Source organism: Mandrillus leucophaeus, unplaced genomic scaffold (genome assembly GCF_000951045.1).
Source record: "Mandrillus leucophaeus isolate KB7577 unplaced genomic scaffold, Mleu.le_1.0 Scaffold254, whole genome shotgun sequence".
Lineage (NCBI taxonomy): Eukaryota > Metazoa > Chordata > Mammalia > Primates > Cercopithecidae > Mandrillus > Mandrillus leucophaeus.
The window spans coordinates 1,308,645-1,380,733 of record NW_012102632.1 but is presented as its reverse complement, the minus strand read 5'-3'; the positions used below and the strand labels follow the sequence as shown (position 1 = coordinate 1,380,733).

Here is a 72,089-nt window from a genome sequence, read left to right as displayed (position 1 = left end):
CTTCATCCAACTCCTCTTCTTCACCATCCTCATCCTCCTCGTCTTTCTCATCTTCTCCTTTTTAGCCACTGTAACTTTTTCAAAGGTTCCAAGGTGCTGATATCTTTCAGTTTATTTCCACTTAAGTTTAGATGTGTGAGATTTGGAAGTTTTTCTGCAAACATATTCAGACCTCCAAAGATTCTATTTTCACTGAGTACAAACTTTTTCAATTTAGGCAGCTTGGGGAGATTTGAAATTGAAATCAAGCCTACATTTATTAAACGGAGGAACTCTAAGTTCACAAATTCAGCTGTTAAGCTCTCAATTTTCCAGTCATTTGATTTGCAATTGTCCAAGACATGTTCTCGAACCCTCTTTAAACACTCTTACCTCTCACTTGAAAAACGTCGAGCACACCAGGTAAACCCTGATGGACGAATTCCCACAAGTTCGCGACTTGTTAACCACAGCCACCTGAGGGCACGAAACCCGGCTGCTCGCGGGACTGGAAGCGGGGTGTGGGGGCCACGCGGGCCCGCCCTCAGCGGGAAAGCCTCTCACCCGCAGGGGCGTCCGCCCGCAGCGCCATCTGGCCCGGCGCGGGTCCATGAGGGATTCCCGGCTGCGGGCAGTCGCGCTAAACCCCGGGAGACCAAAGGGGCGCTTCCTCCAGGCCGGACCAGCGCACACGCAGCCGCGCCTCACGAGGGCCGCACCGGGCTGCACTAGTGAGGCCAGAGGCTGCAGGACCCGCGAGCGGAGCCTAGCTGAGGTCCGCCCCAAATCCCCAAGAGAGAATGTATTTTTATTGAACTTATGTGAATAAAAATACTCATGAATAGTTTCTGAATTTTGGAAGAATCAAGTAGGGAGAAGAAGCCGTTGCTTCTATTTTTGTATGCGTTACCAAATTGTTATAAACTATAGATAGCTTATGAGATAAAATTTCCTGAAATCTGGAAAACATTTAAGTAAAGAACCAATAAGGTTTTAAGTAAGAGTCGTAAGAACATTATTTTTATCAATTGCTTAGTTTCATGATTTTGTTTTGTTTTGCTTGATGTTAATTAGCAGTTTTATGAACCCACTGGTTTTTTAATTAGGGCTCTGGAAATTTTGATTGAGTCCGTTGATCTTAAAGTTATCAGATATCTGTGTTCAAGAGCCCTTGTTAGAGCGTTTTCCATGAAAAGCAATTTTAGACTATAGCTGATTGCAATACTTTTAAAGAAGAATTCACAACAGTAATTACAGATGACAAAAACTTAGAATAGCCATGATTAAAATCTGATGAAAGCTCTCAGTTGACAAAGAAATTTATTTATTTATACTACTGCAGTATTTTACGATAACAACCAGAATCATGATTGACAGTGTCACATCAGGACTTTTATAAATTTTTTATAATCTTTTATAAATTTTATATAATCCTTAGAATACTCACTTTAATAAGATAGCCACACAAATACAGCTTTAGAAAACCTTCAACATAGCAATAAAATTATGACTTTTGATAAATTAACAGGTTTTAATAACATTAAATAATTTTTGAAACTTTATATTAATAGCATACCTCTAATTGTAACTGAAAGAAGATCCAGCATCGCTTACCATTTGGCAATGCCTCCCATACAATTTACCTAAGTCTAATCATTTAGTATCTCTGCAAGATGGAGAGACATTTTTTGAGGCTCTCTGGAGGCCCACCCAGAAAATCCCAGTTAATTTTAGGTCAAAAAGAGATAATTTAGAATATTGATTCTGGGGAAAACTGCCAAAGATATTAAAAGGTTCAAAACAGTTGATCAAAAGAGAATCACAGGCCCCAGCCCCCATGGTGGTTCATGCTTGTAATCCCAATATTTTGGGAGGTCAATGCAGGAGGCCAGAAGTTCAACACCAGCCTGGGCAGCATAGCAAAATCCTGTCTTTACAAAAAATTTTAACAAATAAAAATAATTTTAAAAAACAGAATCACCAGTCACTATAAAATAAGTTATTCATTATTCAGAGTGATAAAAGACTCAAAAGTAGCACAGAAAGTTGCATGGATATTAAAATCTTAACCTCTTTAAAGCCCAGTTTTCCTAAATAATCAAAACTTAATAGAGACAATGGAGGTATTATCTTCATATAATGTAAAATATATATATATATATATATTTTAAGGCCAATTACCAAAAAGGTAAAGAAAAATCTCCTGTAGTGTGATTGCTCCTCCTTAGGTGAAGCCCATTTAGATAACCTGGAACTCAAATTAATCAGACACATGAAGGGTATATCCCAGATTATGACTGTATGCTATATTATAGAGGAATGTAAACAAGAAAACTAGTACCTTGACCAGGAGAATTCTTGGCTCTTAGTAATAGCATGACAAGTTTCCTGGTTTCATGGAAAAATTCAGACACATCAAGAAAAGCCAAGGGTATGGAATCAAATTATACTGGAGGAAAACATTGCTTTTCTAGACCTCCAAAATAAAGTGTCAGCATCAGGTCATAACAACAGAGTTAAAACTGAAGAAAATGTTACAGCAGTTGGCCAGGCCCAGTGTTTCCCACCTGTAATCCTGGAATTCTGGAACACTGAGGTCAGAGGATCACTTGAGGCCAGGAGTTCAAGACCAGCTCTGGCAACATAGTAAGACCTTGTCTCCACACACACACACAAGTTACAGCAGTTGACAAAAAGGTTGAAGGAGAGAGTTATCACCAGAGCCAAGCAAAATGATACACCTTTTCAAGGGAAGAAAGAGCAGAAGGCAATGATGTATGTCCTACAAATCATATGTGGTGAGGTACAGCAAAAGTTGAACTTCTAACATACAAGTCTGAGAAGTTTCAAAAAGGAAAATTTTACCTCAAGAAATGAAGTTACCATTCTGAATAAAAAACACAGCATTTTCTAATCTGAAACTAGATAAACTAATTAGATATCTGGATGAAATAGAAACTGTCTGTAGTTTAGAAGATGGCTATTAAATAAATGGGTTTCAGAATTAAAAATCAAAACCTCTTGCAATTCTACTAAGAGCAAATCAATACTTTAAGAAAATCTTGTTTTTACACAGAGAACCACATTTTAACATTTTGGATTAATGCATTTTTAAGGTCCAATTTCAATCTTTAGAAATACTTTTAAATAATTTCCTTCTAATTATAGCCAATTTGATCATACAAACAATTCCTTCTATAAATTATTTTTGATGAAATTTACTGCAACCTACTCAGACCACTGATGACGTACTTGGGCTTTCTGCATTTTCCTATACTTCCTCTATCTTAAATAATGAATTACTTTACTGTAGGACAAAATTTACCATGCAAGATTCTTTCTTATTTAAAATTATTCTCTTTTCTTTTTCATGTTTTTTACCAAAAACACATTTTCATGTTTATAACTTTTCTTTACATTTCTCTCTCCTACTTGCTGGTTCCATTTTATTTTATTTCTATTTCCTTCATAAATCCATATTTTAAAACAATCTTCAAATAACCTCTGAATTAGACAAAATTATTCTTTCTTTCTCAACAAAGAGCATATTTGCATACTGTTCTTATAATTTTTTTCATCAAAAACACATCTGACTTTTTTGGTATATTTTAAATACAAAGTTGAATATATTAATGTGAATTTTTAACTCTTAGCAACCTGAAATTTTTAGCAAGAGCCTGGGAAGCAAGAAATCTTGATTTGTCTGTTACATATCAGTATTTTAGAGATCAGAACTGTTTTAGAAGTTTTAGAAATATGTTTCCCCATAGCATATTTTTTTGACTGTTATTTTAAGTTCAGGGGTACATGTGCAGGATGTGCGGGTTTGTTACATAGGTAAACATGGGTCATGGGGATTTGTTGTACAGACTGTTTCATCACCCAGGTATTAAGCCTAGTATCCATTAGTTATTCTTCCTGATCCTCTCCCTCCTCCCACCTTCCACCCTCTGAGAAGCCCCAGTGTGTGTTATTCCCCTCTATGTGTCCATGTGTTCTCATAATTTAGCCCCCACTTATAAGTGAGAACATGTGGTATTTGGTTTTCTGTTCCTGCATTAGTTTGCTAAGGATAATGGCCTCCAGCTCCACCCATGTCCCTGCAGAGGACATGATCTCATTCTTTTTATGGCTTCATAGTATTCCATTGTGTGTATTTACCAACTTTTCTTTATCCAGTCTATCACTGATGGGCACTTAGGTTGATTCCATGTCTTTGCTATTGTGAATAGTGCTGTAATGAACAGACGTGTGCATGTGTCTTTATAATAGAATGATTTGTATTCCTTTGAGTGTACCCAGTAATGGGATTTCTGGGTCAAATAGTATTTCTGTCTTTAGGTCTTTGAGGAATGGCCACACTGCCTTCTACAATGGTTGAACTAATTTACACTCCCACCAACAGTATAAAAGCATTCCTTTTTCTCTACAACCTCACCAGCATCTGCTATTTTTTGACTTTTTAGTAATAACCATTCTGACTGGTATGAGATGGTATCTCATTGTGGTGTTGATTTGCATTTCTCTAATGGTCAGTGATGTTGATTTTTTTCTTTTCTTTCTTTCTTTCTTTTTTTTTTTTTTTAAGATGGAATTTCACTCTTGTTGCCCAGGCTGGAGTGCAGTGGTGTGATCTCAGCTCACTGCAACCTCTGCCTGCCAGGTTCAAGCGATTCACCTGCCTTAGCCTCCCTTGTAGCTGGGATTACAGGCACACACCACCATACTCAGCTATTTTTTGTATTTTTAATAGAGACAGAGTTTCACTACGTTGACCAGGCTGGTCTCAAACTCCTTACCTCAAGGGATCTGCCTGCCTCACCCTCCCAAAGTGCTGGGATTACAGGTATGAGCCACCAAGCCTGGACGATGATGATTTTTTTTTATATGATTGTTGGCCTGATGTATATCTTCTTTTGATAAGTGTCTGCTCATGTCTTTTGCACACTTTTTAATGGGGCTGTTTGTTTTTTCTTGTAAGTTCTCGATTAAGTTCCTTATAGATGCTGGATATTAGACCTTTCTTGGATACATAGTTTGCAGTTTTTTTCCCATTCCGTAGGTTGTCTGTTTACTCTATTGATAGTTTCTTTTGCTGTGCAGAGCTTTTTAGTTTAATTAGATCCCATTTGTCACTTTTTACTTTTGTTGCAATTGCTTTTGGCATCTTCATCATGAAATCTTTGCCCATGCCAATGTTCTGAATGATATTACCTCATTTTTCTTCTAGGATTTTTATAGTTTTGGGTTTTACATTTAAGTCTTTAATCCATCTTAATTTTTGTATGTGATGTGAGGAAGGGGTCCAGTTTCAATCTTCCACATATGGCTAGCCAGTTAGTTATCCCAGCATCATTTATTAAATGGGCACCCCCCATTGCTTGTTTTTGTCAGGTTTGTTGAAGATCAGATAGTTGTAGGTGTGTAGTCTTACTTCTGGGTTCTCTATTCTGTTCCATTGGTCCATGTGTCTGTTTTTGTACCAGTATCATGCTGTTTTAGTCACTGTAGCCTTGTAGTATAGTTTGAAGTTGGGTAGTGTGATGCCTCCAACTTTGTTCTTTTTGCCTAGGATTGCCTTGGTTATTTGGGCTCTTTTTTGGTTTCATATGAATTTTAAAATAGTTTTTTTCTAGTTCTATGAAGAATGTCAATGGTAGTTTAATGGGAATAACATTGAATCTATAAGCTACTTTAGGCAGTATGGCCATTTTGATGACATTGATTCTTCCTACCCATGAGCACAGAATGTTTTTCCATTTGTTGTGTCATCTCTGATTTTTTGAGCAGTGGTTTGTAGTTCTCCTTGTAGAGATCCTTCACTTCCCTTGTTAGCTGTGTTCCTAAGTATTTTATTCTTTTTGTGACAATTGTGAATGGAATTGTCTTCCTGATTTGGCTCTCAGATTGACTGTTGTTGGTATATAGGATTGCTAGCAATTTTTGCACATTGATTTTGTATCCTGAGACTTTGTTGAAGTTGATTATAAGCTTAAGAGGGTTTTGGGCTGAGACGATGGGGTTTTCTAGATGTAGGATCATGTCATCTACAAACAGGGATAGTTTGACTTTCTTTATTCCTATTTGAATGCCTTTTATTTCTTTCTCTTGCCTGATTGCCCTGGCCAGAACTTCCAATACTATGTTGAACAGCAGTGGTGAGAGAGGACATCCTTGTCTTGTGCCAGTTTTAAAAGGGAATGCTTCCAGTATTCCCCATTCAGTATGATATTGGCTGTGGGTTTGTCATATATGGCTCTTACTATTTTGGGGTATGTTCCTTCAATACCAGGGATATTGAATTTTATTGAAAGCTTTTTCTGCATCTATTGAGATAATCATGTGGTTTTTGTCGTTAGTTCTGTTTGTGTGATGAATCACACTTATTGATTTGCATATGTTAAACCAACCTTACATCCTGGGGATGAAGCCTACTTTATCGTGGTAGATAAGACTTTTGATGTGCTGCTGGATTCAGTTTGTCAGTATTTTGTTGAGGATTTTTGCATTGATGTTTACCAAGGATACTGGCATGAAGTTTCCTTTTTTTTTGTTTTATTTCTGCCAGGTTTTGGTATCAGGATGATGCTGGTCTCATAGAATGAGTTAGAGATGAGTCCCTCCTTTTTAATTTTTTGGAATAGTTTCAGTATAGTACCAGCTCTTCTTTGTACCTCTGGTAGAAGTTAGCTGTGAATCCATCTGCTCCTGGGCTTTCTTTGGTTCAAAGGCTAAATACTGCCTCAATTTCAGAACTCATTATTGGTGTATTCAGAGATTCAATTTCTTCCTGGTTGAGTCTTGGGTGGGTGTATATGTCTAGGAATTTATCCATTTCTTCCAGATTTTCTAGTTTATGTGCATAGAGGTGTTTATAATATTCTCTGATGGTTGTTTGTATTTCTGTGGGGTCAGTGGTAATATTCCCCTTATCATTTCTGATTGTGCATAACATAATTTTTATTGTACATTAATAGACTCATATACTTTAGTCTTTCTATAAAACTTAAGAAGCCAAGAACAAGCTTATATTTATGTTCGGCAATGTGTTTCAGTTAAAATTTTTTTTTATTTGGAAATGGCCCAGGCATAGATACCAGAGTATCTATTATTTAATTTAACATAACATAACTTTAAGGTTTCCAATTACAGAAAAAGTTTATTTAAAAGAAAAGTAAAAAAGAAGAAAACCATAAAAGGTTCATTTATAAGCATTTATTTGATTTACATTTACTTGATTTTTTAAAAAGTTTACCTAGACTACTTGTGAGAACTGAAAAGTAGACAAAGCCCATCACCATTTCAAGTTATTTCCCTATTAATCATTTTAATACCTGTGTTAGGTATTTCAGTAAAAACCTTAAAGTTAAATATGTGGATATTTTGCTGGTAAATATTCAGCAAAATGTATCAGAATATTCATCTGTTTTCATTAAACTGACAATATTAAAGTCTTATTTGTCAAAAAATTACACAAACAGATAATTCTGTTTTAGGCTAGATTTATAGTTTCGTAACCATTGTGTCAAACCCAGATTCCTTAAAATATCTAGAAGAGACAATATAAAACTGACCAGTAAACTTAAGCAAAAATGCATACTGACAATTTTGAAGACATTTTTATTTTTATTTTATCAGTAACTTAAAAACCAGTTTATTTACTAAAGATCTACTTTAGTCATGTGAACTAAAAGGTATCTGGGTTAATGGCTGTATACATATTATATTTTATATGAGTACTCATTTATTCTTAGAGGATTTCTGGCCAACGACATCAGATTTTACTACGTAAGTACAGAATACAACATTATAAATGTACATATCCATAACACATCTAAACATATACACGCTCAAATAAAAATCTTATAGCTTTCATTTTAGTATTTTAGTCATGACATAGTATGACCACTCACTGTTTTGTTGTTTGTTTTTTTGTTTTGTTTTTTTAATTAATTAATTTTTTTTTTTTGAAATAGAGTCTCGCTCTGTTGCCCAGGCTGGAGTGCAGTGCACAATCTCGGCTCATTGCAACCTCCGTCTCCCGCGTTCAAGTGATTCTCCTGCCTCAGCCTCTGGAGTAGCTGGGATTACAGACGCGCACCACCACGCCCAGCTAAGTTTTGTATTTTTAGTAGAGCTGGGGTTTCACCATATTGGCAAGCTGGTCTCAAACTCCTGACCTCAGGTGATCCACCCAGCTCGGCCTCCCAAAGTGCTGGGATTACAGGTGTGAGCCACTGTGCCTGGCCAACTCACTGATGTATAAAAGAAAGTTAGATCCAAATTATATTTCTAACAAAATTGAGATTTGTTCACATTACTAAACTTTATTTGCCCTGATAGGTAATCGAATGAAGGCTGAAGATCGAAATTTTGGGTAAAACAGTTTCCATGTCAGTTTGATTGTGAAAAACTTCCTTCATCTTATTTTTTTTAGCTTCAAGTGAGTTCAAGGTTAAAATTTCAATATTTACATTTTATCTAGGATTGGCTGAATTGTATAAGAAAAATAAAATCTCCAGGTAGCCTCGAACGAGTAACAAATTTATTTGCTGATCTGGTTTACTTCATTAACAAATGTGGACAGGGAAGAATTTAAACAGTTTATTTTTCTCTTTTTCTCAGCTTTTTCCTTTTGGCCTCGGTGTAGCCAAAAAGTAAAATTTTTATGCTGGACAGATATACCTTATGTTACTGCTCTGAGCTCAAGATTTTGACCTGTTTGATCTGAGAGCCTAATTTTTAGAAATATTTATCTATTTTTTTTTACTTTAGATTATTAATTTGTCAGTTAAGTATTTTATCATTGCACACAATTGTTAGGCAAACCTATTTTATATTTCTAAAATCTATCAGGGTTGTTGGTTACCATGGAACTTATTGAAATTTGCAAAACCATTGATTTGAAAGTTCTTAAAGACTTTTAAAAATCTTTGCTTGAATGCCATAAGTGGTTTTATCTTAACACCAGTGGAAAAGTCAACAAATTCAAAGTAGGTAGAAAAAAATAGAGAGAGAACATGTAAGACTCTCCATTTTAACTCTATAGTTGCAAGTTTTTTGAATAAAGACCGTTTGAACTCTGAATTTTCCTTGATGGAATTTGCCTATCAGTTTGAAAATGTACACAAGAACAGGCCATAATATGTAGCTGGCTGGAGTCCCAGAAAACCTGGCATGCCTTAATGTTTGTGAATCCTATTCTGTTTCTTATTAATCTCTCAAGAGCGAGGAAAATCCAAAAATCGTGTCAGAGAACATCAGGAATTTAGACCAGTGTTTTAGATGATGGTGATTGCCCTGTGGCTTTTAATTAGTTGTCCTGCACCCACCATCCAGAGTGTTTATTTTTACTCTCAGAAGATTTTCAGAAACAAGTAAGGGGAAAAGTCAAACAAAAGCAAAAAAAAAAACCCAGATAAGAATGTTCACAAACATTTTAACCTAGGTGTACAGATCACGCAAAATATTAAACTGGGTATGCAAGCTAGACTAAAAGCAAATTCACCAGAAGATATGCCTCAGAGACAGAATGTAAATTCTGTGGAAACCAAGAGTACTCAATCTGGAAAAAAAACATTTGTCTTTATACCAGAAAGGACATATCAGAAAAGACAAAAAGTCTTTTTTCATCCCAATAATGATGTATGGTTTTTTTTTTTTTTTTTTTAAGGTGGCCTTATCTAAACGAGATCCCAAATAATATTTAAAAAGCCTCTACCAAAAGAAGAGAGACTCAACCTGAGAGAAAACTCACCAGGGCAGAAAAGGTGAGCAATGGAAGCGGAGAACTCAAAGGGCTGAAGTGAGTACCACACACTGGTTCCAAGAATCACTGATTCTTCCCAAGCGTGATCTTTTTCAGATCCCACTTTTGACACCGTATATGTCACCCTAAATAACAAATAGAAAGAGGCTCTCTAAAAGAAAAGACACTTGGGGATAGAGCATTACAATGGGACTATGCATGCCATAGTAAACTATGTGTGTATTCAGGGAGGTAAAGAAAGATAAAGGTTTTTAAAGGAAAAGATTAGGACTACATAGTTGTTTTAAAATAATTTTCCTTGGTTACAAAGATCAGTAACAAGGTGATACAATCCAAGGTTGTATAGACAATTGTTGGGTAGATGACCTTGTAGAAGTGTTTTTTGTATAAGGTGGTAATGACCTTTGTGTAAGGCTGTGGTTTTTGTAGAATCTTTTCGTTATCAAGCATAGGAGTGTGACAACCTTCTCTTTATGGCCTTTCCCAGCTCTATTTATCAGAATTCTCTTACCATTAGTGACTCTGTTTTAATTCTGACAATTTTCATACATGAAAAATTTCTCTGTAGCATGTGATGATATTTGATAGCATTTCACCCGCAGTAGAACTTCTTCCGAAATTGGAGTCAGTCCTCTCAAATCCTGCTGCTGCCTTGTCAAATAAGTTTATGTAGTAGTCTAAATCCTTTGTTGTCATTTCAGCAATGTTCATAGTATCTTCACCAGGAGTAGATTCCACCTCCAGAAACTACTTTACTTGTTCATCCATAAGCAGCAACTCCTCCTCAAGACTGCAGCAACTCTGTCACATCTTCAGGCTCCATTTTTAATTCTAGTTTTCTTGTTATGTACGTGACATCTGCAATTATCTCCTCCATTAAAATATTGAACCCCTCAAAGTCATCCACAAGGATTGAAATCAATTTCTTCCAGACTCTCATTAATGTTGATATTTCGACCTCCTCCCATGAATCACAAATGTTCTTAATGGCATCTAGAATGGCAAATCCTTTTCAGAAAGTTTTCAATTTACTTCACCCAGATTTGTCAGAGAAATCACTATCTTTGGCAGCTATGGCCTTAAAAATGTATTTCTTGGCTGGGTGTGATGGCTTATGCCTATAATCCCAGCACTTTGGCAGGAGAATGGCTTGAACCTGAGAGGCAGAGGTTGCAGTGAGCCAAGATCACACCACTGCACTCCAGCCTGGACAACAGAGTGGGACTCTGTCTCAAAAATAAATAAATAAATAAATAAGTAATTCTTAAATAATAAGACTTGAAAGTTGAAATTACTTCTTGATCCATGGGCTGAAGAATGGATATTATGTTAGCAATCATGAAAACAATATTAATCTCCTTGTACCTCTCCATCAGAGCTCTTGGGTGACTGGGTGCATTGTCAATAAACAGTAATATTTGAAATAAATCTTTTTTTTCCTAAGCAGTAGGTCTCAACAGTGGGCTTAAAATAGTCAGTGAACAAAGTTGCAAACAGATGTGCTGTCATCCAGGCTTTCTTGTTCCAGTTATGGAGCACAGGAAAAGCAGATTTAGCATAATTCTTAAGGGACCTAGTGTATTATTCTGTTTTCATGCTGCTGATAAGACATACCTGAGACTGGGTAATTTATAAAGAAAAAGAGGTTAATGGACTCAAAGTTCCACATGGCTGGGGGGGTCCTCACAATCATGGTAGAAGGTGAAAGGCACATCTCACATGGTGGCAGACAAGAGAGAAAAGAGCTAAATTAAAGGGGAAACCTCTTAAAAAAACCATCAGATCTCGTGAGACTTATTCACTACCACGAGAACAGTATGGGGAAAACCACCCCCATGATTCAAATATCTGCCACTGGGTCCCTCCCACAACATGTGGGAATTATGGGAGCTACAGTTTGAGATGAGATTTGGGTGGGGATACAGCCAAACCATATCACCTAGGATTTTCAGAACAGTAAATGAGCATGGGCTGCATTAGCCACTAACAAGATAATCATCCTGTTCTCTGAAGCTTTGAAGGCAGGCATTAACTTTTTTCTCTATGAGAGTCCTAGATGACATCTTCTAATGTAAGGCTTTTTTTGCCTACATTGAAAATCTGTTTTTTACTGTAGCCACCTTCATCAATGATGTTAGCCAGATCCTCTGGATAGCTTGCTTCAGCTTTTACATCAGCACTTGATGCTTCACTTTGCAGTTTTATGTTATGAAGATGGCTTTTTCCTTAAACCTTCTTTCCTTGAACCAACATTGGCTAGCTTCAAACTTTTCTTCTGTAGCTTCTTCACTTCTCTCAGTCTTTATAGACTTGAAAAGCATTAGAGCCTTGTTCTGGATTAGGCTTTGGCTCAAGGGAATGTGGTGGCTGGTCTGACCTTTTATCTAGACCACTAAAACTTTTTTATATCAGCAACCGGCTGTTTTACTTTCTTATCATTTGTGTGTTCACCAGAGTAGCACTTTTAATTTCCTTCAAGAACTTCTCCTTTGCATTCACAACTTAGCTAACTGCTTTATGCAAGAAGCCCAGCTTTCAGCCTATCTTGGCTTTCGACATGTTTTCCTTACTCAGTTTAATCATATCAAGCTTTTAATTTAAGAGACAGACATGGTTCACGCCTGTAATCCTAGCACTTTGGGAGACTGAGGCAGGTGGATCATGAGGTCAGGAGAGCGAGACCATCCTGGCTAACAAGGTGAAACCCCGTCTCTACTAAAAATACAAAAATTAGCTGAGTGTGGTGGCCTATGCCTGTAGTCCCAGCTACTTGGGAGGCTCAGGCAGGAGAATCGCTTGACCCTGGGAGGCAGAGGTTGCAGTGAGCCAAGATCGTGCCACTGCACTCCAGCCTGGACGACAGAGTGAGACTCCATCTCAAAAAAAAAAAAAAAAAAAAAAGGAGACAGACATTTGGCTCTTCCTTTCACTTGAACACTTAGTGGCGATTGTAGGGTTATTAATTGTCCTAATTTATGTATTGTTGTGTCTCAGGGACTGGGAAGGCCTGAGGAGAGGGAGAGAGATGGGGACATGGCTGGTAGGTGGAGCAGTCAGCACACATAACATTTATTAATTAGATTTGCTATCTTATATGGGCATGGTTCATGGTACCCCAAACAACTACAATGGCAACATCAAAGATCACTGATCCCAGATCACCATTATAGATATAATAAAATGTTTGAAAGATCTTGAACATTACCAGAATGTGACACAGAGACACGAAGCGAGCACGTGCTGTTGGAAAAATGGCTCCAACAGACTTGCTTGATACGGCTTGCCAAAAACCTTCAATTTGTAAAAAAAAAAAATCAGTATCTGCAAAGTGCAGTAAAGTGAATTGCAATCAAATGATGTATGCCTGTATCTAAAATGTCCAGTTTTCAACAAAAAAAAATTATGAGACCTGCAAAGAAACAGAAAAATGTGACCCACATAAACTGCCTTTGACAGAGTCCAAATGTTGGACTTAGCAGACAAAGACTTCAAAGCAGCCATTATAAATATGTTAAAAAAAACTAAGGAATACCATGATTAAATAATTAAAGGAAGATATGATGATAGTGTTTCATTATGAAGCATAAAATATCAATAGAAAGAAATTATAAAATATAACCAAGTGTAAATTCTGTAGTTGAAAAGTACCATAACCAAAATAAAAAATTCACTAGCGGAATACAGCAGTAAGTTTGAGCCGGCAAAACAAAAATTTGCAAACTTGAAGATAAATCAATAGAAATTATGCCATCTGAAGAACAGAGAGAAAAAAATGAAGAAAAACAAATAGCATCTCGGAGGAGTGTAGAGTATTAGTAAGTGCATTAGTATACACGTGATGGGAGTTTCATAAAGACATCAGAGAGACAAAGGATCTGAAAAAATATTCCAAACAATAAGGTCTGAAAATTCCCCAAATTTGATGAAAAGAGCATTAATTTACATATTCAGGCAGCTCAAGCAGGATAAAAGAAAAGAGATCAATATCCAAATATATCTAGTTAAAATGTTAAAAGACAAAGGCAAAAAAAAATATTGAAAGCAGCAAGAGTATGTGTAAGGGAAGCAAAATAAGATTAATAGCTGATTTCTCATCAGAAATAATGGAGGCCATGGTTGGGCACGGTGCCTCATGCCTGTAATCCCAGCATTTTGGAAGGCTGAGGAGGGCTGATCGCTTGAGGTCAGGAGTTCAAGACCAGCATGTCCAACCTGGTAAAACTCCATCTCTACTAAAAATACAAAAATTACCTGAGCATGGTGTCACATGCCTGTAGTCCCAGCTACTCGGGAGGCTGAGGCATGAGAATCACTTGAACCTGGGAGGCAGATGTTGCAGTGAGCCGAGATCGTGCCACTGCACTCCAGCCTGGTTGATAGAGTGAGACTCTGTCTTGGAAGAAAAAGAAATAATGGATTCCAGAGGTAGTAGGATGGCATATTTAAAATATTGAAAGAAAGAAAGAAACACTATCAACCAAGAATCATATATCTAGAAAAAGCATCTTACAAAAATTAAGGTAAGCAAAAACCAAGAGAATGTATTGCTAGCAGACCTGATTTATAAGAAATATCAAAGGAAGTTATTCAGGTTGAAAACAACACCAAGCAGTAATTTGTATTCACAGAAAAATACCAAAGAGCACCAATAAAGATATTTCTTCTCCTAAGTGATTTAAAGCAATTGTATAAAACACTATGTATAATTGTATTGTTGGGTCTATTATGTATAGAAATGTAATATACTTGTCAAAAATAGCATTAAGGAAGTAGGTGGGAGCAAAGCTGTATCACTGTAAGGACTTACTGAATGACCCAATCATTAGAACCTTGTTAAAAAATGTAGAGACTAGAGCGGCCTTGTTTTATTCTTGATTTTATGGGGAATATGAAAATACTTAAAAGGAAAAACAAACAAACATGACTGTGGAGTCAGAAAGTTTGGATTGAGTCCTTTCTTCGAGCAACTTTTAGCAGTTTGAATTTAGACTGCTAGCTTCTTTGAGTCTATTTCTGAATTTATCAAATGCAGTTAGTGGTATACTATCTGATCTAACTGCTTTGTCCTATGTGTCCTTCAGAAGTATTCTCGAATGTGGTGATGTATTGACAAAGCTAGTGGATTCACCAGTATGGGGAATGCACCTATTTTTATTCTACACTTCAGCCTGCCAGTTCAAATCCTTCCCAGTTCAGCTCCAAAGCAGCCCCTCTCCCACCACTCAAAGGCCATCCAATTCCCATTCTCACAGTTCCTCAAGGCAGAAAGGATCCTTCAACTCCATGGCCCTTCATCAGTATATATATATTTATTGGAGATGGGGTCTCACTATGTTGCCCCGGCTGGTCTAGAACTCCTGGGCTCCAGTGATTCTCCTGCCTCGGCTTCCCAAAGTGCTGGATTATAGGCTTGAACTACCACGCCAGCCCATCAGCACATCTTTAATTGCACTTTTCACAGTCTTCCTGAAGTAATTAGTTTTCATGAATTATCTTTTTTTTTTTTTTAGACTGGGTTTGCTGAAGGGAGCGAAGTCTTCCATTTCAGTCATGTCTTACTAGACCCTAAATACAGGTAAATTACTGAATGCATTCAATCAGCATCAAGCCTCCGGTAGTCCTACGGTAACTAGTATCCCTCCCCTCCCCATAAAATAATATTTTGTTTTAATAATGCTGGCTACAGCAGAGTCTGGTTTTCTTAAGAGTTCATGCAAATCACAGGCTCATCCTTTCACTTTGAGACCCAGGGAGGGAGGAAGGGAGAATGCTGTCAAGTCTGCAAAAATATGGACAACCTCAGAAACCTATCAACAGAAATATACTAACAGGGCCTTACTTTTAAGGCCTTGAAATTTTTAATTCTCCCTTCTTCTTTCTATGCGATTTTGGTTTCCAAAAGTCTACATTGAACAGGTATTGTTTTATTAGGGCGAAATTGCTGCTGCTGCTGCTGCTGCTGCTGCTGCTGCTGCTGCTGCTGATTACAAACAATAGGCTGCAAGCAAGCTGTGTTTCCATTTAAAAGCTCTTGTTTGCTGCCTCGACAAGAAAGGGGTACTGGATAGCACTTTTCGGTTAGATTCTAATAAAAAGAAAGAAAGTTTTAAATTTCTCTCTCCAAGCACTTTGTCAGCCAGGGTTTTCCCTCTCGCCTGCCCTGCAGTTAAGGAAATCTAAGAGGTGGAAGGTGGGGCGGGCTGGAGGGCCACAGACAGCCGCTGACCCAGACGCCCCCTCTCCCGCCCCGGGGAGAGGCTGCGCGCTGTCACTTATTGGTCAGTAGGGTCCCGGACCTTGACCAATCGCCTCGGGCCGGGTCGTCATGGCGACGGGCCACGCTAACACCTGGTGGCGGAGGGAGGCCCACTTGCTGAACAGCAAGGCGCGATGGCGCAGAACTTGTATGGTCCGGGAGTCCGGATAGGCAACTGGAACGAGGACGTCTACCTGGAGGAGGTACGCAGGGTGTGGCCGGGCGCGGACCCGCCGCTCAGGAACTCCCAGACCCTCCTCTAAGTTCAGTCCCCTGCTTTGAGCGCCTCAAGCCTCCTCTCTCACCCAGCATACAGTGAATACCTCTAAAATCCCCGCCCCTCTGCCCCTCCCCCTCACCCAATCTCTAAACTCCCTAGGAATCTCACCTGCCCAACAAATCCAGGTCTCACTGACCTCTACTTCGAGCACCCTGACTTTTCTTTCTGCGGGTCCCTTGGCCTCCCAAAGTCGGGCACCTTGACTCTTAAGGCCCTGGCCTGTGTCTCCCGCTTAGCCTAGAGTCCCACTAAGTCCCCTGTATTCCTTACAGTCTGACAGCCTCAGGCTGTGGGCCAGGTGAGAACACAGGCTGTAGGCAGAAATAATATCCCTCCCCACTCCAACCCTGCCACACTTGCCCTCTTAAATGACCCTGAGTGTTCCTTTTACTGACATTGTACTCTCTGCCTTATATTCCCCCAAGGTGGTCTTAACAAGGCTCTGAGCCATTCGTGTATGGGTCAGGTTGGGGAGGGGTGGACTTTCTAGTGTCAGTCATCATACAGTGAAGGGAAACCTCAGCAGGGGAGACATGGCCTCCAAATGTCACTCAAGATGGTATCTGGCTGGAGTAATTACTGGTGATGTTTCTTTTTCTTTGTTTTGCCTTTCTCATTTTTCTAAACATTCTATAATGTAGTAAAAATATTAAAGTAATGCTAAAAATGTTCCATCATTCCCATTATGCTCACATTCCTTTTTTTTGTCCTCAAATTTTGAGTTTTCAACTTGGAAGAGCTTCTGACCTAAAAGTTGTTAATACTAACATCTGTATTATTCAGGGCTACTGTTGTTGATTTTCTCTTTAACTAGGAGCTTATGAAAGACTTCTTAGAGAAGAGAGACAAGGGGAAACTTCTCATACAGAGACGTAGAAGACTAAAACAGAATCTTTTGAGACCGGTAACTTTAAATTCAAACATTGTTTTCAAATTCTGTGTGAGTATATGTAAAGAAAAAAATTTCATAACCGAGTTACCATTTGGAAAATAACAGTTTTTAAAAACAAATTTTGCAATGTTTAAATTCTTCTAAGATCTTAGAAACATAAAGGAAGTCTGCCCTAAATCATGTTTACTTGCATTTTACAAATAAAGAAATAAATGAGTTAATATATAAATAAGTAAAATGCCCTTTAGTTGGTAATCGACAACTTTTTCAATGAATGTTGAATTTCTAGAATAATGAGGAAATCCATGTGATTTTCACCAGCTTCATTTGGTTTCATTTGGGATTACTGGGAGCTTTGCCTTGGCAAAGGCAAACGGAAAGGAAGAAGGAACTAAGGTTCAAGTGAAATCCTGAATGAAATGGGTACTAGTCTGAGAAGGAAGAAAATTGCCTTGGCCGTGACTGTTGTGGAATTGCATGGTTTATGTAATAAACTACTATTAAAATTGTAGATGCAACTTTCCATGACTGAAGATGGTTATATTCATTATGGTGACAAGGTGATGCTTGTGAATCCTGATGATCCTGACACGGAAGCTGATGTGTTTCTGGGTGGGGACCTGAGCCTGTGTATGACTCCAGATGAAATTCAGTCCCATCTGAGAGATGAATTAGAGGTACCCTGTGGCCTGAGCGCAGTTCAAGCTAAGACCCCAATTGGCAGAAACACTTTTACCATTTTGAGGTAAAGAGACTTTAATTTGCAGTTCATTTTCATCATAAATATGTTTCACTTGCAGCTTAAAGATTCCTGGGTATTGGAGCCGCTGAGTGGAGGGAAAGGTTTTGTGAACATTTTCCGTGATTTTCATCTCGCTTTGCTTACCTTGAGAGTTATTGTCAAGGGAACTTTACAATCCCTTTTTATCTTAGACAGCAGGATAATTATGTTCAATTCAAAATGCTTAAATCATGAGTATTGGATCCAGGGAATTAAATTCATATTCTGCCTGGAAGCAAAGTGGCTTTTCCCTATAACGTTTTGGAACTCTTTGAGCTCATTTGAGTGTTTTCATTGTTCTTAATATGGCTATGTTATTTTTTACAATAAAAATGTATAGTTTAATACAAGGCGGCACTAGATGGGATTTGCTCTTTTAAAGTTAACTGTCCATTAAAAATGTACTTGAAGAGATTTTGAAAATGAACAATTAAATCCTTAGGGAAGAAATAGATATATGATCACAATGAAAAACTATTACTAATTCATATAACAGCAATGTAAGCATTGCAAGAATATATAGACCTGGACCAGGTGCAGTGGCTCCTGCCTATAATCCCAACACTTTGGGAAGTCAAGGTGGGCAGATCACCTGAGGTCAAGAGTTCGAGACCAGACTGGCCAACATGTCAAAACCCCATCTCTACGAAAAATACAAAAATGAGCTGGGCATGGTGGCAGGCTCCTGTAATTCCAGCTACTTGTGTCAGTGAAGCATAAGAATCACTTGAACCTGGGAGGTGGAGGTTGCAGTGAGCCAAGATTACACCACCAAACACCAGCCTGGGGGAAAAAAAGAATATATAGACAGTTCTTCAAGTTCTAATTTAGATTTCTTTTGAATACATATGTTAAGACAACTAAAAATGGATCACAACCTCTGTTTCCTGAAGGATTAAGAGGAAACTGTATTAAATGTCTACAAGTGTGTTACCTTGGTTCTCTCTGAAGATGTCAAAGCACTTGACCAGAATTCCTTAGTATACATTAGCAAGACGTGCTTAGTTTACTCTAACCAGAGGCTCACAAAGTGGGGATGCTTTGTGTTCTAGCTATGGTGCAGGGTAGGGAGTAGGGTGCTAGCTGGATTTTGAGACCAAAAGAAAACACCTTTTATTTAATTATTTAATTCAGTTACAGTATGTGAATATAAATTATCGAAAAAACTGATTATAAACAAAATTGCATGCATAAACATAGAGTCATAGAATGATTCTAATACAGAGAGTTTACATTTACATTATACTTATTGTCCGTGGACAGCGTACACAGAGATGCCACTGGTCAAGTCCTTAGATATGGGCAGGACTTTTGCCTGGGGATAACAGGAGGATTTGACAACAAAATGGTGAGTTATCACTTTGCATATCTACTTTGAATCAGTCCTTTCTGTTGCACCAAAATGGGATCATAACTATCTACTCAAGTGGACAGAGAACTCTAGAGACATGGGCTCCATCCCTGACTTCACTATGGTTTCAGCTTGCAGCTTTTCACAGGCAGTTTCGGGCCAAGCCAGTCTTTCCTTTTAACTTCCCAAATTACAAAAACTATACCCTTAAAAGCTAACATGTAAGGGGGGAAAACCATTTCACAATGCAGCTGGCAAAAAGCAAAAGTTTGTATCACTTCCACCTGTAAATTAATGATTGAATTCATTAATAGCCATCTGATACCTGTCAAATGTTGCCAATGCTAGCAAGGCATATTATCTGCCAACTTTTTTATTTAAACTTTTGATGGTCAGACTTTTGCCTAGTATGGGAGTAAGGACAATTTGAGTTGCTTAAATTTGCATAAATCAGGGAGCCTTGAGGATTAGGAAGTATAATAGAACCAGATAGATTTGGGTTTGAACTTCAGATGCGTACCTATGGGATGGGAATTGGGGTAAGTTATTGAATGCCTTTTGAGCCTGTTTCTCATCTATAAGATGGTGAGTATTAGTCTACCTTACTACATGCCAGGCAGTGTTGTAAATGCTTCACATATTTTAACTCTCCTAATCCTCGAAACATGCCTTTGAGGTAGGGACTATTTTACCTTTAATTTACTGGTGGAAACACTGAGGCACTAAGAGATTAAGTGATTTCTGACTCAAGTCACTCAGTTAGCAAGTAGCAGAGCTAGTACTATATCACATTTTTTATTGAATTAAAAATTCATTTACTATATAATGTAGCGTTATTAATATTATTATTTTTGATACCACTAAGAAAACACAATGCTACCTGCTGGGTGCAGTGGCTCATGCCTGTAATCTCAGCACTTTGGGAGACCAAGGCAAGAGGATCACTCGAGGCCAGGAATTGTAGACCAGCCTTGGCAACATAGTGAGACCTCATCTCAACAAAAAGTTTTAAAAACATTGGCCAGGTATGGTGGTGAGCTCCTGTAGTCCCAGACACTCATGAGGCTGAGGTGGGGGAATTGCTTAAGCCAGAAGGTAGAAACTGTAGAGTTTGCACCACTGTACTCCAGCCTGGGTGACAAAAAGAGACCCTGTGTCAAAACAAGAAGAAGAAGGAGGAGGAGACCCTGTGTCAAAAAGAAAAAGAAGAAGAAGAAGAAGAAGTAGAAGAAGAAGAGGAGGAGGAAGAAGAAGAAGAAGAAGAAACAATGCTACCAATTAAACTTTGACACCCCACAGATGGTAAGTTGCAGCCTGATAAGTATTGACTTATTGAAAAAAGGGAGTAAATTACCATTTCTTAACCAGAGATTAGCACCATTAACATTTTGGCTTATTTTTACTTTCCTATGTATTTTGTTAAAACTTAGATAAATATACAGATAGGTTATTCTTTCTAAAATAGCATTTTTAAAGCTTTTTAAAATGACAAATGCATTTAATGAGAGCATAATATATAATTGTGTGGCAGTATCATTATTTACCTAGTCTTTCTTCTACTTTTGGGCAGTTGGGTTTGGTCCAATATTTCTCTCTTATATGTAAAATTCCAGTGTGCATTTGTGTATAAACGCTTAAAGCTTCCCCTCTCAAACTTCAAGTTAGGAATTCTACATTTAGGATAGATTTTTGGGCAAAGAATTACTAAGTCAAAGAATATGAACACATTTAAAAGTATTGATACATATAAAGAGTTCTTTTTGTAATGGGCTGTACCAATTTGCACTCTCAGCAACAATAAGAATGATCATCTACTGCTTCACTGATTGTATTAAATATCATAATTTAAAACTTTGCTAATTTGACAAGCAAACAAAATGAAAAGAAAAAATGATATGTAAATGTTGTACTACTTGTAATTTCTCCTGTATTTTAAGTTTGTTCTCTTTCCCTTATCTCTTCCTTTCTCTCTTGCTTCTTTTTTCTTTCTCCCTCCCTCTCCTCTCTCCTGCAAATCATTCGTTTTTTGCCTTTGTGTTGATTTGGGTTTATATACCATTGATTACTAAATTTTGTCATATGTGTTGCTAAGATTTCCATTTGCTGCTTGGCTTTTAAATTATAGTTGTTCTAATATTATATTTTTGAGTAAAATGTATCAGTGTTTTTCTCTGTAATTCCTTCCATTGCTTTTAAGTTTTAAAGACTGCTTTAGAGATCAGATAAAAATAAAAACTTGAATTAGCTTCTAGATGTTTGCAATTTGACTTTTGCTTACATTTATTATTTAATCAACTTGGGATTTATTTTGATAAAGGGTTTTATGTGAATATCTCATTTTGTCCCAGATTACTGATCAATTATATCCATTATCTCTTGAATGATTATTCCTTTCTCTACAGATGCATGACATTTCCCTTAGCATACATTAAATTACTGTATATACTACCCTCTCCTTCTGAGCTTTCTATTTGGATCCATTAAACTCTAGTTGTCTATTTCTTTTTTTTTTTTTTTTGAGACAGGATCTCACTCTCTCACTTAGGCTGGAGTAGTGTCACGAACATGGTTCACTGCAGCTTCCACCTCCCAGGCTCAAGCAATTCTCCTGCCTCAGCCTCCCGAGTAGCTGGGAACACAGGTGCACACCATTATACCTGGCTAAGTTTTTAAAATACATGATTTATTTATTTATTTATTTATTTTAGAGACGGAGTTTCGCCATCTCTGCAATAACAGATATTATTGGCCATGGTCTTGAACTCGAGTTCCAGTGATCCTCCTGCCTCCACCTCCCAAAGTGCTGGGATTACAGGCGCGAGCCACTGCACCCAGCCCACTTGTCTATTTTTATTCTAGGACTATAGCGTCTTAATTATTAGAGCTTTAGGATAGGGCTCATAGCCCTGTGATCTTGACAGCTCATAGGGCTAGTTGCCTTTCATTACACTTCTTTGTCTATGTTAGGAATTAGTTTCTCAGTTAAATGTAATGGTTATTTTTTCCAAGTCCCTCTGCCCCTGTGGGGAAAAGATTACTTGGTATTATATTTTGATTGGCATTGTAAAATGAAGTAAATTCACATATTTAGTAACTTTGCCATATTTATTCTTCTGGGATGTCTCTCCATTTATTCTCTCAGCAAAATTTTCTATCACCCAAGTAAGATTTTGTGTTTTCCTTTACATGGATTTGACAACGATTTTGTTAAGGGGTTTTCCTTGGTACCTTGTATTTTCAGATGCTATTGTGGAGAGGTCCTTTTGATAGAGTAAGGATAGAACATTTTATAGAATAAAGGATAATTTATCTTATAAAAATATAAGAAGGCTATTGATTTTTATATTCACCTTTGATGAAATAACTTACTCTTATTAATTCTATAGTTTTTTCAGTTGATTCTTTTATGTTTTCTAGGTAGACAGTCATTTAATCTTCAAATGATGACAATTTTCTCTCTTCTCCAATTCTTATACCCCAAATTTTGGTTTCTTGTCTTTGAATTAGCAAGCCCTTCTGGGCATTCATAGAAGCATTGGTGAAAGAGTGGCCCTTCTGGGTTAGCTCCTGATTTTATTATTGTGTTACTTTAGGTGAACAAAGGAGTTTCTGATTTGAGACAGATATTATTTGCCTTTTTTTTTTTTTTTTTTTAAGTTGGAGTCTCACTCTGTCGCCTAGGCTGGAGAGCAGTGGTGCAATCTCGGCTCACTGCAGCATCTGCCTTCAGGGTTCAAGCAATTCTCATGCCTCAGCTTCCTGCGTAGCTGGGATTATAGGCGCCTGCTACCACACCTGGCAAAGTTTTCTATTTTTAGTAGAGACAGGGTTTCACCATGTTGGCCAGACTGTCTTGAACTCCTGACCTCAAGTGATCCTCCTGCCTCAGCCTCCCAAAATGCTGGGATTACAGGCATGAGCCACTGTGCCTGACCTTATTTGCCCTTTTAAGTTCTGGTTTTCTTGTTGCTCTGAAAGGCACCATCATCCAGGGCCAATGGCGAATCTATTTTAGGCTCATCACCCTTCCCCACCCATGTCCAGCTGATTACCAGGTCTCTTCCTCCATTCCTAGGCACTGTTCTCCCTTCATACTGCACTTTGGCCTGTTTCTTATGCCCAGTGCAGCCCCTCAGCAGCCCAGGTCCCACTGTTTTGCCCTTTTAGTCTATCCTGACTTCAGACCATACTAGACAAAGTGCTGCCAGGTTGACCTTTTTTTTTTAATTTAAATTTAAATTTTTAAAATTTATTATTATTATTTTTCATTTTTCAGGTTGATCTTTTACAAGCACAGGTCTGGTCACTGCCCATCCTCACTGGAGTCGGCAGTGGCTCCCCATTGCCCTTTGAATGAAATTCTGGCTGTTTGCTGTGGCATCTGAGGCCCTCTGTAATACATCCTCACCCTCTCTGTGCTCACCCGCTCTGGCTTTCCAGCTTCCTCCTCAGAGCCTCTTTTGATCCCCCAGGAAAGTACTATACTCCTACCTCTGCCTCCCCCAGCTCATTGCAAATCTGCTGGACCTCCCTAACCAGAAAGGTACATGCAGGTGCTTCCCATTTCTGTGCTCAATCACCTCTTCTGCTAGGTAGAGAACCTATGAGGATAGTAACTCACCTCTGCCTTGCCCACAGTGCCTTACAGCACAGCCTTGCATGGGAAAGGTGCTTATTGGAAACCCATCAAAATATGCAGAAACTACTGCCACATTCAGGGTGGGGCTTAACCAGTGAAGAACTAGCAAAGAACTAAGATTTTGGACTTTTCAGCAGGATGGGGGTAGTTTCTTGGCAAGGTTACAGGCAGCCAGATAGCCAACATAAATTTCCAGCATGGACATCAATTCCAGAGGGGTGTGGGTCACCTTGGAGGCTCACAAATGAATATCAGCTGTGAGGATATTGATTTGAAGAATAATTCATTTCATGTGATGAGTTTAATGCACCATCATTTATATTAAATAAAATATTAGTCCATGGCTGGGCATGGTCGTTCACACCTATAAACTGAGCACTTTGGGAGGCCAAGGTAGGAGGATTGCTTGAGACCAAGAGTTCAAGACCAGCTCGGGAAACAGTGGGATCCTATCTCTACAAAAAATAAAAAAAATTAGCTTGGCATGGCGATGTGCACCTGCAGTCCCAGCTACTCGGGAGGCTGAGGTGGGAGGATTGCTTGAGCCCAGGAGTTGGAGGCTGCAGTGAACCGTGATTGCCGCTGTGCTCCCACCTGGGCAACAGAATGAGACCCTGTCTCAAAACAAAAACAAAACAAAACAAAACAAAAAACCCCATTGATCCAGTTCCTATATCCTGAAGGGTTACAGGGGACAGGGAGTAGGAAGGAGAGAGGAAGATTGAGTTTGGTATTCAGAGGAAGGAAAAGTAGTTGGAGATGTGAGTGTGTGTATGTGTGTGTCTTGGTCTCAGCATGCCAGATGGCATACCTAAGGTAGAGGAAAATTGTGCTTTCTCATACAATCAGTGAGAGCACAGTTTTTGAGAATTGCTTTGAATGTGCTGGCCGTCCAGCCAGTCAATTGCTTCTTCATTCCCCAGCTTTTTACAGAGCTCTGATGTAGAGCATCTGCTTGCTGTCATTTTCAGTTGTATTTATCAAGTGACCACAGGACCCTCCTGAAATCGTCTAAGAGGTCTTGGCTCCAGGAAGTGTACCTAACAGATGAGGTCTCCCATATGAACTGCTGGCAGGCTGCCTTCCCTGACCCCCAGTTACGCCTGGAATATGAAGGCTTCCCCGTCCCGGTGAGTGCAGCATCGGGAAGACATGGGTGCCTATGCTATGAAATGAATGCAATTTATTCCTGTCTATAAAACACAGACTTATAGCTCAAATACCTCAAATGCCTTATGACTTTCTCTCTCTTTTCTGTCTTTTTTATTTTCCATGCATAACACACAGACTTACAGCTCAAATGCCTTATGACTTTCTCTCTCTTTTCCATTTATTACACAAGTTTGGAAGGCACCAATTTACCTCATGGCAGCATCGTGCGTTAGAGTTTCTCAGCTCTGGCTGCACATGAGAATCACTTCAGGAGCTAAAAAGCTCAGGCCCTGCCCCTGATATCAGGTTAAGAACCACTGATGTGCGACTGTAAGGGTTGTGACACTGCTTCCTTTGCACTGTTTTCACTAAGGCCTCTGGTAAGTCCTAATTTTTAAGGAGTTTGAGGCCAGGTGTGGTGGATCACACCTGCAATCCCAGCACTTTGGGAGGCTAAGGCAGGCGGATCTCTTGAGGCCAGGAGTTCAAGACCAGCCTGGGCAACATGGCGAAACCCCTGTCTCTACAAAAAATACAAAAATTAGTCAGGTGTGGTGGCACACACCTGTAATCAAAGCTACTCAGGTGCCTGAGGCATGAGAATCTCTTGAACCCAGGAGGCGGAGGTTGCAGTGAGCCAAGATTGCACCATTGCACTCTAGCCTGGGTGACAAAGTGAGACTCTGTCTTAAAATAAATGAACAAATGAATAAATGAATAAATATTAGCCAGGTATAGTGGTGAGCGCCTGTAGTCCCAGCTACTTGAGAGGCTGAGGTGGGAGGATTACCCGAACCTGGGAGGTTGAGGCTGCTGTGAGCCCTGATTGTGCCACTGGACTCCACTCTGATCAACAGTGAGACCTTGTCTCAAAAAAGAAAAAAAAAAAATGGAGTTTGGAGAAGCCAAGGACACAGCAGGGTAGCCACACAATCAATGCAGTGGTCCTGCAGGACAGCATCATTCTCATTGTCACTGTGCGACATTTTCTCCGGATGCTGGGACCCATGGGACTGGAACCTGAAGCATGGTCCTGATGAGAAGGTCAGGGGGTCTTGTGGGCACAGAGTAGGCCTCCCTATTTCAAGGGCCAGAGGCTTTCCTGCTTATGAGGCATCCAGCAAACAGAATGAAGATGTGTTGGCAGCCACTGCGTTGAGTATGGAATTAGTAGCAAGCATGGCCAGGGTTTGCTTGCTACCGACCAGGAAGTGGCCGTGGTTGCAAGCCACTGAGTCCACCTGACGCAGCATGCCTGTCCCTCACCTCTGCCAAGTGGACCCTGACTTCACAAGGTTCTTTCTCCAAGCATGGAGGACATATATATTATCTACAATGAAACAGGCTTTACAAATTTTTCTCTTTAGCTGTCCTTTGCTAAGCTTTGCTCTTCTGAGAATTACCTTCTAGTTCCACAATTTAAACTGTCAGTGCTTCAGTTTCCCTATCTAAATTTGTGGTGTTAATAGTACCTACCTTCTGAGGTTTTGTGAAGACTAAATGGTTAGTACATTTAGAGTGTTAATTCGAAAAGTGCCTGGCTCATAGAAGACACTCACAAGTGTTTCTTGGTGTCATGACTGTTGTTATATTGTTATTGCTGCCAGTTTTTTTAGAGGTTAAGGGAACAGTCAGTGTTCCAGGCACCAGGAGTTCTTTTCTCCATTACTGATTCACCTTATGACTTGAGGAAAGTCTCCCCAAGCCTCACTGAGACATGGTTACACATCTGCAAATGGGAAACCCAAACCTGTCTGAGCTACTTTGCACATGTCAAGGATCTCTGGCTAGAAAGACCACCAGCAACAACTGTGTTTTAACAGGTTAGGTGGATTACTTATTGCAGTGAGGGAGAACACACACCCTGGGGAAGCATGTAAGAGGGTGTTAGGATGCTTATAGAATTTGGGCTTTGGTTGGATGGTGTTAGAGAGAATCCCAAGAAGTAAGGCTTCGCTCTGGACTGGATGCTATAAGGAAGTCGGGGTAATTCTATGATTATTTATCGCAATAAATCTTATCTCTAGGGAGGGCCAGACTAGAGTGAGGACAAAGCTGTCATGAGTAAAGAAGCAGCAGTCAGTCGCTCATATTAGCTGGGAGAGGCTGGTATTTGGTATTTAGTGGCTTAGCCAATGTTTGTGTTTTATGTGTGTTCAGATATGATTATAGAGTGCTCTTGTTTTTGTTTTGACCCCTCATGATCACAGAGTGGCCTTGTCTGATGTGGACATTCTGTGAAGTTGATTCTGTTTCCAGGAGAACACTAAGGCCTACTTGTGAGTGCCAGGCCAACCCCTGGATGGCAGGGCTGCTTTTTCTTTCTTACACAGCTTTTAGCTTACATGAGTCAGGATTTTGAAATAGTATATATTTTTCCTGATTATAAACATATGTTCACTTATGAAAAGTCAGGAAAGCACAAAAATAATATGAAAATTACCAGTAGTTCCACTTCCAGAGAAAGCCATTGCTTATCATTTCTTTTTACAAGATAGGACATCATGAAGATACTTCTTTTTTTCCATTGAATAACACCATTGACCATATCTTGTGTGGCAAAGATCTTCTCCAGTATAACTTTGAGTGATGATTTCATCATACAGACATCTACAATAATGTATTTCATCCATCCATTATGGTTTGGCATCTACATTTTTCTGTGTCTGTATAAATATATGTACAGTCATGTGTCACTCAACGATGGGAATAAGTTCTGAAAAATGCATCATTAGGCAATCGTGGTCACCTGACAATGATTTTGTCATTGTGTGGACATTGTGAAGGGAAAATCAATCTTGGGACCTAAACTCACTACGTCAAAGCAAAAGTCAAACTGGGAATGGGGTCACACAAACCTGCTTCTCATTTTGCTCTTAAATAGGATAGCTAAATACACACACACACACACACACAATATATATATATACATATATATAATATATATACATATATATATTTTAAAGCTACATACATCCCTCACAATTTGCCCACTAGGAAATTCCTCGTGGGTCCCCAGATCTTTACCTTAAAACAGTTATGTGGAATGTTACCCATTTACAATGTAAAGCAATAGCTTCTCTTCACAGTATGGGACAAAGGACAGAATTAAAAGGCATCCTTCTGCTCACCTGAGACAAAGGCATGTATGAATGCTCCCTCTGCCCTATGTTTATTTCATCTTATGTAAAAATGCAGATTCACTGAGCCCAAGAGGAATGCATAAGTAACTATTCCTCTACCCCCCTCTCACATGTAAAATGTGTATTTGGAGAACACTGACAGAAAACTCAAAAGAAAGCAACTGCTTGCCTCTTTTATTTACCCTTCTTTTTGTTGTTGTTGTTGTTTTTTCCTTTCTTCCTCTTCCCCCCAGTACCCGCTCTTTTCACTTTAAATATTGAGGTCCCCAGACCCTCTTTGGGAAAAAACATGGACCACCAAGTTTTCCTGTTGTTCTGTGTTCTTTTTGGTGGGCGTGTCCTTGACCTTGGCAAATAAACCTCTTAAAATAATTGAGACTCGCCTCAATAATTTTCTTTGATTTACACATCGTAAATATACTTACAGAAACCTAGATGGCATAGCCTACTATACACCAAAGCTACATGGGATAGCTTCGTGTTCCTAGGCTACAAACCTGTACCCCATGTTACTGTACTGAATACTGTAGGTAACTGTAACACAATGGTAAGTATTTGTGCATCTAAACACAGAAAAGGTACAGTAAAAATAAGGTCTTATGGTCGTACATGTGGTCGCATAGGTGGTCCTTTGCTAACTGAAATGTCATGAAGTGGCACATGACTGTGAATATATGTAATTTTTTCCTGTGAATATATATAATTTATATAATTGAATAATGTATAGTGTAATTTCAAATTTTTTGCTTCCCTAAAAGCAAAAGCAAAAAAAAAAAAAAAAATTTAGAATGCTAATAACACATTTTCTTTATTTGTTAAGGCAAATGCTAAAATTCTCATTAATCACTGTCACACAAATCGGGGACTGGCAGCCCACCGGCATCTTTTCTTAAGGTATTGCATTTCAGGGCACAACAAAATGCTGTGATTGGGGCTGGGGGCCGTGAATATAAGCAAAGAAGCTCAATTGACAGTATATGGCTGCACATACAAAAAATGTCCTTTGCTGATGAAATACTGCCACATAGAACTTCGATGGTGTGAAAAATTATATTAGAGCCCCTTCTTTTATACAAGTTCTTCCCCTACAAGAGGATTTTAGTTCTAATGGGGTCCCACCGGCCTAATCCTTGCCCAAATAGGGTGCAACCTCCCTGCAAACATGTCCCATTTTAGAGATTCCCTAGGGCTTTATCCAGCAATCCACTTCTTAAGGTACTTTTGAGATTAAATTATTAATAACAGCTTATTGAGAGTTGTTATTCAGTTTCAAACCACAATTGATTCTCTCTTGCTACAGCACCTATTTTGGAAAGGAGGCTGAGGTTGTAGCTCACACATACCTGGATTCACACAGAGTTGAAAAACCAAGGAACCACTGGATGTTGGTTACTGGGAATCCCAGGGATGCCTCTTCCACCATGTTGGATCTGCCCAAACCGCCCGCAGAGGACACTCGAGCCATGGAGCAGGCCATGGGCCTTGACACGCAGTAACGCGCCAAGCACGTGCATGTTTTCCCTGGTCCCGCTCTCATCAATGTAGCTTTAAAAGAAATTAACAAACTTGGTCATGCCTCAAGCTATTTTTGAATCAGATGTGGAACTCTCTGAGCACTATATTAAAACAAAGATTACATTAAGATTATTGAATTTGTGGTGACAGTCTAGGGCTGAAAAAAACAGCTCTGGAGAATAAATAGTATTGGAAAGTGACAAACAATGGCCCTTTGTTGACAAACAAATTCTGAAGAACTCAGCTTCCTCTACTTATATCCTTCATTGTCTACAAGGAGAATGCATTACTTTTCAAAGTTATGTCTATGTAATTAAGCTGTTGGAACTATACCGAATTTTTAGTACCACATTTTCCCTCTTAAATGTACTAAAACACAAAAAACTGACAGCTGTGAGCTGTGGCCTTACCTTGGAATTAAACATTTATATCTTTGTAAAACATCCTATTTTTGTTTCTACCTTTGGCTTTCGAGGTCAGGACCTCTACCTGATCAGTAACCTATTATTTTGTAATGATTTTTAAACTACAAAATCTCTGCCTTGTCTTTGAAACTGGCACATTAGTTGTGACACCCATGTGATTAGATAATTCCTGACAAAGTAAATGCATGTCCTTCCATTTATTTGTTCATCTGTTCATTCGTCATTGAGTACCTGTGATGTGTAGGGTATTATAAAGGGATATAGAGTTTCCAAGTCTTGTGGATACAGATAAACTATTAGGCTGGTTCACAAATATGTATACTGAGAGGTAGAATGTGGGATGTAAATGTGTTTTAAATAGATGCAGTTTCAGTCAATGCAGGTTGACCCTCTTCAAGAAGGCAGGCATTTTCCATCAAGTACTGCGGGATTTAGGGCAGTGCTTCCAGCCTTGGCTATGCATTGCATTCACTCTGGGAACTGTAACAATTACTGATTCCTGGTCTGAGCCCAGAAATTCTGATTGAATGGTCTGGGGTACAGCCTAGGCATTGGGCTTTGTCAGTGTTCTTTAGATGGTTCCCATGTGCAGCCACGGCAGAGACCCACTGTGTTAGGAGGTGGAGAAGGAAGCAGTGGTTCCTTACGGGCGGTCAGAGAAGGCTTTCCTCAGCAAGTCTCACTCTGGCTGCATGTTAGAATCTCCTGAAGAATACTGAAAAAGCCCACGGCCCAGGCTGCACTCTGGACCATTCAATCAGAATTTCTAGGGTGGGACATTAAAAAATACAGATGCTTGGGCCCACCCCAGAGCTTCTTACTTGATTTGGAGTGGAACCCAGGTATTAGTATTTTTAAAAACTCACTAAATTTTAAATTTTTGTGGGTACGTAGTAGTTGTATATAGTATATGGTACATGAGATTTGTTTTTTTTTTTTTTGAGATGGAATTTCGCTCTTGTTGCCCAGGGTGGAGTGCAATGGCACGATCTCTGCTCACTGCAACATCCCCCTCCTGGATTCAAGCGATTCTTCTGCCTCAGCCTCCCGAGTAGCTGGAATTACAAGCATGCACAACCATGTCAGACTAATTTGGTATTTTTAGTAGAGATGGGATTTCTCCTTGTTGGTCAGGCTGGTCTTGAACTCCCGACCTCAGGTAATCTGCCTGCCTCCCAAAGTGCCGGGATTACAGGCGTGAACCACTGCGCCTGGCCGTGAGATGTTTTGATACAGGCATGCAATGTGAAATAATCACATTATGGAGAATGGGATATCTGTTCCCTTAAGCATTTATCCTGTGTGTTACAAACAATCCAATTACATTCTTTTAGTTATTTTTAAATGTACAATTAAGTTATTATTGACTATAGTCACCTGTTGTGCTAACAAATAGTAGGTCTTAATCGTTCTTTGTAATTATTTTTTTTTTGTGCCCATTAACCAACTCCACCTCCCTCTCAGGTCCCTAGTGCCCTTTCCAGCCAGTGGTAACCATCCTTCTGCTCTCTATGTCCGTGAGTTCAATTGTTTTGATTTTTAGATCCCACAAATAAGTGAGAACATGTGATGTAAAAACTTGCTAATTTATTTTAATGTGCGGTCTGGGTTGAGAACCTCTGGCTTAGCTGAGAGGTAGGTCTGCTTGTGTGTCTCCAAGGAGTGAGACCAGGTGGGTTTGGGCTCCAGCCAGGGAAAGACATTCTTTAACAGTGTGAGCCACCTGAAAGTATCTAAACCAATTTCAGTGCATTCTTGCTCCTACCATAAGATATCCATGGAAAGCTTCAAACAACATCAGGGCTCTTGATCCTTTCCTAAGTGATCTTCTGATGGCTCCTTGACTGAACACTGAGAGGTTTCCACCAGATGGAAAGTCTTGACTGTGAGTTTTCCAGGTTTTTGGCACGTTGAACAAAGAATTGAACAAAGTGTACGAACAGAGCAACACAAAACGCAGAAAGCAACAAAAGAATGAAGCAACGCTGTAAGCAATACAAGCACAGATTTATTTAAGTGAAAGTACACTCTACAGAGCACAAACAGGCTGGGCAAGAGGTTCAAGAGCCGCAATTACAATGTTTTTTTTTTTTTTTTTTCATTTAGTGTGCTATTATTAATACAGTGTATTATACAACATTTTTGTTGCGACAACAACCTGATTCTCTAAAGGTGAAAAATTATTTCATTACAAATATAATATAAGATGTGTATAAGAGACAGGTTCCCACCTATGAATGAGAACATGTGGTGTTTGGTTTTCTGTTCTTGTGATAGTTTGCTGAGAATGATGGTTTCCAGCTGCATCCATGCCCCTACAAAGGACACAAACTCATCCTTTTTTATGGCTGCATAGTATTCCATGGTGTATATGTGCCACATTTTCTTAATCCAGTCTGCCACTGATGGACATTTGGGTTGATTCCAAGTCTTTGCTATTGTGAATAGTGCCGCAATAAACATACGTGTGCATGTGTCTTTTAGGGTTTAAGTTAAGCTAGAAGAATTTTGGTAACACCCGTAGGTGCCCTTCGGAGGGTTATACCTTATGAATAATTGGCCCACGACCAATCAGAGGCTGAAGTGGAGACTTCGCCCATGACCAATCAGAGGCTGAAGTGGAGACTGCCCGCAGCCAATTAGAGGCTGAAATAGAAACTTCTGTCTTGTTATCACAGGAGTGAGGATGTGGCCTCTATGCTGCCTAATCTTGCCAAGAACCAAGGAATGGTGCCATATCAAGGGCTCAGTGTTGGTCTCTGCTGCTGGTAAATTGGGCACTCGGCAGTGTTTGTAGCCAGGTCAGCCTTGGTGAGTGGAAGTCCACGTTGCTGAGCCCATGCCCTAACCCTTGGTTACCCTAATTCCCTATTCTGTCTCAGTTTTAGTGCCACTAGGAATTAGTGCCACTGACCAAGTTTGCACTCAGGTAATCAGTGACTGACTACAGTGACTGCTGGGGGTGTGACTGCCGCCTGGCTGACGGTGATTGTGAAGCACTTCATTTTAATGTATGCATACTGAGTTTAGAGATATTAAAATATGAAAAAGAAAAGTCCGTACCTCTCAGAATAGATGAAAGACAATAAATAGCTGGAAAGTGAGCACTTATATGCATCACCTCGTGTTATTTACAAATCAGTATTTCTACCTTGGGTCTGTTGTGCACCTCAAAATTATAAAGGACTTTTATACTAATTTTCTTATTTAATTTTCACTACTCTCTGGGATTAGATCAGGTCTTGTTCTTTGCTGTTTCTCTCCATTTCCTGGAAAATATCTGTTAAGTGAATGAATGAATGAATGAATTGAATGAATCAGCAGATGAATGGATCCATAACTTTTACAGAGGAGCCAGGCTTAGAGATTTGTTCAGGGACACAGCTCCTAAACAGCATAGCTGGGGCAGGACCAAGTCAGATTCTATCCCTTCTTCTGGACAAGGGCTTTCTAATCTAATTTTTTTTGTCCAGATAATTCTTTGTTGTGGTTGCCGTCCTGTGCATTTATAAGATGTTTGGCAGCATCCCTGGCCTCTGTTCTCTAGATGAACTAGGCCCCCTCCACTCGTGACAACAAAAAGTGCCTCTAATATTGCTAAATGTCCCTGGGAGGGGTCTGCTATTTGAGGACCAATGATCTAGACCTACTTCTAGCTGTTTTTTGTTCACCATTTATAAAGGATGCTGTAAAATGGGTATTTACCTCTCTCTCTCTTTCCTTCCTTTTCTTTCTTTCCTTTTTTTTTTTGCGTCCTATGGAGATGAGAATATGTGGTCTCTAACATGACTTCCAGATGTATTAATAATCTGCCTTTAGCATTGAGCTGGACTTTGATGGAAACTTAGAATACTGGCAGGTGGAGACTAGCTGTCTAGGACGCAGCCACTGTATGGACCTGTGTACGGTGACTTTGGCACGCAGCACCTCTGCAGCAACCTCCAGTGTGGGGCACAAAGATGCTCGTTGTGATGTGAAGAGTTTACAACTCTGCATATATCATTATTTTATCATTTCAAGTGCATTAATGTGTGTGTGCTTTATACTATCCAGAATAGTTTTTATTTTTTACCTTTAAAAAAAGTTTATCTTTTTGTTTTTACACTTCAACTTGACAAAATATTAGTTTATTTTTCTTTTCTTGAGACAAAATGTTAGTTTTTAAATGTACATGACATTTTAGCTTAATGGACATGAGTAAAATTTCTTAATAGAATTACATGTAAGTGTATGTGGGTAGCAAATACCCAAAAGGATTGCTTATTGGGAAGAGTGCACAATCACAAATTGTGGAGAGCATCCTGTGTGCTGTGTACAGTGTGCAGTCATTCATTATACAGAAAATGCCACTGAGTCACTGTTGCTGCAATGATGCCTGCACAGCTTTGTCCTGAGTCATGGACAATGGGCTCCTCCCAGCTCTAAGGTCCACTTTCTTTCAATTGAACAAATGTTTATGAATTACTTGACAGTGAGGAACAAGGTAAGGACTCTGCAAATGCAAGAGAGAGGGAAGAGGAGACCATCTGTGTGATTACTTACAGGGCATGCTGCAATCCCAGTGGAAGGACCACATTACTTATACCCAGAGGTCAGGGAAGCCTGCCTTCAGATGACACTTGAGCTGGAAAGGACACGCATGGGAAGAGCATTCTAGGCAAAGGAGACTGCGTTTGCAAAGGGCCACCACCTCTCCTGGGGAGAAGTGGGGACTGGCAAGAGACATTCGAAATGGGCTGTGTGCTGGTACAATCAGCATGGCTATACTGGCTGTTAAAATACCATAATGCCTCCATCCTGGTTGGAAAATAGCTACTGACTCAAGCCCCTGAAGTGCCCCCTGTAACTCTGGCACCTCCCTGGGGACCCTTGGACTTCCCTACAACCAGCAACTAAAGGGTTAATGTTCAGCCCAGTGGTGGGGCCTCCAAGACCTTACCCCAGCATGGTGCCTGGAGTTTGTTTTATTTGGCTAATGTCCAGAGATACTCAGGAAAAACTACAGAGGTGGTTAACTATTTTGAATATCACTCTTGGCTTCATGTATCAATTATCGAACTTGAATTTGATCTTGAAGGTGATGGTCAGCCTGTGAAAGGCTTTGAGGAGGAAAGTGTCATAATTTTACTTTGGAAAGAGATTATGGAGGCACAGGAGGATGAGCTGATGTGGCTATGAACTAAGGCAGTGTCTGGAAGCACTGGGAAAAGGGTATGGGTTAGAGAGAGGCCAGGAAGAGAGAGATGGGACTCTATAGCTTGGTGGGTTAAGGCCAGGAGAGAAGGAGAAGGTGGGCACTCAGATTTGGGGCACATGCCCCTCCCTGAGATTCAAACGCAGGAGGAAAAGCAAGTGCACAGGAAAGGTGAAGCGGTTACCTGGGAATGTCTGGCTCCTGAGTGGAGGTTGTTTTTGTGTGGATATAGCCGCAGCCCACCTACAGTGCTGTCATCTGCTAGGCTGTTTGTCTCTATCACACTCACATAAGTCCTGGATAACTGATAGCAAATACAACTTTAGGATTGAGGAGCGCCTTTAGCATCCTGCCAGCAGGAGCAAGGAAGAAACCAACGAGCCCAGTGGCTAGGGTTCGCCATGTCCTAGCTCCAAGAACTTCACCTTTGAGGGCTTCTGAGAGGACTGGATATGTTGGCTATGCAAAAGCAGGTGCCCATGTGTGAAAGGGCCTCTGTTGCTCCCCCTCCGCCTTCCTATGACTTTAGTATGTGCACATCCCAGTCAGTAAGTGAGTTCATCTTTATCACACTTGGTTCCATACCTGGAGGAGGACTCGACTCCTTTCCCGTATACAGTAGACCTTTTTGCATTCAACCAGATCCAGCAGACATCATTGGCTGTTTTATACCAGGTCTTGAGCTAGACACTGGGGGTCCAGTGGGGAATAAATGTGTTGCTACCTTCAAGGCTTCAACTGCAGAGAGGGTCAGAAAGGAGATGAGACATTGAAGGAAGTAGCGGGGTCAGAGCGTGGCAGTCTATATTAATATATGGAGCATTTGGGAGACACCATATATTTTTGAGCAGGGGAGAGAGGACAAGAAAGGACGGTTAGTCTGGGAGTGAGGGGTACAAGGTAGTTGAAGGAGGTCATTTATGAGTCTCAAATTATAGTTGGTGAAAGCCCCCAAAGGCTTAAACCTGAGGAGAACAAAGCTGAAGTCTGGTTAATGGGTTTTGGCAGATATTTTTTTTCCCCAATATCCCTTCAAAGGCAAAAAATAATAGAGACGTTGTTTTTTCCATTAGTAAATACACTCAACATCTCCTTATTTGTCTATAGCTGTTTCAAAAGAAAATAACTTTGTTTTTAAGAGCTACTGTGTAGGCCCCGGTGTAGCTCATGCCTGTGCTCCTAGTGCTTGGGAGTTTGAAACCAGTCAGTGCAACAGAGAGAACCCTTCTTTACGAAAAATAAAAATTAAAAAATGAGCCAGGTGTGGCGGCACATGCCTGTAGTTCTAGCTACTTGGGAGGCTGAGGCGGGAGGATCACTTGTGCCCAGGAGTTAGAGGTTACAGTGAGCTATGGTAATGACACCAAACTCCACCCCGGACAACAGAGCAAGATCCTGTCTCAAAAGAAAGATAAAAAAGAGCAACTATTTAGAAGCATTTCTATATTTGATAATAATTCAATATAAATTCAGTTATCTTGAAGACTTGGCATAAGGAGAGCCTGACTAAATTACTGGGTTCAATTCCTATGGGGAGATGATGTCGTAGGGAAGTCAATTGGTTAATATATAAGGAACTCCTACAAATGCAAGAGAAAACTGTAAACACCCCGTTAGAAAAATAAGGCAAAGGCTTAAACTGGCAACTCTAAAAGAAGTAATTTGAGGATCCAATAAACATTTCAAAACATGTTCAGATGAAGACAGCAATGAGATGCCATGTTCCTGTCATCTGATTGGATGGCAATGGCAGAACCATAGAGTGTCAGAACCTACAAGGACCAAGTGATTTGGCTTCCCCTGGTCATTTTACAGGTAAGGAAGATAGGCCCAGATAGGGGAAGGGACACACCTAAACCCAGGGGTTAGACAGAGGCAAATTCTGAACAGATCCCCCTCTGATGACAGTGGCTGCTGAGAAGTCAGGACTGATGAACCTTGAAGAGGTTTTGTAACCTGGAAGGAGGCCTGGTTTCTGTCCTGCCAACTTGATCTTGCAGTTTTCCAAAGTGGCCACGAGATGTCAATGTTAATAATGCTAACAAGTCAACACTTGGAATTGCTCAAACATTGAGCTTATTGCAAAATACGAGGAAGTTTTCAGTTTTCAAAATGTACATTAGGAAAAACCATAAAAATTGTGTGGTCAGAGTATCAGTTCAATTTTTTTTTTTTTAATAAAAAAACTTTATAAAGAAAACTGTATTAGGCACATGTAAAACCTGCCTAAAACAGCATTCTGAGGGTTTGTGACAAAACAAAGGAAGTTCAGGTTAGCATATAGCCCCTTTGGGACTTTTTATAAACATTACATCTGGAGCCTGGAGTTCCCTCCAAGAAATTGTATCCTAATCCCTAGGTCCAGGGTTCCTGTGTGATGTGCCGAATAGTGATTTCAAAGCCCTCGCTGCTACTTACCATCCTCAGCTAAGTCACTTTGCCCTCATCGAGCCTCAGTTTTCTCTATAGGATTACTAGCTCCCTCTTAGAGTTGTTTAGAAGATTAAATAGAATGAGACAATGTATTTGAGAGAAGCAGGAGGAGATCATGGTTCTGAGCGCTGGCTCTGGGATCAGACAACTCAGTGCGGACACTGTCTGCTTCCTAGCTGCATGTCTTTGGAAGGTCATTGCACCTCTTTGGGCCTCCATTCATTCACAGGTTAAAAAGAGGGCTAAAATATTACCCATCTCTTAGGTTTCCTGTGCGGATTAAGTGGAGTTAATGTGGTTAAGCATTGAGCATCCTGTCTAGAACTATGTCAATAAGAATAATAATTCTCATGACTACTTGGGTCTCTTGTATGTATCTCTGCCTTGCATTGCTGCATTCTAATTTTTAAATATTTGTCTCTTCTCCACTTAACTATGAGCCCCTCAAATACAGATGCTGTGGGTATACACAGCTGATTTTAATATCCACATCCCCCATGTTCAGCCCAGGGCTTGGCTCATACTGCTAAATGGCAGTTCTTCCTTCGCCCTCATTTTATAGGTAAATGAAAGCTTGGAGAGGTGGACTGATTTGTCCAGTGTTACACATGAGTTAGTACTTCTTCTATTACAGCACTTGTCACTCTGAATTATATGGTGTGTTTACCTCTGTCTACCATGCTTGACCATAAGCTCCTTGAGGGCAGGAAAACTTACCCCAAGTTGGGTCCCCTGGGTTAAAATACTGTCTTTAGCATAGCTAACATTTATTGAGAATGTACTATGTGCCAGACATCCTTCTAAGCACTCTTTTTCATGCATTAACCAATGTAATTCTCACATATAACCTGTAAACCAGGTACCATCATTATCTGAGTTTTGTTGGAGCAGAAACTGACACATGGAGAGGTTAACTTACCCAATGTTACACAGTTGGTAAGTAGGAGAGCCAGACAGTCTGAATCTGGGGCCAGAACACTTCTCCTGTAACTTAACCTCTCAGGCAGAAATCCTTCATGAATTTTTGTTGGCTAGAATTGAATCAGTGAGATTGGAGATAGAGCAATACTGTAGTGTACATTGGGGAGTGACCCTAGGTGTGCCTTCAAGTTCTATGTTGAGATCTGCTTCAAATATACCATCCAAGAGTGACAGGAGGAACCATGTCTGCAGGGAGAATGTTCTGCAGAACCATGTCTGAGTGAGTGGGAGGGGAGGAGTGAACAGGAGGCAAGGTGCCAGGGGAACCGCTCAGCTCAAGCACCATCCAGTCGGGGGGAGCAGGTAGCAGTGGTGAGGACTATGGAGGAAGCCTGGGAGCTGGGCATCCCCCCATCCCTGCCATGAGTCTATGGTGGGACCACAGTTGTTTGCAACGGCATGGATGAATCTGGAGGACATTAAGTGAAATAAGCCAGACACAGAAACATAAACACTGCATGATCTCACTCACATATGGAATCTGAAAGAGTCAAACTCTCAGAAACAGAGAGTAGAATGGTGGTTCCCAGGGACTGGGAGCTGAGGGAAATGGGAAGATACTGGTCAGAGGATACAAACTTTATACGATGAACAACTTCTAGGGATCTCATGTACAGAGCCGCGTGGGTGATGAGAGATGTGCTATTTGGTTTGATTGAGCACACCTAGGGTCACTCCCCAATGTACACTACAGTATTGCTCTATCTCCAATCTTACTGATTCAATTCTAGCCAACAAAAATTCATGAAGGATTTCTGCCTGAGAGGTTAAGTTACAGGAGAAGTGTTCTGGCCCCAGATTCAGACTGTCTGGCTCTCCTACTTACCAACTGTGTAACATTGGGTAAGTTAACCTCTCCATGACTCAGCTTCTGCTTCTCTACAACTCAGATAATGATGGTACCTGGCTTATAGGTTATATGAGAATTATATTGGCTAATGCATGAAAAAGAGTGCTTAGAAGGTTGTCTGGCATATAGTACATGCTCAATAAATGTTAGCTATGCTAATGATAGTATTTTAACCCTGGGAATACAACTTGGGATAAGTTTTCCTGCCCTCAGGGAAACTTACACAGTATGTATGTATATCAAGTCATCACGTTGTATGCTTTGAATGTATACACTATTTGTCAATTAAATATTTTAAAATAAAAAATGTCTTAAGAAGAAGATGGTGCTTAGTTCCCTGAGCACCCACAGATGCCTCAGCATCCCTGGATACTCAGTTGCCCGCCACATCCCTCCAGCCTAGATGGACAGTGCATGGGACTCATCTTCCCAGCTCTGTCAATGGGTAGTAGCTCTCTGAAGCCCTGTGCTGGAAAAGATTAGAGAAATGTCCAGTCTCTGTGGGAAGAGCATTCGAGATGCCATCATGTGTCCAGGAGGGGATCGTGGGCCACATTTTAGCCAGTCCTGCTCCAGGCCCTCCCTTTCTGATAAACCCAAATTCTTGCAGCTTCTGCAGGCCTCCCTGGGCAGCCAGGCTGGCACTGGGGTTGTGGGCTTTGTCTGGGGAACTGAGAAAAACAGGCTGATCCCCCCAGGGTTCCACCCTAGAATACTGGCACTGTGCATCCCATGCTCTAACTCACTGCACGCAAGTCATACATGAGCACCCTGCCTCCTTCCCACCCAGAAGGAGCTGGAGATGGTGTCTCCTGTGGTTGTCCCTAGCTGCTAAGCAAGTCTCCTCCCTTCCTCCATCCCTGCATCGTCTCTGCGCTGTGTTATTGTTGGCTGACATGGACAAGGTTGAACATTTGCCAAACATCTGCTCATGTCTCCTGAATGTGCTCCCAAACAGTCGGGCAGGAAGCAGCACCACCCTTGAACTGCACTGCCAGGGCCTGTGAGCTGCCACACCAGGACACTGCTTGGCTTGCTTGGGGCTGGTGGGATCCCCTGAGCTGAGATCTGGTCTCTTCCTTTGAGAAGGGTGGAAGAATGGTGAGAGAAGTCTCTTGGCTTCCTTCCCTCTGGGTAGGGATAGTGCTGGGGGTTAGGGACATTCAACAGACAGAGGCCTGCCACAGGTGGCTGGAGATGGAAAGAGGAGGAGGTTAGGTTCCCCCTGGGAGACAGAGGGGAGGCAGTGGCCTCTACTTCTGGGATAGAGATGAGAAGCAGACAAGGATGTGAGTGCAAACAGCTCATTTGTGAGGTGATATGAGACAGGAAAGAGAGGCAAGTCAATAAAAGGTGCGTTTTACCAAGCAGGTAGTACTGGGGGCAGCTGGAACTCCATCCCACTACAGAACCTGAGAGGCAGGATGTGCCTCAGCAAAAACTCCACCTGAGGGGTGAGCACGTGGGGAGATTTACTACTCATCCCACATCTGTCTTTGATTGAGGACTGCTCTGGGGACGGGAACTCCTTGGCTTTTTTGTCCTGCTGCAGGGAGTAGGCTGAGAGAAAGCCCTCATGGGAGCCCCGGGTGCTTGCAGTAGGAAGCCACAGAGGAAATTTGGGCAGGACAGGACAGTTCCTGTTACAAGTGGCAAACAAAGGTCAAAGATAAAGGGTAGATGGGGGCATGGACCCATTACTTATTTCTCCCCTCCTCTTTTCCTGTGTTTTCTTTTTCTATTACTCTTCATGGTTACTTGTTCATCTCTTCTCTCTCCTCCCCTGCCTGTCTCTCTCCTGCCACTTCTCCTGTCTCCCTCTTTCTGTTATCTCTCTTACCCTTTCTTTCCCTATGTACCTGCTTCTCCTCTCTGTTTTCCTTATGTATCCCAGACATGGAACAAGCAAGTAATGGATTGATAAAGTGCCTTCATTCCTACTGCCCAAGCAGGGGCTCTTTAGTCCCGCCCCAGGGAGATACTTCTTCCTGTTCCCAGGATGAACACTGCTCCATTAGTACCTTAGCTGGTAAAGTGATCTTGGACCACTTTACATTGGCAAACACAGGCTCAGTTTGGCAATTACAATGTTGTTTTTCCATGTCACAATGAAGTTCTGGACTTAATTGTAAAGTTGAATCTTTCCTCCTCCTCCAGCTCAGCTCACTGCTGGCAGGAGGTCCCTGGTAGATTTGCTTCTCCACCTCGCCAACTGCAGTTTCTGACCCTTTTGGGGCTGAAGTTTGAGGGCAGGAAAATAAATGAGATCATCAGGAAAGTTCTTTCTTGACACCAGTTCTGAGAGATCTAGCTTCTGTGTTCTCTGGTCTTGGCAGATGGCCAAGGTCACTGTCTATCTTGAGTGTTTTGAGACTTCCTTGGGGATCTCCCACTCTGCGGGGTCTTTCCTAGGGTTTCTGTGGAAGGCAGATTGGTCTGTCATCCAACTCATTGCTTGCTCTCAGCCTCTGGGCATTCCCCATACTTTTGGGTTCTTCTTGTTGAGGTCTGTCTTCTCTTTCAAGGATACCACCTAGACGGAGCCCAGGATGATCCCACATTCTCTCTCTGTCTTTCCCTCTCTCTTGTAGCCCACATCTGGCCCACAGGAAACAGCCATGGACTCTTTGAGCTCCAACAAATTCTGGGTGCATAGATACAGCCCCATGAAGCCACTCTTTCTTCTTGCCACCAAAGCAGCAACTCAGTATTTCCTAATTTCTCTCTGTTTTTATCCTTTCCAGGTGGGAGTCAGCACCAGTGCTGGGTTTCCTTCAAATGGCAGGGGGTGCTAATCAATATCCCCGAGTGACCTCCTTGAAGCTCTCTTCTGTTAACTTCAGGTGGAGGGGGCATATTCTCATCCGTCTTTGGGGATGATGCAAGGACACAGAACACCACCAGTTTTCTCCAAAAAACCCTTTTCTCATCTCTAACTGCTGACTCTTATAAACCTCTCTAATAGGAGCCGAAGTTTTTAGTCACTTCCTTTGTAAATGTTTCCAAGAGAGGGCTATAATGTGCAGAGTTACCCAATATCATTTGATCATGGAATTCCTTTTGCATTATTATGGTACCTGGAACCTTAGAGGCAAGCATATCTCACAGGACTGCTGCTGCTCCTCTGACCTTCCATTTCTTGCCCAACCAGAAGACTCATCCATCAAAGCTCAGCCCAATTCCCCCCTCCTCCAGGAAGTATCTCTTTTGATGTTTCCCAAGTAGAGAGAGGTACTTTCCTCCCAATACCCCACAGTGCCTTTTATACCCCACTCCCACCCATCACAATACATGAACTCTAGGGTAACTTTCTCTTTCCCTATTATCTGTCCCTTGCAGGGATCTAGTGAAGAGGGACCACATGTTGGTCACTTTGAGGTTCCTAACAAGCAACCTGAGTGCCTGATATTTAGCTCGTGCTCAATGTGTGTTTGTTAAGTGACTGAATGAGTTCTTAAAATTTGGGCCAGCCTGGCCCAAGACAGACCTCTGGGATGTGTTGATTGAGCAGGTCTTTTGCACAAAGATTTCAGAGGAACCCTTTATTGAGGATGGTGACTAAGTTTGGATACAGTTCCCCAACTCTCCCTGCCAGTGTTAGACAAATTGTACTCAGGGGACAGAGGAGGGTAATAATTGGGCCTTGTCCAATGCAGTGGCTTGTGCCTGTAATCCCAGCGACTTGGGAGGCTGAGGCGGGAGGATTGTGTGAGCCCAGGAGTTTCAGGCTGCAGTGAGGTATGATTGTGCCACTGCACTCCAGCCTGGAGGACAGGGTGCAAACCTCTCTATAAAATAAAATAAAAACTATTTAAAAAAGAAGAATGGGACCTGTCAACCTGAGTTTGTGGCAGTGGGACTTGCGAATGGCAGCTCAGCCTCTGTTTTATTTTAAATGAGTCATTGAGAGAAACTGAAGAGTTGATTCAGAGAATGAAGGCTCAAATACCAACCACAGGCTCAACCAACTATGAATAGAAAATGTAGGGGAAAGAAAACTCACAATAAAAAATAATAATATTACCATAAAAAATAATACGAGGCTGGGCATGGTGGCTCATGTCTGTAATCTCAAGTCTTTGGGAGGCTGAAACAGGAGGATTGTTTGAGCCCAGGAGTTTGAGGTATTGCAGTGAGCTTTGATCACACCACTGCCTGGGCAACAGAGAGCGACCCCATCTCTAAAAAAGAAAAAAATAACAATACAAATAAAAACCAACACAGTATGACAACTGTATATATAGCGCATATATATATATACACACACACACACACACACACATATATATATATATATATATATATAGCATGCTGTATATATAGCATTCCTCTTCCAGGAAGTATCTCTTGATGTGTTGGGTATTATAAGTAATCTAGATATGATTTAAAATATATAGGAGAATGTGCATGGGTTATATGCAAACACAACACCATTTTAGTTGTAGTTGGAACATTTACTCACACTGTATTCTTTTTTTTTTTGTTTGAGATGGAGTCTCACTCTGTCACCCAGGCTGGAGTGCAGTGGTGTGATCTTGGCTCACTGCAACCACTGCCTCCTGGGTTCAAGCGATTCTCCTGCCTCAGCCTCCCAAGTAGCTGGAACTACAGTCACCCACCACCATGCCTGGCTAATATTTTTTAATTTTTTTTTTTTTAATAGAGCTGGGGTTTCACTGTGTTGGCCAGGCTGGTCTTGAACTCCTGACCTCGTGATCTGCCTAACTTGGCCTCCCAAAGTGCTGGGGATTACAGGGTTTTTTTTTGTTTGATAGGATCTTACTCTGTCACCCAGCCTAGAGTGCAGCAGTGTGATTGTAGCTCACTGTAACCTTGAAGTCCTGCTGCCTCAGCTTCCCAGGCACCTAGGACTACAGGCATGTTCCATGCCAGACTTCATACTACAATTGAAATGTGCAAAACAAAGGACTCCTGTTCTCTACAGCTATGTGATTTTCTTAACAAATCTCTACCACCTGGCAAAGGTGTGATGGGGAGGAGACGAATTAGACTTAAATAAACCATAAAATCTTATTCTGATACAATAATTCAAACAGTCCCTTTAGGTAAAATTTTTGATCTCTTAGGTTTGTCCCCACCATCCTTCCCTACCCCAAGATGGTATGTAGGGCATGTGGAGGGCTTATAAGCTGTGCATGGCATCAGGAGAAAAGGCGGGTTCTTGAGTCCATGAGTTGTCCTGGAGGGTCCTTGCTGAGCTCTGCCATGAGGCACCTGGACTGCTCTGGGCTGGTGACTGCTGAAGGTTGACCAGCTCCCTCTGCTGATACTGGCCATAGTTGTCTGTGGCTAGAGTGATTAGTGATCTGGCCTGGTCAGTACTTTATGGTCCTTCTTGGTTGACCAAACCCCCTCTCAGTTCTTGATGGTGCTGTGGTTGCCCTACTGCCTTCAGGTACAGGCCACTTTGTCCCTATAGCAGGGACATCATCCGGTAAACTCTCCTGCTGAACCCTCAGCTAACTTCTGCTTATCTTCTTCCACAAATTGGAACTTTTCAGTCATGAGCACAGCACACTGGAATGAAAAGCAGCTCATTTGTGCTCAACTCAAGCCCCATCTCCCTGATCCTGTTAAATCATGAGTTTACTTTGATGTGGTTTCCCTTTAAGTTCTGCAAGTCATGATTTCCCTATAGTTGTATATGAGAGGTGACTACAGCTTGAATTGGGCAAAAGCATTTTCCTAAACTTCCCTAAAATATCAGATTAATATATAGATAGAAACAGGAAGTAGAGAATCTCTAGGCAGGCAGGGGAGGGTCCCTGGCAAAGCCTGATCTTCAAGCTGAAAAGCCTGAAACCCATGGCCCAAAATGATAACTTCTATCCCTGTTTGCCCACTCTCTCCCAATTGGTTCTTTCTGAATAATGTCTTTTTACCAACTGAATGTTGCCTTTTCCAAAACTGCCTACAGCCCATCCCACCCTCTATCCTGTGCCTATAAAGACCCCAGACTCAGCCAGTAGATGGGAGAAGCAGCTGGATGTCGAGGAGAGGCAACCTGACTTTGGAGGACAGAGGCAGAAAGGTGACTTGACTTCGGAGGAAAGCAATCTGCCCTTCCCATCCCCTTTTCAGCTCCCCTCTCCACTGAGAGCTGCTTTCATTGCTCAATAAAATTCTCTGCATTCACCATCCTTCAGTTTGTCCATGTGACCTCATTCTTCTTGGGCACTGGACAAGAATTTGGGACCCACCAAGTGTAGGTTCCCAAAAAGGCTGTCACACTGGCCCTTTGCCCTCACCGGCAGAGGGCAGTTGCCACACGTGATGAGGCAGAGGAGCCACTGAGCTGAGAGCATACTGCTGTCTGCAGACAGCAGAGCGAAGACAGCACTGTAACATGCCATCTGGGATTTTGGGATCACAGGCACCCCCCAGGCTGTGGGGCCTGCATGGAGTTTGCTCCTGCCTGCACAAAAGTGGCTGGCTGGTTCTTGCACTCGCTCACCTATGCACTCCCTCACATGAAGGGTGGGGTCCAGTGGGCCCGAGTAAATGGAGTTTGATTCTGCTGGCACTGAAGCAGCCTGCACTTGCTTTCCTACACGCTCCCTCCCATGAAGGGTTGAGCATGGCAGGCTGAGTAAACAAGACACCCCTGTCACAGGTCCCATGTAGGGGTCAACAAAAGAGCCTGTATCAATATTATGCCCCCTTTTCCTTCTCTTACCAATCTTCCCTTCTGTCCATTATTCTTTGAGACCAGAGGTATGAGCTCCAATCTCTACTTCCTCTATATCATACCCTCTCCCCTAGGGTAGCATCTTAGGCTGTTGTCTCCCTCCTCCAAGGCCAAAGGTATTTGCTTTCTATTATGGAATTAATTGTGAAGTTTAGCAACCAGACCTGCCTCCTAATAAGCCAAAGAGGAATGGGGGTAAGAAAGCCAATTGGTTTTCTTTCTTTCAATAAATCTAGCTTATAGAACTACTGCATGGTTGGGGATCCAGAAAATCCTATACAGATGCCAGAAGCTGAATGACTCGTGTTGCCTTCCTACTCTACTAGTCTGTACTTGCTTGCCTCTTCTCCCATCTCCAGGCAGGTGTATGCCTCTATTGCCTAGGAAAAGAGTGGAAACAGAAATGCAAAAAGAAAAGCATATTCCTATATTATAAAATAATATACAATATCTGAACGCTGTAATTATACAGATGGGAACGTGAGAGACCAGAAGAGGGAGAGACTCAGGGATGCTTTGTAATTGAGAAAACTTCACAGAGCAAGGGCCATTCCAGTAGAGAGAGGGGCCTATATACTAGTGTGTAACTTTTTTACTTCTTTAGCTTTTTGAGACAGGGTCTTGCTCTGTTGCCCAGGCTGGAGTGCAGTGGCGTGATCTAAGCTCACTGCAACCTCCTCCTCCTGGGCTCAAGCAATCCTCCCACCTCAGTGTCCCGAGTAACTGGGATTACAGGTATGCACCACCACATCCAGCTAATTTTTGTATTTTTTTTGTAGACACGGGTTTCACCACATTGCCCAGGCTGGTCTCTAACTCCTGGGCTCAAGGAATCCTCACACCTCAGCCTCCCAAAGTGCTGAGATTACAGGTGTGAGCTATTGTGCCTGGCCTAATGTGTAATCTTGAACGACCCATTCAGAGGACTAGACTTCAGAAGACAGTCAGTTAATTGTTAGGAACCATACCCTCCAAGCAACTGGATTGCCTATTGACTTTAATATTTGTGAATTCTTCTGATTAAAAAGTAACAAATGCTCACTGGATTAAATAAATGCTCACTATATACTTATACTGGATATAAGTACCTGTAGTGTTAATTTTTCATGTGCCTCCTTAGCATACATTTTATATGCCATAAAGAGCCATCAGACTCATATCAGACTTTCTATGAGAAAGCACATTACTTGTATAAACCCCTGAATATTGGGATTAATTTGTGATGATAATATTTCCTGACTTGTTCTAATTCATTTAGAAATTGGTAGTAGAAATGGAATGCTACATGGACAGATTGGCTAGGCAACAGCAAAACTAAAATATGTGCATTGACAGATTGGTTAGGTAACAGCAGTGAGGAAACTGAATCAGACTGAAAACCCTGCAGCCCCTGCTATACGGTGGTAAAATATTTATAAGACTAGCCTGCAATAACTTGGAAGGCTTATTCACTTCCTAATGAACTTGTAGCTCTAGGGGAAGGCGTTGAAAATAGAATGTTGGTAGCATGTACTGGTTATTACTGTGCTTAACAAAATTTACAAGGAAGAGATAAGCACAGAAAATAATTGACTAGTTTCTAGGAATAATAAAAGAAAATAGAGAAAGTCAGAAATTAAAGTTGAAAAGCTAACTGCCTTTAGATGATAAATGCTAAGTAATGGAATTTAGAAAGATTTTAAATGGCCAAAGGCAAATATCAAATTAAGGGTGTGCTGTCCAATTGGAATTAAGGCAAAAGTCAAATGAAGGGTGTGTTCCATAACTATTGTTAAAATTTCCCTCTGGCTAAAATGTATCAGAGAAAATATTAGATTAAGGCTATGGCCTTGACACCTATTGCTCCAAATTGCCTCAAGGTAGCCACTACCACATTAAGTGAAAGAAGCTGGGGTGCCTAGAATGAAGAAATAAAGCAGATCTGGAAACCAAGCTTTCAAAGAACAATGGGTGTGGTTCTTGGAAGAGGAACTGACTGCTAAACTTTGAGACTTGTACACCAGTACACCAACAAAACAAAGCAACCTCCCTTCTCATGATTCTGGCCTTAAAAGGCCTGTGATTATTTGGGACCTATAACCACTCTTGAGACTCCAAGAGGCAAACAGGCTGGGAGAGCTATGCAGCCCCCCAGGAGAACACACTTTCTGAAACCTACTTCAGATGGGGTCAAGGAGGCAAGGGAAAAGGAAGAAACTTCTGAAATATGTCCTTGGAGGACAATAAAAAAGGGAGTGCCCTCCAGAGAGCAGCCTGAAGGACTAACTAGGGAACATCTCCCATCCTCCAGGTCAGAGGTCCTCACAGTGGCTGTCCAGTAGGATTTCAGAATTTCTATGGTTCTACGACTACAGGAGTCTCCCATTTTTCTCCCCTTTGAATGAGAGTCCTTATGGCTATTGTCTTGTCTCTGTTCCACCACTGAATACTGGTACATAGAAGGCAGGTAACTTGACTTTTCAGATCAGCAGTTGACAAAGTATTGGCCACTGGCCAAATACAGCCTACAGCCTTCTGCCTATTTATTTATTTATTTGAGACAGGGTCTCACTCTGTCACCCAGGCTGGAGTGCAATGGCACGATCTCAGCTCACTGCAATGTCTCCTCCTAGGTTCAAGCGATTATCATGCCTCAGCCTCCTGAGTATCTAGGACTACAGGCATGCATCACCACACCTAGCTAATTTTTTTTGTGTGTGTATTTTTAATAGAGAGAGGGTTTCACTATCTTGGCCAGGCTGGTCTTGAACTCCTGACCTCCAGCAATCCATCAGCCTTGGCCCCCCAAAGTGCTGGGATTACAGGCATGAACCACTGCACCTGGACCCTTCTGCCTGTTTTTGTAAATAAAGTTGGATTTATTTACAAAAGCCAAGCTCATCATTTGCATACTGTCTGTGACTGCTTTTTGTGCTATAGTGGCAGAGTTGAGGAGTTGCAACTGAGATGCTATAGTCTGCAAGCCTTACATTCTTACACTTTGGCCCGTTAAGGAAATATTTGGTGACTCCTGTTCTATGATGATAGTTCCCTCGACCACGAGGAGCCACATCTGACTCAGTGCATAATAAGAGACGGCAATTAGCCGGGTGTGGTGGAACACACCTGTAGTCCCAGCTACTCATGAGGCTGAAGCAGGAGGATTGCTTGAGCCCAGGAGGCAGAGGTTGCAGTGAATGGAGGCAGCACAACTGCACTCCCACCTGAGTGACAGAGTGAGACCCTATTTGAAAAAGTAAATAAATAAAGAGATGTTGGCAAAAATTTATCAACCAAGATTTTTGTTTTTGGCAAAAATTTATCAACCAAGATTTTTGTTTTAGCTTAATTTATAATATCAAAATTGGAAATGACCTAAATATCCAACAGTAACCAATCTGTTAAATTAATGACAATACATCTCCAGGCGTTGCCTGTGTGTTGATGTGGCTTCTTTAGCATCAAGTGGCTGGAACTTGAGACAGAGAACATGGATCTGATCTAACAATTGGCAGCTTGAATGCTCTGTCTTTCACACTGTACCTATTCATTTCCTGCCGACTGCCTTGGATTATAGATAGGGCTGGCTGAGGTTTTTCTCTTCTTAATTTTCTTGGCAACTCATGACTTCTGGCTGCAAAGACTTTTCAGATGGTCTCTTGGACATCAAACAGCTACAGGCCAACATTTGGTTACATAAAGTGCAAATGAATCATGAACATGTGGATTATATTTCTATTCAAATACACAGGGATTTCAAATTATGGGAAAAGAACTCTGGGCTGTACAAATTAGCACTAGGCTTGGGAAGTCAATGGAAATGCTGAACAGATTCTCAGTTATGTCCATCTACTCTGCCCCAAAACATTCTTCCTTAGCACCCTAGAAATTACAGCTATTTAATTCAAGGGAATTCTGAATACTAGTCTTTCCTGCAAGAGAGAGGGAAGGCCGAATGAATTTGCCAAAGGTTCTTAGGGTTTATTTATTTTGTTCCAAAGCCAGCAAAGACTGAACAACATGCAAAATATATCCTCCCTTCCCCTTGGCTTCTGTGTTGAAACTTTCTTAATTTTATCTTTCTTCAGTCTCTTCTCTGTCTTGGTGTTGCATCTCTGTGGGATGTCTTTTCCATTGCTTGTTTCTTCAATGTTGAAATTTTATAAGGCTTCATGCTCAGTCCATTTGTTTTTTTGGTATTGTTGTTATTTTTGTTTTATTCTGTCTCTGCTGCTTGAATCAGAACTTAGGCCATTTTTCTTACTGTGCTTTCTATATTATTTTAAATCAGAACCTTTGACTTCAACTACTTTCTATACGCTGATGATGTTCATATTTCTATCCCCATCCCAGATCTCTCTCCTGACCTCTCCAGTTCCTGCATCCATATGCCCATCGGGCATCTCTACTCTCTGTAGCCCACAGATGCTCCAAACTATATGTCCAAACTGAGCTCATCATCTTCCTCATCATTCCTGTTGTTTTCCCTGCATTCATTATTTTAGTAACTAAAAGTATCAGTCACCAATGCCATTATTTAATTAGTTTAGGCAATTTTGAGTCTTCGCTGGATGCCAGACACTGAGTTAGATCAGGGAACACAAAGATGAATAAGAGCTAGTTTTTGGCCTCGATGTGTTCACAACCCAGTGGAGAAGATGGACATATCAACAAATAATTACAGAGAAAGCCCAGCATTAGAAATATGCAGAGAATCTTAGTAGCGTGGGAAAGGGGCATGAATTATATCGGTGGTGGGGAGCATTCAAAGGAGAATTTTAGAAGGGTGATCCCTGAGGTGGCAATAAAAGGGTGAGAAAGGTAAAGGAAGAGAGGGGACAGATGCACAAAAGCATGGAGGTGACAGACAGCAGTGAAACGACTTTGCTGGAGCCTGGCATTTGAAGCAAGTAGGCAGGGCTTAGTTATATAAAGGCTTGTATGCCTTGTTCAGAAGGTTTGGGATTTTTTCAGATAGTTTATATAGTCTCTCAGAGGAGTGTTCAGTGGCAAATATAAAGGTGAGATTTCTCCCCCTCCTCCTCTTCCTCTTCCTTCTTCTTCTTTCTGGAGAGAGGGTCTCCCTATATTGCCCAGGCTGGTCTTGAATTCCTGGTCTCAAGCAATCTTCCTACCCCAGTCTCTTCTCTTAAAGTGTTGGGATACAGGTGTGAGCCACTGTGCCTGGCCAAAAGGTCAGATTTCTAAGGTTATGAGAGAGGATGAATTTGAGAAGAGTAAGACTGGATAAAGGTAAGAGAAATTAGGAGACTCTTGGGTTATTCTGGCTAAATAGTATGAATTTCTAAGCCAGGAAGTGGCAGAGAAGTCAGTGAGTCTGAGAGATATTTAGAATATATAACTGTCAGGGGCCAGGAACAGTGGCTCATGCCTGTAATCTCAGCACTTTGGGAAGTTGAGGTGGGCTGATTGCTTGAGGTCAGGAGTTCAAGACCAGCCTGGCCAACATGGCGCAACCCCATCTCTACTAAAAATACAAGAAAAATTAACCAGTCATGGTGGTGTGCACCTGTAATCCCAGCTACTAGTGAGGCTGAGGCACCAGAATCACTTGAACGTGGGAGGCAAAAGTTGCAGTGAGCCGAGTTCGAGCCCCCACACTCCAGCCTGAGTGAAAGCACAAGACTGTCTCAAATAATACTAATAAAAGAAATAAAGAAAATGTAACTGTCGGGACTTGACCTGAAAGTTGAGATAAGGAAAAAAAAAAGGAGTCAGGAATAGATTGTAGCTATCTGGGTTGGGTGATGGGGAATATGGTAATGGTGCTAGCAGAGAAAGCACAGGGACTCAGAAATATTCTTGATATATTAGATTGTGGTTCCTTGAACTCATCCTCCTGTTTCCTGTCCCTGTACCATGGTGCATACTGATGCCTGTAACTCAAACATGCCCACCACCCTTTTCCAGCTGGCCAACTCACCCAAAGTTCAGATTAAACTCATTCGTCTATCCAGCGTTTATCTGACCTAACTCAGCAGGGTCTGTGCCTTCTTCTGTGCTCCCACATCTCCCAGGGCTGAGCTTTATCCACCAAACCACCTCACTGTTATGTACTTGCCTCCATCCCCTCCATCAGTCTCCAATAGAGAGGTTTTGAGGACAGAAGCCCAGCAGCCATTCAGTTGCTCTTTGCTGACTACTGCATGTATCTTGGGAAGAAATGAAGGTTGTTCTTTTTGGTTACAGAATTGAAATCTAATGCGTCAGAGAAATGAGGACAACATAGATGGCATCTGAGCCTTGATTTTTCTTTCTTTCTTCTTATTTTTTGAGATGGGGCTCACTGTGTCACCTAGGCTGGATTGCAGTGACACAATCACAGCTCACTACAGCTTCGACCTCCTGGGCTCAAGTAATCCTCCCACCTCAGTCTCCAGAGTAGCTGGGACTACTGGTGCATGCTACCATGCCCAGTTAATATTTTTTTCAGAGATGGGGATCTCACTATGTTGCCCAGGCTGATCTTGAACTCCTGAACTCAAACAATCTGCCTACTTTGGCCTTCTAAGCTTTGATTTTGTGACAATTGTTACCAGTGTGGTCTCAGGGAAAGAGGAAAGATGCAGGCAGCATGTTCTATGACCATCTAACAGTGTGATTGGGGGCTATAACAACTTCTCAAGCTATTAGGTGAGTGGGAAGTTTCACTTGTGTGAGTGAATGGCCAATACGCTGGAGGCAAAGCATCTGGGCTCAGGCCTTTCAGGGACCAGGGTGGGAGGAGGATGGCTGATGGAAAGTAATAGCACTGGTCAAAACAGCAAGATGACAACAGGAGGCTCCAAGGAGGAGAGCTCAGTCACAGGGCTCTAGGTGAGCCTTTCCCTTGATTCCTTAGCCGTGCAGGATGGGTGTCAGCTGCAAATGAGATTCTTGAAAAGGGCAAGGACAGGAACAGGCTAATTACGGGGGCAGAGGAAGAAGGAACAGTGGAAGGAGGAGGAAAGGTGAAAAAATGCCTCTAGAGAAAGAGTGGAGCTGTTGGAGCAGAAATGGTGGAGACACAGAGAGAGCAACCTGAGTAGGAGCTCCTAGCCTGCAGTGGGGCTGTGTCCACTGTGTATTGTGCAGACGTGGAGACAGCAATACAAGTGAGCTCCAAGCCTACAGTGGTGCTATGTCCACTGTGTCCACAGCAGATGGTGCAGGCATGGAGATAGCAACCCGAGTGAGTTCTAAGCCAACAGTGGTGTTGTGTCCACTGCAGTTGTTGCAGGCATGGAGCCAGCAGCCCATATAAGCTTCAAGCCTACAGTGGTGGTGTGTCCACTGCAGATGGTGGAAACATAGAGTCACTAACCCAAGTGAGTTCCAAGCTTACAGTGGGGCTGATCTGGGGGAGCCTCCAGAACTTGACAGCCTCACTACTGATTTCTTCTGGCTCTGTGGTCAATGTAAAGGAAGAGAAAAGGGTGGGATGACTTGGAAGGAGTTGAGAAGGCATCCTGGGGGGACTGGAAATACCTCTGAGGCTAAGCCTAATGTCATCCCCTCTATGAGGTCTAGTCTGTGTTCTCATTGTTGGAGTTCTTCTCTCCCTTGAGCTCACGCCTGGACTTTAAGTTATCCAGTCTACCCCCACACTGTGTTCTTAGTTCTGCAGTCACCACTTTTGGACATAGGGCTGAGATCTGATCTTTGCAACTTGACTCTGGGGCCTTCCTTGAGAACAGAGCTCTGGCCTTTTGTGCTAACTCTCTGCTCTTTAAACTGCCTCAGTGAGTAGACCCGGCCTTGGGTGGACCATTGGCCTCTTTCTGGTTGACATCCATCCAAACACATTCAGTTTCCCTTGGAGAGGTGGAATCCAGACAACAGTCCTTTGTCCCCCCTGGCTTAGCAATCTGCGGCAGCATGAACTGTAATACTCAGCATTCCAGCCAAGCCTCTGCCTCCTCCAGGTTTTCCTAGCTAGTACAACTCCATAATTTCTGCAAGACAAAACTGACTTAAGGTAGGAAGAGCAGAACTTACCATCTTCCAAATGATGTACTTATTACTTGCTTATCTCCACATCAAGGAGGAGCAAAGATATAATGCCCCAGGGCTTAACCCAGGACTTTCATGTTAGTTCTGGTTCTAAGTCATTCCTGGGTGCCATTTGTTACTCTCTGGGTCCCCTATTGCTTCTTGGGTCCCTATATGGACTGGTATTGGAGTCACTTTACTTTTTTCCTTTACTACAACAGACAATCCAGATGAGTCTCCATAGTCAGTCAGTCAGCCAGATAGTGGCCATAAGTATCAATTGATATTTGTCAGTTTCTTCCCTGCTGTTGTCTAGTTTGGAGGAGATAACCAAACTTAGATGGCATTCTACAATGTGATGCTGACCACAATATGCCTTAATTCAGAGAGGTAATACAGGTGAAGTGATTAGCACAATGCCTGGCACAGAGTAAATGCTCAGGAAATGGTAGCTGCCATCACTACCATCACCGTCATCACCATCATAACCACCACCACCACCACCACCACCACCACCACCATCATCACCATCATAAACACCACCAACAACCACCACCACACCATCATCACTATCATCCTCATCATCATAACCACCACCACCACCATCATCACTATTTTCACCACTACCATGATCACCATCGTCATAACCACCACCATCATTGCCATCATCACTACTACTACCATCACTATGATCACTATCATCATGACACCATCATCACCACCACCACCGTCATCATCATGATTACCACTACCATTCTTATCAACATCATCTTCACCATCATTATCATCATCACAATCATCATTATCATTGTCACCACCACCACTCTCATTATCATCATTACTAGTATAGCCACCACTGTCATTGTCATCACCATCATCCCCACCATCACCATTATCATTGCTGTTCATTACAATTATTCATATGATCTCTTTATCTCTCACTGTTCAGGCCCAGTCTAGAGTATCATACTATCATATAGAACTTAGGGCAGCTGGCGGCTGATATATTAAATTGAAGGGGACTACTAGAGCAGAATAAGCACACTTCATCCCTAGATAGAAAAGATAAGATATAGTCCAGAAAGGAGAGCCATAGGCCCTGAAGTCTGGGAGTCACTGGGTTTAGTCTACCAGTGGTCAGTCTTGATTTGGGAAGAAACTGGAGAAAAAGAGCAAGGACTTGAGTCAGTCCTGTGAGGATAGATGAGAGTGTTGCTGGAGGGCAGGAACATGGCTTACCCATTCTGGTCTCCCACAGCTCAGTGGGTACCTGGCTCAGTGCAGGTGTGAAGGAAGTCCTTGGTGCATTGAACTAGCTTCCTGATGACAGATACTATGGTGAGTTTCTCTCCTGTGAATTATACTTGCTTCTAGGTTGCTCTTGGGGAACATTTATAGTCAACATAGTATTTGCAGAATTTTGTGTATTGGCCATGAATAATTAATGATAAATAAGTATATATGTGAGTATATATGTACAATGTAAAATACATACACACACATATAAAACTTTTTCATTAAAACAATAAAAGGCTTCTAGAATAAAAGAATAAACAGAGACTTTATGCTTTGAGTATACAGAAAATATTTTCTGATACATTAAAAATATAAGATGAGATTGGGTATTTATGAATATGCTTTCAAAAGTACAAAGTGGGCCCGGTGCAGTGGCTCACACCTGTAATCCCAGCACTTTGGGAGGCCGAGGCAGGTGGATCACGAGGTCAGGAGATGGAGACCATCCTGGCTAACACGGTGAAACCCTGCCTCTACTAAAAATACAAAAAAATTAACCGGGCGTGGTGGCGGGTGCCTGTAGTCCCAGCTGCTTAGGGGGCTGAGGCAGAGAATTGCTTGAACCTGGGAGGTGAAGCTTGCAGTGAGCCGAGATCACGCCACTGCACTCCAGCCTGGGCGACAGAGCAAGACTCTGTCTCAAAACAAAACAAAACAAAAAGGCCGGGCGCGGTGGCTCAAGCCTGTAATCCCAGCACTTTGGGAGGCCGAGGCGGGTGGATCACGAGGTCAGGAGATCGAGACCATCCTGGCTAACATGGTGAAACCCCGTCTCTACTAAAAATACAAAAAACTAGCCGGGCGTGGTCGCGGGCGCCTGTAGTCCCAGCTACTCGGAGGCTGAGGTGGGAGAATGGCGTGAACCCGGGAGGCGGAGTTTGCAGTGAGCCGAGATGGCGCCACTGCACTCCAGCCTGGGCGACACAGCAAGACTCCGTCTCAAAAAAAAAAAAAAAAAAAAAAAGTACAAAGTGCATGAAAAATTGATAAAGCAAGCTCTACCTATCTGTAATTTGCTGAAATGTCTGCCTGCTTGGGAGCCGCTGTGGACAAAGGAGACTTTGAGCAGAGGGTCTCTTTCTAGTCTTAGTATGCAGCAGACTGGTCACAGCAGGACGATGAAGTGAGTTCCTCATTCATCAGCCATCGCCGTGGATGGTTGAGATGGGTGCTGGTGGCAGAGCGATTGGCATTGGTGGCCTGTATGATTCTCGCTGTTTCTGAGATTCTTTGTACTTGAGCACATCATTCTTCCCTCTAGGCCTCAGTATCCCGGTGTGTATGATGAGTGGGCTGGTTTAGGACAAGGGTTTTCCTAATGTGCTCAGCAGAGCTCCAGGGGGCTGCTGAGGAGAGGAGGCTGGGGGCAGGGCAGCAGACTTGCCACCTTGCTTTCAACCAGAACAACTTCACATTTATCTGTTTTAGCCATTGGTGTCTCATGTGAGATGTTATTTGTAAAAAGAGATCTGGTCCTCTTCAAAGTTTGCAAATCACATAGATCAACTCATCCCTAAGTTCTTCCAGCTCTGATTTTCATGGTTCCATGACTATGATCACTCAAGGCTTGGAGTGGATACCAAAGGTTATTGCCTTTCCTTCTGGGCACAGGTGAGATAGGTCCTTTTCACTGATGCATCTACTTAGTTCTTGGTTGAGAATCTGTAATTGGTAGTTTTCTGGTCCTAGCATAAGAATATTGGGCATAAGTCCTACTTCCACCATTTCTTAAATCTGTGACCCCAAGCAAGTCTCCCAACCTCTGTGGGCCTATATTTCCACGTCCATGCAATGGGGAAACTCTGAGGATTAAACGATGTCATGGCGATAGAGTAGTTCTTTGTAATGTGTGAGGCGTACGAGTATTGATCATCATCATTAGGCGGTTAATAGTTAAGCAGGTTTTGTGGTTTCTAGCACTATTACAGATGACTGGATGAAATTTCAGGACTTTTTTCTGAGATTTGGGATTTCCAGATCTCCCAGGTTAGAAAAACCAGTCTGTGCTTTTGCCCTTCTTTGAATGTTGAATGAGGCTCAATTTGTCCTTCACGTGAATGTTGAAAAATAATAAACTGTTTAGAAATCCATAAATTGGTATAATGGCCTGTCTCTATAATGTTCTGAATGCAAAAATAAATGATGAAGGCAGTGAACATTTTAAAACTAATGAGCTAGTTGAATAAGAACATTGATTTTTAGGTGAACTTACCATCTGTGGAGTTGAAGGCATTGGGGTTAATGATTACACATTAGACTGAAAAATAGTTTACTGGCATTTTCTGAGCCAGCTCCATCTCCCATGGGGTCACTGTCATGTAAGTTGTCACATGTCATTCCATGCAGTGTGGCAGCTCTCCATGGGAATGTGTGGGATGTGGCCAAGGGTTTGAGAGATAATGCTGGCTCTTCTGATGACAGGGCCTAGAAGATGTTGCAGGCCATTTGCTACACAAGGCCTCAATGGAGAATGAAAAAGCCAAGTTTTACAGGTCTGTGATCTTGGGATGATGCTGGCAGGCACTGGCTCAGCTCCTTAAGTGTTAAATGTGATTTGACAGCATCAGCTGGGAACTCAGAGGTCCAGGCAATGGGAAATGGGAGGAAGTCAGCTGTGGGAACTGGTCCCGGGGCTGCTGTAGGTCTGACCCCTCAGGAACACTATGAATCCATTATATAACAGGGAGTGGTGCAGTTGGACTGGATTTGGGCTGTCTGCCCCATAGAAGTGGCCTGTGCTGAATCTGGTAGGGGCAGTAGCTTGTGGCTTTGGGAGAATGAAATAGGGGCTGACTATACAGGCCAGTCTCTACGTTAGAGGCCACTAAACAAGAGGGAACATACAGCCGAGAGGCAGGGTATAGGGTGGGCTCAGGCCCACCAGGGAAGGCACAGGCCAGGCAACAGCAGTGGGAGGCAGACTAGGCAGACCAGGTCAATACATGAGACCTGGGAAGACTCAGGGCTCATTCCAGGCACAGTAGATCCTGTGCCCACAGCAGTGTGGGTCACTGTGGGCCTCGCCTGACAAACTCTCTGAGCCCCCCAACATCTTGGCAGCCCCGTCACAATCAGCTCAGGGCTGGGGAGGACCCAGTAGCAACTGGAAGCATCTGTGTCCATAGCCCTGAGGGGCTGGGGGCCACAAGGAGTAGCTGAGGAAGGGGACCCGATCATTTGAAGAGAGAACAGTCCAAGGGACTGTGGAGTGTGTGGGGAACACCAACAAACTCTCAGTGCTAGGGGCCAGTAAGCGGTGCTGCTAATGGAGGCACAGTCAAAGGCCAAGAGGGGAACAGAAACTGGAATGTGTATGTGTGGCTGAAGTTATGTCTTTCCCAAGGTGGTTTAACTGGTAAGAGGCAGGACCTTTCATTCGTTGTTGTAGACACTTGGTGTAACACAAAGCTGCTCCCTCAACTCCTTTTATGCAGGGGAAGGATGGCAAGGATTTGGGTTTATGTATGGTAAGAGGTCACATAGAAAGAATGAAGGAAATAGAGAGAAGACCTCCCCAAAAGTGGTTTCTCCCCAACCACCCAACGCTCATTCCAGCTTTCCAGCTTTTCTAATTTGTGGTTATAATTGGGATGGTGCCGTTTGACCCCCACCCATTCTTCCAGGTTGAGGGACATAGTCTAGAGAGGAAGGAGTTGTGCAAAGAAGCCTGGTGCTTTGGGGCCTCTTCCTGGGGCTGGGGGTAGAAACTCAGAAGTCAGCGTCAAAGACCTTTCATCGGAGACACACGTGCATAAGATTCCTTAGCTAAGAGGCCAAAAGCAACGGGCCCACAGCTCTAGCTTAATTTCAACACCGCTGCAAGCTTGGAAATGTTAACTTCAAAAGACATGGTGTCTGGCTAGTGATTCCCAATGTAGCTGCCTGATCTTCCCACCAAAGTCGCTAGGAACATACAGAATAAGATAGAAGCTTGTCATCAACGCTGGAAACTAGACATCTAGGTTGTCTTAGAGGCATGTGAATTAGTTGAGGATGTCATTCAACAAATATTTCTTGAGCATCTGCTATGTGCCAGACATCGTTCTAGGCACTTGGGATAAATCAGTGAACAAAACAAAGATCTCCTCACTGAGAATACAATCTCTTCATGTATGCATAGTTCTGGCCTCCCAAAGACTAGGGCTTCCCATATTTTTATACAAATATATATCCCCCTCCCCACTCTTTTTAAATATATATACACATTATATATTTTATATATTATATATATTTATGTGATATATTTTATATATTATGTATATTTATATATAAATATATGCTTATTTACATGTTATATATATTTTATATGTATATATTTTAAGAGAAGGGGTTTTGCTATATTGCCCAGACTGGTCTCGAACCCCAGGGTTCAAGCAATTCTCCCACCTTCACCTCCCAAATTGCTGGGACTACAGGCATGAGCCACCATACCTGGCCCTATTTCCTCCCTTTTTGCCAAGAAACAAACATGTTTCTTTTGGCAGAAAATAAATTAGCAAATACAGAAAAAGTAAATAATCCCACTAACCTGAGATAATCTTTGTTCAAACATTGGCATATAGTCAATAAGCTATTAACAAAAAAAAAATTATGTACAAACATGCAACCTTATTTATTTCTAAGTGATTGAATGTTAACTCTTAAATCTCCATTGTTGTGGGTGATGGAAAGTTAATTTTGTCAATTCAAAGTAAATTTAGTCACTCTTAAGTTAAAACACAGTCTCCTCTGGGTAACTATTCACTCAATTCAGGATTTTCCCTGCTGGGCTGCTGTGTAGCATGGTGGTGTTTGGAAGGTGCACACAACTCGCAGTTGACTCTCTGCTGGAATTCACTGAGGATGTCACCTGTCAGCCTCTCCTTTGTCCAGGGAGGTCCCATCCTCACCACATGGGCTGCAGAGACATCTGGTTCTCTGATCCATGAAGGTCATCCTGCTTCCTCTGCGTCTGACTGTCAAGAGCTCCCTGGGGCAGCTGGCACATCAGGACAATCCTGGGTACCTCTTCTAGGCACAGGAAACTTTCAGCTATACTCCCACCCCCAACGGAAGACTCAGGAGAGTGTCCCGGAATCTTTGTCTAAGTATCCCAGGTGAATATTTCTACCCTGTGTAGACTCACACTCGAAGAGGCTCTTTTCTCCCAGAATCTCAGGCAGGGAGTGGGGTACAGGTCTTTGAGCTCTTTTCTCCAGTGTGGACGGCCCCTGTCTCTTGGTGCGGACCTTGGAAAGGAGCAGAGTGGGCAGAGGCCCTCTCAGGCTCCAACCTGTGGCCTTTGAACGTCACCCTCCCTTCAGCTGGGCAGACTTTTATCTGCTTTTGGATAAGAAAAAAGCTGCTCAGATAACATCTCATGTTCTTCCCAGGTTCATGGTTTATGACATAAACTTTGTGCTTTGCGTCCTCCAGGCTTTTCTCTTTGTAGTCAAAGCCAAGCTTTTGGCATCAAAGAAACAAACAAAATAAAAACAAATCCAAATGTATTTATCTGGATAAGCCACACAAGTTTAGTGGCTTAAACAAGGCAAAGTTATTAGCTTATAGTTCTGGAGGTCAGAAGCCCAACCTGGGTCTTCCTGGGCTAAAATCAAGGTGACAGCAGGATTACACTTCTTTCTGGAGACTGGAAGGGAGAATCCATTTCCTTGCTTTTTCAGCCTCTGGAGGCCACCTGCATTCCCTTGGCTTATGGCCCCTTCCTGTATCTTTAAAGCCAGCAGAAGAGCATCTTCAAGTCTCACTCTGCTTCTGACCTCCTCTTCTACTTCCCTCCACTGTTAATATAAAACACAGTCTCCTCTGGGCAACAACTCACTCAATTCAGGATTTTCCCTGCTGGGTTGTTGTGTTTGGAAGGTGCACACAACTCACAGTTGCCTCTCTGCTGAAATTCACTACAGATGTCGCTTGTCAGTCTCTCCTTTGTCCAGGACCATGCTCACTATATTGGCTGCTGAGGCATCTGGTTCTCTGATCCTTCCACTTTTTTTTTTTTTTTTTTTGAGACGAAGTTTCACGCTTGTTGCCTAGGCTGTAGTGCAATGGTGTGATCCCAGCTCACTGCAACCTCTGCTTCCCGGGTTCAAGAGATTCTCCTGCCTCAGCCTCCCCAGTAGCTGGGATTATAGGTCCATGCCATCATGTCTGGCTAAGTTTTGTATTTTTAGTAGAGATGGGGTTTCACCATGTTTGTCAGGCTGGTCTTGAACTTCTGACCTCAGGCGATCTGCCTGCCTTGGCCTTTCAAAGTGCTAGGATTACAGGCGTGAGCCACTGACCCAAGTTCATCCTTCCACTTTTACGGATACTTATGAGTACTCTAGGCCATCCTGGATCATCCAGGATGATTCTTTTGTTTTGAAGTCAGCCAATTAGCAAGATTAATTCCATCTGCAATCTTAATCCCCCCTTGCCATGTAACATAACATATTCACAGGTTCCCTGGTTCAGGATGTGGACATCTCTGGAGAAGCCATTTTTCTGTCCATCATACTTTTGTCAAAGACTTGATTCATATCATTATGAGCCATGGTTTTCAATATTATAGTCTTTGCTACTGATTTAACAAAGTCTATTTAAGAATTCTAAATCCAATGCTTTAACTTATTTTTTTAAAAATAATTGTATAGATGGTATGAATTGAAAGTGAAAAGCCCAAAGGAATATTGAAAAGCTCATGGTGAAAATAAAAAAAAAACCTCAATTTTATTCTCCAGATCTGATCTTATTTCATGTATGTGGATCATATGTACATCATGTTTTTTATAAGTGGTTTTATTCACTTAATAATACAATGCAGACATCTTTCTATGGCAATACATCTTATTTTATCACATCATCTTAATTTATTTTCTTGTTTTTCTTTTTTTTTTTTTTTTTGAGACAGAGTCTCACTTTGTCACCCAGGCTGGAGTGCAGTGGCGTGATCTCGGCTCACTGCAATGTCCACCTCCCAGATTCAAGCAATTCTTCTGCTTCAGCCTCCCACGCTGCTGGGATTACAGGCACACGCCACCACACCAAGCTAATTTATGTATTTTTAGTAGAAACGGGGTTTCGCCATGTTGGCCAGGCTGATCTTGAACTCCTAACCTCAGGTGATCCACCCACCTTGGCCTCCCAAAGTGCGGAGATTACAGACGTGGGCCATGGTGTCCGGCCTCACATCATCTTAATATCTGCAGAGTATTCCCAGAATTTATCTAGCCTATTGCCTGTTGTTGCTGCCGTTGGGTACCACTAACATGCAAGGCCAGTTTCTGGCCCTCACAGTGCTCCTGGCACAGCTGCAGCATCCTGCAGTTTCAGAGCCTGGGCAGTTCATTCAATAATCAGAGTAAGGAAGGGCCACGAAGTGCCAGTGTGGGGTCCCCACCTTCACCCAGGGGTGATGATGGCTCTCAGGGAGCTGTTCTGACTCCAGGTGCTGATAGCAGAGTTTCTCTGGCAACCTGTAGCACTGCCTTGAGAAATGATTATCTAAAGCATGTTTGCATGGGGTTGAGGGGTGCGGAGGGAATAGGAAGGTCACAGTGTCTCAGCAGTGGATTGAGCAGAGTGATGGTGATGCCAGTGGCCACGATTCTTTGGAGCCCTGAGTGGTAGCAGAGGCACCACGGCAGGGGGTCCATCCCAAAAACACCTGGGGCCCTTGGCTGGTGACAGATAACTCAGGGACTAGACCAGGATCTGTCTCACTTGCTTTCCTGGTAAGTTTTTCTCTCTCTATCAAACAGAGCAGGCTTTCCCTTCCATTCAGTCTCACATTGCTATGTCCAGAAAATCATCACACTCTTCCACTAGAGGGGTGGATATTACTTTCTCAGTTTTCAGTTCTGTTTGCCCACTCACTGTATATTCTTTTGGTCTTTCCAACGGTGATCCAAGGATTTATTTAACCCAGCGGTCAAATTGGTCATTTTAAATAATAGTACATCTTGTCCAAGTCCAAAAATAAAATGTCCTGGTATGAGAAGGCAAGCAGAGGAAATTGGATAGAGTAGGCTGAAAACATTTTACAGCACCATTACCCAGAGCCCAAATCCCTTTTTCATTTATCCTTTTTTTGTCCTGGCATGGCAGGAGTCAGAGCGCCTTCTGTTTGTGTTGATTAAAGTCTGCCTCCACCTTCCCCCAAGCCCAGTTGCCCTTCTCGGGACACAGGCTGCATTCACCATGGGTCTCTCTGCCCAAGCTCTTTGCAGATTTTATGAAAGGCGTTTTCACTTGGATTAAACAGGCACTGTGTTTGTGTGTGGTGTGTGTGAAGGAGAAAATGAATCACTTCAACTTTGGGCAAGGATTTTAGGTGTTGTGTTTGTCCCATGCAATTACATAAACACACCAGAACTCATTAAAAAAAAAAAAAACAGTAGAAGAGGGGGGCAGAGATTCAAGTGCTTGCGATGATCTAAACAGTGCGGCACATTTTCCATACATTAGACCTCAGAAAGGGTTGTGTTCTGCCCTCTCACAACAGACTCCAAGTCCAAAGGAAAGTTTGAGGTTTTACATTTCTGTTTGTGGTACAGGAAAAGGCTTATGATCTGAGGGCTTGATTCAGTGAAATAACATTGCCTTTATACACATTTGCTTCTCAAGGAGGGCAGGAGTTGGAAACGACCGTTGTGAAACGTTAAAGATTTTCTGGCAGAGGGAAAGGGATTTTTTTTTTCTCCTTCCCTGCCGAGGAAAAAAACAGTTGTAACGAGGAGTTACTTTGTAGTTTTAACTCATATTCAAATACTCCCAGTCGAGAAGCTGCCATCGACCCTCCCATGGACCCCTGATCCTGGTTTGGAGGAACTTTTGACAACTCTCTCTCCCTCCTTCAAACCCTGTGTGATGAGTTTGCAGAAGAGAGTCTTCCCGAGAAGGCAGAACGGTGAGTGGAGATGCTTCTCCTATCCCAGGGGACTCAGGGGAGGTTGGAATGCAGGGGAGGACCCTTCCTGACGACCTCCCAGGGGAGTGGAAGCATGGTTTTGGCCACACTGTGTAGTGTATGAGTGAGTGTGTCAGTGGTGTGTGTGCACACATGTAAGTGTGTGGGGGCACACATGTGTGCTGCAGTAGGACACAATGCCTGTCTTTGCAGAGGCTGACTGAATGCTCACCATGTGCTTGGCAGAGAGTTCAGGAAGGGCAATTGCAGGACCCCCCAGGGATGAGAGTGAACCCTGGCCAGGGCAGTGGCTTTCCGTGTGCCCTGGCTTCCTCTTCATGGGGCAGAGGCATCAGTGTCTAAAACGCTGTAGCTGTCAGGGTCCCCACCAGCTCCGCTCCAGTTTCAGCAGAAGCGGAGCGGAAGAGGGAGCTGCTCAGCTCCGGGAGAAGTGAACGGAGCGCAGGTCTCTGGAGAAGATCTGAGAACTGGGAGGGGCCTCCATCCAGACCCCCTACCTTCCTGCAGGTACAGCCCAATAGATGAGAGCATTTCTTATTACGATCTTCTTCCTTTGCTCTGGAAACATAAACAGGCATCAGAGCAAAACGTTTTAACCCTTCTGCCCAACTTTTAAAGTTAACACTGGCGAAACTTCAGGTCCGTTGCAACTTTGGCATAAGAGTTTTCCTTAAAAAGGAGAAGTAAGCAAGTCAAAGGCATATTCTGACTTTTCTAGCTCCAGAAAGACATGGCTAGAACCCTGGCATCCACTTGCTTAGGCTGCATTAAGGCATCTGCTGAAGTCTGAAGAAAGGCAGTGGGGTATAGGGAATAAGAACCTGGGCCATGGGGCGTGGCCACCTGGGATGGAATCTTGGCTCTGAAGGTGACAGGCTCCTTTATCTGGGAAAAGGTTTTCAAAGGCTCACTTTCCTCCTTTGCAAAACGGTGGTCATAAATTCTTGCCTCACAGGAAGGCAGAAACAATAACTAAGATAAAGTATGTGAAATGACCCAAATGGCATGTACATATTCAGAGGACATGTCAGCTCTCCTAAGCAGGCTGCTCCCCTGTTCTGAAACAGCAACCATCATAGATATACAGACTTGAGGATGAAGAAAAGAGTACTTGAGGGCCCAAAGTAGCCCTGGCTCTTTGTGTAGCAGAAAGTGGGGTGAGCATTCAGGTGGTCTCCCTTTGGAGGCAGACGACATGGATGCATTTACTTCCACTGGGGATCTTTGAGGCTGGGACTTGACCTGGTGTTTACTAGGTGCTCAGTGTTTGATGAAACCATTTTATTCACTCTGATTCACAGGGAGGTCTTACCACTTCCTACCCTGGCTGCACCGCCTTTGGTTGCGTTTCCCTGGTAACAGATGGTGAGACAGAGATTTGCACATACGAAGTTCATTGGTGTGTGCTCTGGGAACAACACCAGTGTGGGGTGAGGGAGGCAGAATCAGACAGATGGAGAAGTTGGGCTGTGATGCAGTTGCAACACCGGCCTCAGCAGATCCAGGGGATCCTGTGGGGTTTTGTATCCCTGCAGTGACCAGTCATTGCTTGTGGGCTGCCCCTGGAACCCAGGCATAACCTTGGGCAAGCCAGCTGTCTTTGGCTGAAGGTAGTTTCTGGAGAGGGACTCAGTTGTGAGTTGTCACAGACAACCCTATGTCAGCTGTGGGAATGAACGCCTCGGTCCAGGGTTGAGGAGCTTATCTGGGCGATGCCCCATCATCTACTCAATACATTTGATGCAGTCCCTTCTTTTCTCTGAGTTAGGTTGTTAGAAGATTGGGCATTCACATGCAGGGACACCTGTCCAGTTAAATCCTTGCATAGCAGTGTGACTTTGGATAAGCCCCTTTCCATATCTGGGACTCAGTGTCCCCGTCTATAAAGTGGAAGGAAGGGTGTTGGACTAGAGATGGCCCCTAACAACACTCTAGCTCTGCTATTTCACATATGCAGATTCTGAGCATGTGGCCATGGTGGTTGGATGTGTCCTTAATAATAGTTGGGTCCTGTGGTCTCCACCGTAGGTGCCTTGACTCCTGCTGGGAAATATGAATCGAGATACCTGGGGATCCTTGGGACTTGGCCAGCTGTCAGCAAGGAGGGGCTGGGCCTGTGGGAAGCAGAGGGAGGCTCTGCGTAGGGCTGGAGGGTGGGGCATAGGGTTTGAGGAGGATTCTGCTGCACACCTTCCCCCACACTCCCACAACATTTCTCCCCCCGCAAAAAAAGTAAAACCACATGAGACACTGCCATATGTCTTTGATAGTTAAAAGCTATGTAATGTTGCCCGGGACAAACTTGGATGTAGTTTTATTACTCTCTGTCTCCTCCTAATTTCCTATTTACTTTTCAATATACAAAGAGTGAAATCACTTTCCCAAACACTTGGAATTCATTTTCATTGCTTTTTTTCTTTTCTTTTCCCTTTCTTTTTTTGAGACAGGATCTCATCTGTCGCCCAGGCTAGAGTGCAGTGGCGTGATCATGGCTCACTATGGCCTCAACCTCCTGGGTTCAAGGAGTTCTCCCACCTCAGCCTCCTTAGTAGCTGAGACTACAGGAGTGTGCCACTATGCCTGGCTAAATTTTATTTTTTTTGTAGAGATGGAGTCTTCCTATGTTGCTCAGGCTGGTGGGCCACTATGCCCAGCCTGGAATTTATTTCCAACAAATTTATTTAGAATATTCTATGCTTCAAGCACTGTGCTGGGCTCTGGGGATCTAATGGGACACATTAAATAAACAACTGTATGCACATAAATATAACAGCAAAGAGGGTTAAGTTCTATGGGAGGCTGTACCAGGGGAACTGGCCTAGTCTGGCAGATCAGTGTGGGGCTTCCCTGAGGAGGTGCTATTTGAGTTGCTTTCTGAAGGGCGTGTGGGAGTTATGCTGGGGCAGGGATGGAGAAGCAAACAGGCGAACTGTAGAATAGGAATGGGAAAAGAAACGTGTTTCAAATCTTACCAGCTTAACCTAGACACTGAGTTTTATAAGGGTACATCCATCCAGTCTGTTTTTCTTGCAGCATCTTAAAAAAATTATGGTGACCTGTTAGCTAAGGGAATAAGAGCTTTTTGCTGGTGGGGCAAGGTTCTGCCTGTGTATCAGCCAGTTGTCTCTGTTCCCCACATCTGGATCTGGCAGCCAATCCCTGAGTGTGCATCTGTCATTACGAGGGGCCTTGCCCTGAACCCTGGAAACCCTCAGTAATAGCAGCAGCTGCCTCTTCCTGAGTGCTTTCAGCATTAGGCATTGATTTAGGACCATCCTTCATGAGCACTGACTCATTTGACCTTACCTACAGTGCTGTGGGGTACATGCTGCTGTCTTTACTTCACAGGTGAACCAAAACGAGACACAGGGAGTTCAACCAGGTGATGAGTGGCAGGACAGATTTGAATGCAGGCGAGTCTATTACATTCTAATGCCTGTACTCTTAGCAAGCAGTATGCAGCTGAAAAAGCACAGTGAGCCTTCTGCATATCCATACTGTTCACATGCTGATGCTTCCACTCGACGTTGGGTTGTGGATAACTTCTCAGTTCCGACAAAGTTATCTGAACCACCAGTCTTACCAACTTCAGAAAATCAGATCAGATGCCTGTGCAGTAATTTATTTAACCATTCCTCATATTATGGACATCTTGGCTTGCTTTCAATTTTATGTTTTCCAAAATATCATCACAAATATTTTCAAACATATGGAAAAGAGGAAAGAATTGTTGTCAACATACCTATGTCCATTATCTAGGTTCTACAAATAAGATTTTACTATATTTGCTTTGCCACATCTATCCATCTCTCCATCCCTCTGTCCATCCATGCGTCTGTCTTTTTTTTCCTCATTTTTTTCTTTTTTAAATATAGACATGAAGGCTTATCATGTTGCCCAGGCTGGCCTCGAACTCCTGTCCCCAAGTGATCCTCCCTGCCTCAGCATCCTAAAGTGCTGGGATTACAAGAGTGAGCCACCATGCCTGGCTATCCGTCTTATTTTTTGAACGCATTTCCAAATAAGTTGGGGATTAAATAAAGAGTACCTAAGGGCCCAAAGTAGCCCCCGCTGGCTTCTTCTCTAGCAGAAAGTAGGATGAGGATACAGGTGGTCTCCCTTTGGAGGTAGACTATGTGTATGCACTTACTTACACAGGGGAATCTTCCAGGGTGGAACTTGACTTCATCATACATCTAACTTTCAATATTTGTTTACTGTTGTTCTTTCAGGTAAGATTTACATACAGTGAAATGTATATATCTTAAGTGCACCATTCAGTTCACTGTGAAAAGTGTATATCCCCAGTGTAAAGCACACCCCTAGCAAGGCAAAAAATGTTATCATCACAGGCTGGGTGCAGTGGCTCACATCTGTAATCCCAACACTTTTGTAGGCTGAGATGGGGGATGGCTGATGCCCAGGAGTTCAAGACCAGTCTGTGCAACATAGCAAGACCCCGTCTCTACAAAAATTAAAAATTAGCTGGGTGTGACGGTGCACACCTGTAATCCCAGGTACTTGGAAGGCTGAGGCAGGAGGGTCGCTTGAGTCTGGGAGGTTGAGTCTGTAGTGAGCTATGATTGTATCACTCTGCATTCCAACCTGAGTGACAGTGAGACTTTGTCGACCCCCACCCAAAAAATTACCATCATCATCACCCCATAAAGCTCTCTTGTGCCCTTCTCAGTTGCTTTCAATTTTTGCTGATAATACACAACTTGTTGCTAACTTTCAAGACTTGATTAAATAAAGTATGACACTTGCTTTGTCCTCCTTTGACCATGGGTGCAAAACCCTTGCCTGTAAAGGCCCCCAACTGTGGTGAGCAGACCTCATGATGAGTTCAAGTACAGACGTTGACTGGGGGTTCTGGGACAAGAAAGCAGCACCAAGCCATGGGTTATTCTGGGCTAAAGGGCAACAAGGTACAGAGAGTGGTCCTGGCTATCTCTGAGCTTGGGATTAGGGTTGCAGTTTTGGGTTCTGACAGTGAGGTTAGAAACAGGTCAGGGCAGAGGAGATGGAGCAGGGGCCCCATGGGTGGTGAGCACTGTATTGAGGCTTTGTATGTCCTTGTCTATCCTGAGGGCCTCACCTGAGCCGCCATGGACACTAAGGCCCAGTGATGGGTGCCAAGCTGTTCCCATTAGCATTGTCCTCATATTTCCTGCTGCAGTCCAGACTAGAACAGCATTGGAGGCAATGCATGTGCCTTTCGCTGGCAAGATGAATATAAAAACAGCACAAAATAGATTGCAGGTAGTGTCAGGTGGATGTGCTTTCAACCGTCTGAATCGCTATGATGTTATGAGGCGGAAAAGGGGAGGGTATAGACACAGGCATTTCTGGCTCTTGCACACTGCTGTTCTTCCCATTTCAGAGGGTGTGTGGGGCACTGCAGGCGGGATGGAGCTGAGGGAAGGCAGAGCTGGTATTTGTTGAACGTCCACTGTATTTCAGGCAGTGAGATAATTCTATATAAGTCTTATAATAACCCATTTTACAGATGAGGAAGCTGATGCTCAGAAAGAGGACTGGCTTCCCTCAGGTCACACACTAGTCAGCAGTAGCCCAGGGGATAGGAACTCAGGCTGCTGGACTCCTGGACCAGTGCTCTTTTCAATGCAAACCCTGCCTCTTGTGACTAGGGTGTGCACATGCATACGTGTGCCTGTAACAGGTTAGATCCATGTGTTGATGTGTCTATATTGTCTCTGTGTCTATACATCTGATCACAAAGAATCCCTCTCTCCCTCCTCCTTTGCCCTTCTTCCTCCGCCCTTCTTCCTCCCTGCCTTTTTTCCTTCTTTCTCTTCCTCTTCTCATCCCTTCCTCTCACAGCTACTTAGCATCCAGTTTGTGTCAGGTACTATGCTCAATACCAGGGCTACAAAGAAAGATATGGCACAGCCCCTGGCAGCAAGGCTTTATTCTCTTACTGGATAAGGCAGACACACAGATGAGAGAGCTTAGCATGGAGTGCTTTGAGAGGACAAATCAAAGGGCAGTTCCTTATTTATTTCTTATTTATTGAAACAAGGAGTGCAGTGGTGTGATCAAGGCTCACTGCAGCCTTGACCTCCTGGCTTAAGCCTGGGCTTAAGCAATCCTCTTGCCTCAGCCTCCTAAGTAGCTGGGACTACAGGCACATGCACCATGCCAAGCTATTTTTTTTTTTTTTTTTTTGAGACGGAGTCTCACTCCATCACCCAGGCTGGAAGGCAGTGGCGCGATCTCGGCTCACTGCAGTCTCCACCTTCCGGGTTCAAGCAATTCTCCTGCCTCAGCTTCCCGAGAAGCTGGGATTACAGGCACCCGCCATCATGCCCGGCTAATATTTGTATTTTTAGTACAGACAGGGTTTCTCCATGTTGACCAGTTGGTCTCCAACTCCTGACCTCATATGATCCACCTGCCTTGGCCTCCTAAAGTGCTGGGATTACAAGCATGAGCCACTGCACCTGGCCCATACCAAGCTAATTTTTCATTTTTATTTTTGTAGAGACAGGGTCTTGCTGTGGAGACAGGGTCTTGACCAGGCTAGTCTTGAACTCCTGGTCTCAAGTGATTCTCCTGCCTCAGCCTCCCAAAGAGTTAGGATTACAGGTCTGATCCACTGTGTCCAGTCAAGGCAACTCCTGATTTAATGTGTGAGTTGGGAGGGGGTGTCAGGGAAGTCTTCCTGGAGGAGGTGATTCTGAGCCAAACCTTGAAAAACATATGAGAATTCGCTGGAGGCAGAGCTTGTTGAGGCCCTTGCTTAGAAAGGACAGAGTGTGCTGACATGTGGAGGTGGCAGGACGCACGAAGCATCTGGAGGAACTTCAAGCGTGGGGGAGACAAGCCTGTGTCCTTGGGCAGGGATTTAAAATTTTTACTTATTGAGTCAGTCATGTCATGACAACAACAAATTAAGAGAAGAAAGTAGGGATTTCTTAATCTTTAAAAATGTTGCTTTCTGATGCAAGGCAGGAAGCGGCGTTCCTCAGATACTTGTGTGGGCAGAAAGACTGAAAGCGTGGGACAAATAACTGCTTTGCACAGCCCGGCACCATCCACCTTGAACTCCACCCTTGTCCCGTCTGAAGCCACGTGGGCCAGGGCATCTCGGACATTCTGTGACAGCCAGAAAAGACGAGGGACTCAACTACCTCCACACCCTTGTAAAAGGCAAGACCCCAAACTGAACACACGGTTCCTGCCAAAGTCTTGCTGAGTGGAAACATTCTCCCCCTTCTCCCCCTGGGTGTGTCGTTCATTAATACCTGGCCTTTTCTCATTGCCAGGTGGTGCTGTGCAAACCATCCTAATCTTGGCCTTAAAAATAGCACCACGCAGGCACTGACCACTCCCTCCCGCCGTGGCGTTTAACCCTTTCTAAGCCCAGCCATGTGATGGGGCTGAAGGGGATGGGTAGGGAGCTCTAGATGCTCAGCACGGCAGTGTTCACTTACTCAGCTTTTGTTACAAGGACGAGAAGTGACTGGATTTTGTTGTCAGATAATCCTGGGTTAACCTCCTGGCTCTGTGCTTTGGGCTTTGAGTTGTTTTACTCCCTG

General features: G+C 42.5%; 2 protein-coding genes across 2 annotated transcripts in view; both read left to right on the top strand.

Annotated features, from left to right (window-relative positions):
• Positions 1–16,055: 16,055 nt before the first annotated feature.
• LOC105542240 (chromosome unknown open reading frame, human C15orf26) lies at positions 16,056–30,378 on the top strand. Its single transcript, XM_011983686.1, has 7 exons — positions 16,056–16,207; positions 17,099–17,188; positions 17,689–17,921; positions 19,221–19,305; positions 24,919–25,077; positions 29,063–29,136; positions 29,543–30,378. The coding sequence occupies exons 1-7, from the start codon at positions 16,139–16,141 to the stop codon at positions 29,736–29,738; spliced, it is 906 nt and encodes a 301-aa protein (XP_011839076.1). The 5' UTR covers positions 16,056–16,138; the 3' UTR covers positions 29,739–30,378.
• A 33,830-nt stretch (positions 30,379–64,208) lies between these two features.
• Positions 64,209–72,089, top strand: part of IL16 (interleukin 16) — a 129,466-nt gene continuing 121,585 nt past the window's right edge. The window contains exon 1 of the mRNA XM_011983684.1: positions 64,209–64,506. Coding sequence (XP_011839074.1) covers positions 64,467–64,506 — 40 coding nt within the window. The 5' untranslated portion in view covers positions 64,209–64,466. The remainder of the gene's footprint in view (positions 64,507–72,089) is intronic.

Bases quoted from the DNA above. Each gene is read 5' to 3' on its own strand.
- LOC105542240 (XM_011983686.1), top strand. From the start codon at position 16,139: ATGGCGCAGAACTTGTATGGTCCGGGAGTCCGGATAGGCAACTGGAAC. The intron at 16,208-17,098 runs GTACGCAGGGTG...CTCTTTAACTAG, and splicing joins AGGACGTCTACCTGGAGGAG to GAGCTTATGAAAGACTTCTT. The intron at 25,078-29,062 runs GTGAGTGCAGCA...TTATTTGTTAAG, and splicing joins ATGAAGGCTTCCCCGTCCCG to GCAAATGCTAAAATTCTCAT.